The sequence below is a fragment of the Apostichopus japonicus genome, chromosome 9, assembly GCF_037975245.1.
Source record: "Apostichopus japonicus isolate 1M-3 chromosome 9, ASM3797524v1, whole genome shotgun sequence".
NCBI lineage: Eukaryota > Metazoa > Echinodermata > Holothuroidea > Aspidochirotida > Stichopodidae > Apostichopus > Apostichopus japonicus.
Genome location: NC_092569.1, coordinates 18,746,021 through 18,806,037, shown reverse-complemented (window position 1 = coordinate 18,806,037; position 60,017 = coordinate 18,746,021). Strand labels below are relative to the sequence as shown.

Sequence of the window (60,017 nt, the reverse complement as noted above, 5' to 3'; positions counted from 1 at the left end):
TCACGCGCTCCGCGGGCGTTCAACATGTTAATGTGCATATCTTATAGGCATGCATCGGTTATTACATCGCATGTCAATAACATACAATCATTTGCCGTGTTATTACCCTTCCATATTGGTTATAATTATTGAAGAAGCTGTGACAAAATAATGATAATAATAATATCAGTTTAACCATTGAAAAACACATTGCAAATTATTTTTCTTTCAGTAGGTGCCCGAAAAATTCTCAGCATATTGCCCGAATTTTCACAAAAAATTTTGGTTGGAGGGGGGCTGCAGCCCCCCCCCCCGCCTCCTACGCCTATGTACATATACAGTAATTTACAGTATATATATATATATATATATTTATTTATGAAACCGGTGGGTTTTTTTTGGGGGGGGAGGGGGTTTCCTGAAGAAAGTTTGCATTTGCTATGATGGAGGAAATTTCCTAGGCCTTTTTATCTCGAATCTTGAACCCTTTCTTTTTTTCTTGGGGGGAAGGGGAGGGGGGAGTGGTTCATACCGAAATTTTGCCTCTTAATGTAAATATTTCGACTACGTTCATATCCGGCATGAAATTTCCTCCATTTCAAAGTTGTAGGTTTCTTCGGGTCATCTCAATTATTTTTCTTTCGTTAAGTTGGCAATACAATCTGGCACTTAAATTTAAACGTGATGTGGGCCTCATTGATCCCCTCCCACCGTTCCACATCGCTAGCTGTAGCCCATAAGCCGGTCAGCGAAATTATTTTTCCCACTTCGACGCGGCTACATTAGCATAATGGGCGTGGACTATCGGTCGTTGTTACGGCTTATTGGTCCACGTCACAGACTATGCAGTGATATCACTCTGGTGTTTGTTTGGGTGCTGAAAGTTCTCAATTAAGTTACGTGTCAGGGATTCTAGTACACGTACCAGTATAATAAATAGTATAGTACAGAGGGACATTGCTATTTAGGCATAGTTATAGCAGGGAGCTGCTTCTCTAACAGTAGCAGCTCCCTGGTTATAGTTAATACAGACGCAAGTGACAACTGTTTAATAAAATGGGTAGAATATTTCAAGTCCGTAACAATACCCAGTAGCGTACGTAAACTAATGATGAAAGCACGTAGGCTCCTTACTGTCGTTTAAAAGGGGGTTCATTTATAGATGAACAAATAATTGAGATTGATGGATAAAACAATATGGGGCACAATACAATACATGTATCTTTGTAGGTTTTTAGCATTGAAAGGTCAGTGGGCCTACCTGGTGTAATATGAAGTGACACATCTAACTTTTTCGCCAGAACTTGTCAAGGACGATAATCAATACCACGGGAGTTCATTTATAACTTTTCCAGACCCTGCTGTCACGACCGTAGCACAAATCCTCAAAAAGCATTGGGGGTAGGAGCGAGGAGGGGGGGGGGTTTGCATGCACTCTGATCTGATGCTCTTACGTGCATGTTGTCGAGACTCATACATCGAAAACTTTTTTGGGCGAATGGTCCTCGGAGGGGCACCAATGCCCCCAACGTCTCGGAGAGCATGTAACTCTCTAAACATTCTGCTGACGCCACTTAGTCATGTTTCTGTCTCCTCCCAATTTAACTAGAAAACGCAAGCGGCAGCGATATGAGCTTAATTATCCATGTAGATGGCAAGAATACTTGTTTTTTGGGTATCAGTTTAAGGTCATTCAAGGTCAGGAGAGGTCCAAATTGTGAAAGCTTGTGAGAGACACGATATCAGAAGACTCCAAATATTGATTGAAGTCCCAATTAAAGTTATTGTGTTAGCAAGCCAACATAGGCCAAAACTGGCCACTGGTCTACATCAGAAACAAGAGGGTTCATGATCTCCCACAAGAAAGCTACATACCAAATCTCTGCCTGATCGGACCAAGCATTCGGGACTTATCGTGTTAACAAGATTTCCATAATTTGACCTCTGTTGACCTCAGAAAATCTCTGACCTGGCCCCAAAACGATACGGATCATGTACTCATTATGGGGAACACACATCCCAAGTATGAGCCTCATATATCTAAGTGGGGGCAAGTTATCGTGTTAACAAGCCAGGCATCACACACACACACACACACTGACATGACTGCATAGATTCCTCAACTGGAGTCAAGGAATGAAAACAATTAGTGCAGGATATATTCATAGATTCAACAATTTTGGACCATTATCAAGCATTAAATAAAAATATGAGCATAATCACTACCTTTCTTTTATAACAAATTACATTATATGGAACTGACAGTGGTATATTCTGACTGGCCTATTGTAACACCTGTAATAGGGTTTGCCTTTCATAAAATTTAAGAGCCATACCACAGATATGGACAACATGCTAAAAGGTGGGGTATTTTCCAACAAGATTTATTATTTATAATATGCAGGAATATAAGTAGAAAAATCAAGGTTAAGTAAACCCATTCACATGACTACCCACCTCAGTTCCCAACTCTCAAAGTTTTTTCAATCTACCTTTTTTTATTCTACAAAATGTAAATTGTGTCCTCATAATTTATGTGGGTGAACTTTGCCCCCCCCGTGCACCCCCTGGCCGCCTCACTGAATGATTATGTTCGGAATCGGAGAACAATAAGAGCAGACCATGAAATAAATAAACTGTGTGAGTTCTGTTTACTGAAAATAATCTGTGAACCAATCATTGCACAAGCCGCCCCTCCCCCCTATCGTCCATACACACACCACCAGCAATCCACTCATATGACATATTCTTCAATCCAGAATGTGGGAAAGTCCGTGACACTCTCCATGTACTGTGGGATGATTCTTCAAAGTCATTGAGCCAGCCACAAGCTTCATCTTTCGTAGTAAATGGCAGACGCAGAACAGCTTCAAAGCAGTGTAGTGACGTTTCTTTGAAGCGACATACTCTGTGTTGATTTCCACTAGGCAATGGAGCTGGAAGTAATGCCTGTCAAATGAAATTGTCAAGTAGTAAGAATATGTAATCACAAATATTTCTGGGGGTGGGGGAGGGAGTTGGGGGGTGGAGGAGGGTGTTGCGGGGTTGGGGACGGGGAGGGTGTTGTGGGAGGTTGTGGAAATGTGAAAGGGGATGGGAGAAAAGACCAAGAGGGTGGCCCCATGGAATGGTAAGTCATTAGTCAAGGTAGGCCTAGCTGGGTGCAATTTACAAATCAAGCCAAACAAACCAAAGGGTCAGCAACTTGAACAAGGGCCAATTTGCTCCAATGTCCTCAGACATTGCTTAGCCTAGGCCTAATTCTTACCTTGATTGAACCATCCTGTGCTGTGTCTAGCACATTAGGTTGGGCCTAACTTTAACTGTTTCAGCGTTAGCCTAGGCCTAGCTTATCAATATCAGAACAACACAGTTTGATTTTGTGATGGAATTTACCTCAAGAGCTCCTTAAGACCCGATTGACTGGGAGGAGCAGTCGCACATCATCATGGATCTCATGAAGTCATGTCTTAGGCCTGAGTATATTAGGCCTGAGTATATTAGCTGACTATATTATTAAAGAGCTAGACGTAAGAGCTCAAAGTCGAAGTTACAAACTTGCTGGCCTGTGACGTATTTCATAAGCCACGCCCATGTGGCCGCGTCGAAGTGGGAAAAATAATTTCGCAGCCGGTCAATCGAGCACGGCAATCAGCCATCTGCATTAGCCTACAGTATGTGAAGTTGGCCGAAAGGTTCGTTCTAGGGCCTAGTCGAATTTGCTAACGGTAATGTGGTCAAGCCAATACAGGCGGCGAATTTGATATTTTCAAACCTCGAAAGGTAAATAGTCATATAAACAGCTGGTCGGAAAGTTCACGACATTATAGTAACGAATGTAAACCGTTACATGAGTAACAGTCAAAGATATTGATCTGGAGTGGAAGGCGAAGAATGTCGAAGGTAGGTCGCGGTACTTAAGTCGTACTATGTAGGCTAAACGGGTTAGGCCACCTATAGTAAACCGTAAGCGTAACTGTAGGCTCCTGCGCTAGGCAAGGCCGAACGCTTCGAAGCACACGGCACCGTCTAGGCGTCTACTGTTGTGTAATGAATAGACTATGTAACTAGAGTGGGGCTCTATTTTTGCACCAAAGCCTTAAGCTTTCGTAGGAATGTAAGCTAGGCACACAGTAGGCCTGTAGCCTGTGTAGGTCTCAACTATGCCAAGCCAAGGCTACATTAATAACAATATTATAACATGTACTATTTGCTTGCCTACCCTACATTTAATTTCAGCTGTAGGCCTAATCACCTTATCATTCAATACTCATGAGGCTAGGCTACTGTGGTTTCATGATGAAAATGTGGGCAATTTGCGCAGAGGTACGGTAGCTTTGCTAATAATGGGTCCAATTTGAATACCAAACCTAGGTCGCAGTGAGTTGCATCACAAATTTACTTGTATGACCTCAAAGGAGTTACAGATACCGTCCTTTGTTTTATGAAGAATGTAACAATATAAGAATGATGTACAATAAGAATGATGTTAACAAATAGTCTGGGTGTATTTCTATCACTCTTTCCATGGTACTTGAACACCTTTGACATAACACTGTTGTGAGCTGATCAATATGGGGTTAGACCTACTGTAAGTAATCCAACATGAAAAATGTTACTGGACCGTGATGACTTGGACCAGGACCTACGTAGTTGTGCAAAGTCGTTTGACTTCGTTTTTGTCTGGGGCAAAAATACAGTGATTAACAAGTTTACTTTCATTGCTATATACATGAAATTTCCAAATATTTGTCATGATCGGTAACATTGCATAATAGGCCTCTCAAGAGTTCCTAAATATTACTGTAATAGTCAAAAGTAGCTCAATAATGGCAACATTGAATCAGTGCATCAATCATCATTTGGGTTGGACTAAATCTAGTGTAGGCTAGCCTCTAGGCCTACAGTACATGCTAAGTTGGTATTAGTTACAATGCTGCACCAACAGTTAAGGACAGCATTTCTATGTGCTCTAAGCAGGCCTATTCTCATGCTAATTACTTACTTAATTTTTTTACTAGCCTGGCCTAGTAATAGGCCTAATATTTAGCAGCTCATGGATGGAGGGGTCAATTTTATGATGGACTTTAATACAACTTTGAACTAGCAAGATTAATCGTACTTATTGCTTAAGAAATGTCCATTATTGTTGCATATGGTACATCAAATGTTTGGAATCGAATGTGCTACCAATATGTCATTAAAAATTTAAGCATTTTGATAAGAATTTTTATGAAACTGCAAGTTTCATAAAAGAATCTTTGAACACTAACAGTATTGGCACAGTTTGGTATACATGTATTATAATAGTATGGTATACTAAAGAGAGTCAAAGACATCAGATATTCACATGGTTTGTAGACTCTTAAACGACAATAACTTTCTCTACAAAAAAAAAATATAAATATTTGTTTATTTAATTCGGAATTTGCATTAATTCTATTTGTTTTTTTGTATTGTTTTGAGAACAACTGTTATTTTGTTATGAAGTAAACGATATCGTTTATACCATTTGAAGCAAATTCGAATTACAGTTTGAAATTTATTGTTCTTTTGAAACAAAAGACATCAATAAATGGATAAAAAAATAAAAAATGTAGACCCTTTAATTCTTTTGATTTTTAAATTGTAAGTTTCTGTGTGTGGTTTGAACTGATACTCAGCAAATGTAACTTTCAAACCTCTTATTCCTGCAGTCTGACACAGTTTACATTTTATTAGACTTTCTATTAAATTTTCAACAAACTATAGTTTTATACAGTATAGTCAAAGTATATTCTACTGCTAATTTACATGTTCCTGGAAATGTCTCACATTGATCATGGTTTTAATATACTGCATGCTCTTTTTCACTTTTACAGACACTGTGACTGGTTTTTATTGGGTCGAGGTATCACACAGGAGGTACAGTACAGTAGTCCTGTGTCAATGACCGCTGACTCAGAGTGTACTGAAGATCATGGAGCTAAGCAGCTTTCTTTGTATTATACAGGATGGTTGTGAAGAAATACAGAATGCACCTCTGTACAGTGTCGTTAGCACTGCTGCTAAAGGTGACAAAACTATAGTATTGATTAGTACTTAATTATGACTAGTGTGAGGTATAAAATGCACCCTGACTCAAACACTTGAATGAAATTCATGAAAACAAGTAGCTATGCTTGTACATAGGTAGTATAGATGGTGTTTGAGGAGAACAACACAATAGAACAGAACGGGCATTTGCACACTGCAGAGGAACTGCAACCAAATATGATAATAGACTAAGGGACTGAATACAATGACTTTACAAAATCAATGTGGCAAATTATTATGATGAATTATTTTTCTTCCTACAGACCCCATTTAATCCATCCATCAACAGCGTCCTCAATTTTCTTTTGTCCAAAATCTGCATTCTATTATATGTATTTTTATGTATTACTTATGTAATATCCTGTCTGTATTTTTTATGTTTGAAATTTATGTGATGAATTATTTATCTGCCTGAAGTCCTCATAATCCATCCACCTACAGCTTGCTCAACTTATTCTTCTGTCCAAAATCCACATTCTTTGTTTTGTACTTTTATGTATTATCCTGTTCTGTTTTTCTTTGTTTGTAACAGAAAAACAAAAGTGAAAGTGTAAACAGTTCTTGTTAATAATTTGATGATTTTATGGATGTCTTGCTTTTGTGAAAGAGGCTTAAAATATAAAAAATAAAAGTAGTTACACTTTGGGATTATTTTTTTTGGGGGTCTGATAGGTCATCAGCAATGCCTCTTACTTTTCGCATGGACAGTTTACAAAATTGAACATTTCCGCTAAAGTGCTCTGCCTGGAGGAACTAACCCTCCAATATATTCATAGGCATTGATAATGGTTTATTTTGTACATAAATAGTTGATTATATATTGCTTTGATTGTGGATTCAGATAATTTTTTTTGTGTGGACAGAAGTGTCAACATGGAAATGTTACATTCCAGCACATTTGTAATTAATTACTGTACATATCATATGTCATCATTGTGATATATATTATTTATATGTTGGTTGTATATCATCCAGGTTTATTTGCACTTTATGTCCCCCCCCCCCATCACTCCTCTTCTCATAGCTCTCTTCCACCCTATTTTCTCCACAACTTTCTGTCTTTGTCCTTCTTCAGTTGATTCCCTACCCCCTTCCCTTAACCTCTCTTTGTCCCTCCACTGTTTATCTCCTACATCTGCTCTTCCCCTGTTGGTTTCTTTCTTTCTTCTCTCCATCCCTTGTCTACTAATCCCCTTACATCTATCTCTCTGTGTTCACCATGCACATTAACCTGTCTGTATTCTGTGCGTGTTTTGTCCCTTCTGTTACTGTTACTTGTCATTAAGCCTTTGAAGAAGATCCTGCTAGGATCGAAACGTCAGGCCAACTTACTTTTACACATTCTCCTACACAGGCTCTATAGTGGATAAGCAGTTTGCTAACAGTTATATTTTTATTTTTTTATTTTTATGTTTATTTGCAGAGAGACACCAAGAGTTGCTGACTTTCAGGAGCAAACCAATCAGGAACAATGAATTATGGAGACAGGTTACCATCCGGCAGTTGTTTCTCCACCTGTATAGAGAGCATAAACTGGGAGGAGACAAAACAGAGATGTTTCTCTCTCATGATGAACATCTCGTTGCTGTGCAACTGTCTATTGCTGCCTGGAACAAGAAAGTAAGTTAAGTAGTAGCTGATCCCCTGAAAGGAAAATCCAGAGGAAAATTTACTTACTTTACCTACTTAATCATTATTTATTACTTACTTAATTATTTACTATGATAAGATTCTTTTGGGTTTTGAAGTCAAGATTCCGAAGCATTTAACTCACCTACACATGTGTTTATATTCTGAGATGAAATGTTCTTATTAAACCTGATAATTGTCTGTGTCAATCCTATCCATGGGTTAAAAGAAAGCTTTTCTAAATTGTTTAAACTATTTGTCATTTTCTCTGTTACTGTCAGATGTTTCTGTTTGTTTATTATTAAAGTTGAACATGTTTAAAATTCCTTCATTTCTCACTTCCTTCTTGCTTTCCTTTCCTTCTTATCTATTAAAGGAAAGAGGCACCTTCGAGGCAGACCCTCAGTTAGTTTCGAAGATATCCAAAGCTGTTTTGAAACGAAAGATGGAGAAATTGTTACCGGGTGCTGTTGAGACAACCGAGCCATCATCACCATTAAAAACTTCCTCTGGAATAAAAGTCAAAACACCCAGGAGGGTTAGATCTACTCCTTTCAGATCTCCTTTTAGGACTCCTGGTTCAGATAAACGGTCCGGTTGCTCCGAACACCTATCTCGCACCCCTGGAAGTTCCTCCAAGATACATGGTAGGGCCTTCCCAGCTACAACACCAAAGTCATATCAACCAGGAATGCTTCAGATGGTTGATTCTCCTCGGACACCATCGACAGATATTGCTGATGACACAGTGGTTGACGTCCTATCTCTCTACGATGAATTTATACAGAAATGTGGTAAAGTGGATGTCCTAGATGTATTTACCAGAGTCAGAGAATTCTTTGAACAGAATAACAATGAACTAGTTATTTTCAAGAAAGAACATGTGCTCATGATTGACAAGTTACCAAGAGATCAAATTGAGGTAAGATAGGGGTCAAGGGGGGGGGGGAGGGGGAGGTTGCCCTTTAAGATAAAGATCTTACAATTGAATAACCTTTGTGGCATAATCCTCACCACACTCCTCCCCTCTCTCCACCGTCCAAAAGAAATTTGCACTTTTTCCCTCCATTTTGATGAAAAATTGTTTTTCTTGTTCGTGTATATAGTTACTGTAAGGAGACTGGGAGTTATATATTACATAGTAAATATTTATCACATAATGGTAGTTTTACATTGGCTCTTATTTGCTTTACTTTTTCCTTCATGTAATTTTAAGTTTTTGCGACACTCTTTAGAGCAATATTTAAAAGAGCAATTGAAGTCCTATAGATGCTCTACCAACTAGAGTCATTCAACTTGTTTTTGATGGCTATGCAAGTTTTTGACATTAGCCAGGGTTTCTCAATGATAAATCACTGTAGCGTGCCTACTCTGTAACTTGGGAATAACAACACTATTCTTTCGCTCTTTGCGACTAAGAGTGTCGCGAAGAGGAGATCAAAGGATAATGAGTGCCTTACTTTTAAAGTGCGACATTTATATCTGTTACAGAGAGAAATGCTGAAATGCTTAGTTGGAGATGACTCCGTTTGTTGCATCTCAACCAAGGAGATTCCGATGGAAGGCCTCTGTTGGATGAAGGATCGGCTGGGAGGTTGTGACATCGTCAAGGCGACTGTACCGCTATCATTCCTCTGGAGGTCGACTGACCTAGCTGGATACCTCTGCCGGGAACCAGAGACAGCTTTGTCGGTGTCATCTGTTTCAGAGGTTACTTCTTAAATTCATTCACCCTGGGATGTGTCACAGTGTCAATGCTCCGCCTCCTTATTCCTTGTAATAGAAATTAAAAGGCTTTGTTCACATTCACACACAGAACTGGGCTTACTTTATACGCAGAGCTGTGGATTGGGGAAGGGGAAGAAAATCAGGGTAAACCTTTTATGTAAAATGATCATTTTTGTAAAGGAACTAGGTTTTATAAGTGTGTGTGGTATGAATGAATGATTTTAAGGCTAAAGTGTGCCCTATGTGTGTGAGGTGGATAAGGAAGTGGAATGGGTAGAGTGACCAATTACATATTCCAAACAAAAGTTACCAGGCTACTTCAAGAGTCAGTCTGATTGCAAAGTGCAAGGCAAAGGTAGGTAACTTGTCATTGCAATATCCTTCTACTGTTGTCTGTATACTTGATGCATATATATAGAGTTATGCACATTTCATGCATAAAATTTGGATGCATGTTTGTGGGATTATAATTAAATATCAAGCGTAACATTACTTACAGTTCCCTCCAATAATGTGCCTTTGTTTAATGGGACAAAAGGAGGTGGTTGGGGGTGGGGGGGGGGTGCAGTACAAATGGCATTGCATCCATAATCAAAAACAGAAGGGGAATATTTTTATCCCAGTCCCCCATCTTCCCCAACCACTTATATGTATAAAGCCAAAGATAACTTGCTCAGCCTTTCCTTTTCCCAATTCACTTGCATGCAGCTATCTGTGTTTCTCCTTATACTCACAGCTTATCAGAGACCAAAAGTGAAATTCTCACAATGCAGTAGTTCATCAGATTTGGACAGGGGGCATATCCTACAGTAATATCCTACTGCACTCCTAACGTCATTTCCTACTGCAAAATGTAAAAGACCACTTTTTCTTTCTCTGACTGCCAAGTTGTTCACAGTATATCATGTTTGACTTCCATTCACCTCTGAGGTGGGGGGTGGGGTGGGATGAGGGGAAGAGAGGCCAGTAGCTGGGGGAGTGAAGGATGCATCGTTGTATAATAATTCTTCATCCAGTAATAAAGGGAGGTCAAGTAAGCACTCGCTCTGTGTGTTTTGTTTCCACAGAAATTCATCCGCAAGTTATTTCTGTCCTACGTCAGCCTGTTGGTGAATTCTGCAGATGAATTAGCCCTGGCCAGATGTCTGTGTCTTCCAGATAGCGGGTTGGGTCATCAAGGATTTACGGCCTTGAAACACCTTGCAACCAAAAAGAAAATGTCTATGTTCCTGGTAAGCTGAGAGTTTCACTCAAACCGTGATCAAAAAATTTAATTTGACAAATTACACAATCACAAAATATCAACTTGGATGATTGATAAAAAAAAAAAATGGATTTCTCTCTGTTGCAGGTTGGGTTATTTTGTTTCCCATCATGCCTCCTTCAATTACAGGAAATAAAACTAAAACAATATGTATAGCCCCAAATTGCATGTCTGGCCTACTTTTAAGTTTCAGATTGAGTCTACATTGGATTTCCTGAAGTACCTACTGTATATATGGTACCAAATGTGACAATTATAATCAATATGCATATTAATTTCTCTTTCCATGCAGACTGCATTTTCCTTTGTTTTTGAGATGCGGCGAGTGAAGACCACATCCGATTCCTACTCTCCACTGTTTGAACACGCCAAAGCTTTGTCAGAGTTTGTGGATATCGCAGACAAACTTCTTACAATCACTCAAGACATTGCCGATGTTGAGTAAGGACTTTCATTCATTTAAAACAAAGTCTCTAACGTCCTGCAGTGAGACTAAATGTTCATTTTCTTCTTGTCCCTGAGAGTGTCGTCAATTTGATTGAGTCAAAGATCAAAGGAAAAAAACAATGACATAAATACTGGCGCCCAGCGTGGTTACATAGTATCATTCTCTGTTCCAGTTTTTTGGACTCAATTTGAAACTTTTGCTGCATCTTAAAAATTTGTAATATCCTTCTTTTTTCTGCTACCTTCATTCAGTCTAGCTGCCAGAAAAGTTTTGAAAACTCTAAAGTGTACCCTCAGCAAATCAAGGACATGTTCTTTGCGCCAAGCGAGTATGAAGATAGTCTGTGAGGAACTCTTGGAAGAGACCAAACATCTTTTTGAGGCACAGATAGTTGACTTGAAAATCACACCAAAGGTATTTTCTGTCCTTTCTTTGGTGGGGGTAAAGTTGAACCAAATCATTATCATCAGTCTTTTTGTATGGTATAAACCAAGAATATTTTGACATTGTGGTGTGGGGGGTGGGGGGAAGGGGTGAGGAATTTTTACAATCTGTCATTACTGTACGTCACACTAAAAAAGTTCTTATTGGGTACATGGCACCTTGAGAAGGGTGGGATGGAGGGAGGGACAAAGTTATGGTTACTAGTGGTTGGGTAACATGGAAAGAAACTTATCAATTGCTGCATTGGTATTTAACTCTGAAAGTTTCAGTCTTTTTGTAATGGTTGTTTCTTTTTAATATTTTACCTTTCCAGCCGGTTGGTTCTGGAGGAAGCATGAGGGGTCAAAAGGTCCTCAGATTATTTCGTACGCTCCTGGACGTTGAGGCCACCAACATCAGTCAGAACCAGGGGCAAGACGAGTTAGTCGATCAACAAGCTAGCCAGGGTACACCAGTGAGATTCCCATCTTTACTATCACAATTCAGGTATGACTGAGCTTTGATTAGTGGTTGACATCATGGCTATAATTCCTAAGTATGATGTTGTGTGGCATGAGATGAGATTTAGTATGGTGTGTTAAGGTATGTAGTGTATTACAGTATGTGGTCTAGGTAACACACACTGCAGTACCATACATGTGTTAAGGTATGCAGTATATTACAGTATGTGGCCTAAGTAACACACACTGCAGTACCATGTGTTAAGGTATGTAGTATATTACAAGATGTGGTCTAGGTAACACACACTGCAGTACCATGTGTTAAGGTATGTAGTATATTACAGTATGCAGCCTAGGTAACACACACTGCAGTACCATGTGTTAAGGTATGTAATATACAACAAAATGTGGTCTAGGTAACATACACTGCAGTACCATGTGTTAAGGTATGCAGTATATTACAAGATGTGGTCTAGGTAACACACACTGCAGTACCATGTGTTAAGGTATGCAGTATATTACAGTATGTGGCCTAAGTAACACACACTGCAGTACCATGTGTTAAGGTATGTAGTATATTACAGCATGTGGCCTGGGTAACATACAATGCAGTACCATATGTGTTAAGGTATGTAGTATATTACAGTATGCGGCCTGGGTAACACACACTGCAGTATTCGTTTTTTTCTTAACATGGAGAAAATGCTCTCTTCCTAATACAAAATTAACAATTGTAATTTTTTACTTGTAATTCGAGTCAGCATTCCTTACACAGTAAGCAACACTGAATTGTCGTTTTCTTCCCGTTTTACAGATCCCCCTCAGTCCAGGAACTGCCACCTACAGAAAATGTTACTGAAGCTGAAGAGAAATGTAAAGTATGTACATTCACATTTTTGTCTTAATAAATATATGCTATTTATTCACTTCTGATGTTGGTTTTTAAATTTGTCAAGTGTAAATCCTAGGGCTACAGTTCTGGTCACTCAATTAAAGTCCACAAAAGGACATATATATAAAAAAAAGAAGCTTTTATAGGTGATCTTTCCAAAACAAACTTCCAATTATTGATACCAAAACCAGTTATTTAGCAGTTTTTAAAACATGCCATTCTCTAGATCTCTCAGTATACAGTATGTTCCCTCCAAGAACAACAAGTTAAATTGCTAAAGTGCTTGGAGAGAGTCATGTTATTGATGAGGGTTAACCAATGTAATTACAATATACAGCCATGAGCCTTTTTTTGCGAATTCGCGGAATATCCGTGATTTCTATTCTACCTCGGGGACAAAACTAGTATCCTAACACACTGTAGCATATGCAAACCTGAGCCTATACCGCAATTTTTTCCAAATTCCGTAATTTTTTTTTTACCCCAGACTCATCCATGAATATATATCTAGCGCTGCTTTTTGTTCATTTCGTTTCACTCAGACGCCAGTGTCATATACAAAGTCCCATTATGGCTGGGTAGCACCTTCCCTGATACTCGCAGATGAATTGCAACCTCTCGGTGCATCCAAACATATCTCGGTCTCATCAGAAGAATGCGGAAGTTCATCACCGACCGAGGTCCTCAGAGAGATCAGTCACAACGAGCAGACTGATAAAAAGCCGGATGAAGTTACTATAAAGGAAACCGAGGGAAACGTTCGAGAAAATGACGGTAATATCACAGAGGAAACCAGAGGTAGAAATGATAAGGAAGAAGGCAAGGTTACCGGAAGGAATGTATTAACTCCATCCGCTGGCAAGGTGGTAAAGAACAAGAAACCTTCACTAAAGAGGAAAAAGTTAGAATTGGAGGCAGATGCTGTTACCAAGAAACCAAGGACAGACAAAAAGAAGAAGAATCATCCATTAATAAAGGGTCAAGGGTTATTGACAAAGTTTTTTAGGAAATGATCTGTATCTGAATAATGATGTTTGTAAAGTCTGAGCCAAGAAGAATGTTATATAGTTTTAAAGATGGTAATAAACAGATACAGGTCAATGTGGGATATCAGTGATGAGTCAACAAATCATGAAACTTTGGGGACTAAAAAAAAAGACTCGCAGAGGAAAGAAGTCTTTGCGGATATTATTTCTCTTTCATGGCAGTTTTCTTTCTAGTCTGTCCAACTTTAATTGCTTCCCAATTTAGTCAATAAATGTTCACTTCAACAAGCGTTTCACTGCCGTTCTCAGGCTAGTTAGAATCACCGATATAGTTTGTACTCCATCATTAATAAATTCTTCATGGCTGGGAATATTCTGGCGGATCAAAAGCCTTTAAGAATTTAATTTTGAAAACTTCTAAAAGTTTTGTAGTGCTCAGATGTGAGGCCAATAATACGGTTGATGTTAAACCCAATGGAAAACCTGTTGTTGCCCTAACACAGCCAGTTGCACGCAGTCTGGCCTACACAATTAAATAAACATATAGTATGTACAGAAACCCAGAAAGAAAGTGCAAAAAAAGTTAGATAGATTGTTATCTGGAAACTTTAACTTTGAGAGATATACGTGTCTTCGTAACGACCTAGATGGTGATCCTTTGTGATCCACAGTAGGATCACCATCCAATCCATACTCTCAAATACTTTCTGAGGTTTGTGACAAAAAAAAAAATGCACTTGTTTTGCAAGAATAGCCTACTTTTGAAAGTGGAATATCTCTACCGAATTTGTTTAGTGATAATACAACCTGTATTAAAGAACAGTTTGTTAACATCAAGGTTTACCTATGAGAATTTTTTTAAGTCACATGTTATTAGTACTGACATCTGTAGTTTAGATGATGGTGGGCCTGGAAGGGGGGGGTGGGGAGGGGGTGTGTAGGTAGAGATGTCCACATTCAGCGATTGGAATATTTTGACATTCCTGTATTTATTTTAATGTAGTTTTCTATAGCATTTACTGTATTGTATTTGATTACTATATATTTATGACAAAGAAAAGGCTGAATAAACAGTGAGGCACACATGTAAAAACATAAAGTATATTCTTGTTGGTTATTGAGGGCATAATTTATAATCCTCCCTCAGCTCAGAACTGGTAGTATTCCAATGTGTTATCATTCACATACTTGTGTGTTCAGTTACACTATAAATAATAGTCCCAATTGAGGCTTTGTAGTTTTTAATCAAACCTCCATGGTTGATACGTCACGATATATTACAAGTCCTGCCCTATTTAAATATTTCAGTACAACATCTGTAGTCAGTCTTTGAAATCCATTGGTAGTTTGTACTCAAAACTCCATGGTTTATACGTCACTGATATATTACAAGTCCTGCCCTATTTAAATATTTCAGTACAACATCTGTAGTCAGTCTTTGAAATCCATTGGTAGTTTGTACTCAAACCTCCATGGTTTATACGTCACTGATATATTACAAGTCCTGCCCTATTTAAATATTTCAGTACAACATCTGTAGTCAGTCTTTGAAATCCATTGGTAGTTTTTAATCAAACCTCCATGGTTGATACGTCACGATATATTACAAGTCCTGCCCTATTTAAATATTTCAGTACAACATCTGTAGTCAGTCTTTGAAATCCATTGGTAGTTTGTACTCAAAACTCCATGGTTTATACGTCACTGATATATTACAAGTCCTGCCCTATTTAAATATTTCAGTACAACATCTGTAGTCAGTCTTTGAAATCCATTGGTAGTTTGTACTCAAACCTCCATGGTTTATACGTCACTGATATATTACAAGTCCTGCCCTATTTAAATATTTCAGTACAACATCTGTAGTCAGTCTTTGAAATCCATTGGTAGTTTGTACTCAAACCTCCATGGTTTACACGTCACTGATATATTACAAGTCCTGCTCTATTTAAATATTTCAGTACAACATCTGTAGTCAGTCTTTGAAATCCATTGGTAGTTTGTACTCAAATCTCCATGGTTTATACGTCACTGATATATTACAAGTTCTGCCCTATTTAAATATTCCAGTACATCATCTGTAGGCAGTCTTTGAAATCCATTGGTAGTTTGTACTCAAACCTCCATGGTTTATACGTCACTGATAAATTACAAGTCCTGCCCTATTTAAATATTCCAGTACATCATCTGTAGTCAGTCTTTGAAATCCATTGGTAGTTTGTACTCAAACCTCCATGGTTTATACGTCACTGATATATTACAAGTCCTGCCCTATTTAAATATTTCAGTACAACATCTGTAGTCAGTCTTTGAAATCCATTGGTAGTTTGTACTCAAACCTCCATGGTTTATACGTCACTGATATATTACAAGTCCTGCCCTATTTAAATATTCCAGTACATTTGTAGTCAGTCTTTGAAATCCATTGGTTCCCTTACAATGTCTCTGTGTCAATTACAAACCTTGCTAGTAAATCAACAACTGTAGTGGAGGTCTAGGGCAAGAATCCTGAAGCCACAGCATTTTATTAGATATTGCAAGTATCTTCCTTGTTCATGTTTGGAAACTAATAGGTATATAACACCCCCACCCCCACCCCACTCTGTTCCTTTCACCTCACAATGATGTATATGGTTTTAAGAGATAGGACACACGCTGTTATACTGTCGAGGCTCTAGGAATTCCATTAGACAAAAAAAGAAACCGGGACTTCGAAAATTGATCTAGTAGTGTAAACACTTGTTTATTTTATCATTTGTTCAAACATCTGACATTGAACAACTGCTAAATAGATCTTGAAACTTAATAGCAGGAGGCTGTTCCCAATGCCACTCATCTAACCTTGAAAATAACAAAGTAAAACTATTTGAACATTTGAGATTGAAAACACTTTAATACATCTCAATTAAAACAGGAAACACATGCTACATGTTAGAATGATGATTCAAACAAGGGAGAAAACTTTCTGGAATTCTTCTACTCAGTTTTTGAGTGTTCAGTCATTTGGTTGGTTTAATGCTCAAAATGTTTCGACAAATCGTTGTCGTTCAAAAGTTAACAGGTTGCTATGGAAACTAAACAAGGCAGAATTCACCAAATTTTTGGAAACATAAGGTGATGTGATGTTTTACATCATTTGGTATTAGTCCCTCTATTATCCTGAATGGATTCCTATTTCAATAAAAGAAAAATTAACTTTATCTGGGCATTCGGTAAACTCTTCCGTTCAAACATTTTGACAGAGGCTGAACAAAAAATTCCAAAAAAAAATCATCACTATTGCCAGTCAAAAATTGGTCAACCATGCTCATAAATGGAGAAATTTTTAACAATATTCTTAAAACGTTTTACCTCGTTAAAACTTCAATTTGTCTAAATTGAACACTTCTATTGTCAGGCATATACTTTGGAGGCTAGATAATGAGGAAAATACATTTTAAAATCCTTCAACATGTTAAAATTTCGGTCCATTTGCCAATAATCTTAAAACTCCAATTAACAGTAGCCAACTCAGGTCCTTAAATAATTGCAATTTTCTCTTACATATCTTTGACCTAACTAAGCAGTGAGATGATACATAATTCTGTTGAACATGTCTCTTCAATTCCAAAATATGAAGTAAACCAAATGTTAACCATTGTGATGCTCACTATGCAGTGTCACCTCAATGACTTAAAGAAAAAGGAAGAAGAAAAACGAGTGGCGCACGCTATAGCTATGAACTGAAACTCACTGAAATAACATGTTCATGCTCAACACACCACCTTTAAACACGCAGGACGACATGTCCACTCGTATTTCCAATGTTTCATTCAAGCATCTTTAATACTTAAAACAACAAAATTGTTACATAAACCTATCATGGCTCTGTTAATGACTTTTCTGTTAGTTGTGGACAGACTACAGTAAGTGTTGTGTTTAACTCCTCTAGGGCTAGACCACAAAATTGTAAAAAAACAAACCAAAAAAACACCCCTTATGAATAATTTTCGCCTTCATTTGGTAGTTGCCAACTTTTGTCATTTCTTAATGGAATGTCCTGTTTCTTTGCATTTAAGTTTCCTTCTCTACAGTTTTTCAAATTTCATTGAAAGATATCGACTCCCAAACTGATAAGAATTGAATCTTAAAGCTATTTAATAGAGTTTCAGATGGGTATGTAATAGGTCCAACCTAAATGGTTGGATTTGTTCTCGACTGAACGAGAGTTTGAAATCATGCTACTGAGCAAATGCTGCTAATCATTTGGAGCCTGTAAAATATCTATAACATAAATGCCAGCTTTATCCCATAGAGCATACCATTGTGAGCTGGTTTAATGCTTCTGCATCTCAAAGATTTAACATCACTTCACCTCCTCCAGCCAAATATGACCTTTAACCATTCGCCGAGCAGCGATGTATTCCGAATTGTCAGTCACTCATGGCTATCATCGACATGAAATTTGGACATTTTCAGGTCATACAAATTTCGTCGATGGTGGTCGTCACCGAGTCCACAAAGTGCCATCTGGACTTCTCCAAGCTCGAGTAGAGCTCTTCGTTATTTCTGATGAAGTCTTCGTTCATCAAGTCCACATTCAGATGTAACTCTTGATCTAATTAGAGAGAAATAAACAGAAGTAAATGATTTGAGGAGCCAATGGGGCTCTCCAGAAAACAACCAAAATGAAGAGAGGGCACTATCACATTGGTCCTATCCAGTTACGAGAAACTACAGATCATATAAAACAGCCTTCAAGGGACAGTGGTATAGTATAAACAGATACAATTTCGTTTGTAACTACTGAAGAAGGGATCTTTTGAAACTATTTTATGAAGTTTTCAAGTGTGATGTTTTAAGCACCTCAACTTGTGTTTTCTGAGCACTTGGTTTGCTCACCATGTCTGTATACGACTTTGTCCTGCGTGTTCACTTGGGTTGTGAGCGCTTTCACGTGATTGTGTTAATTCAAACAAGAGATCTGTAAGCAGATAATACAGATTACTCAAATTAGGACGGATATAACATCCCCCCTCTGTAGAAATGTCAGAGAGCCCATTGAAAATAAGAATATATAAAGAAATAAGCACAGGCTATTCCAAATAACTTCATGTAAGCTGCCCCATTCTCCTATTGCCAGAGCTTTTGTGTACCTGACTTGAAATTCAGGAAATTGGTAGAGAACGATTTGAACTTGACAAAGGAATTTTTCGTTCCCTTGTTCTTGGCAAATAAGACAAAATTTTGGCCAAACAGTAGATTGTCGTGATAATGTGATTATTAACAATGTAAGAGGTGGCAGTTCAGATTTACTCCTTCAAACAACTTAAAATTTACCTGCGAGCTCTTCAGATTCATCTTTCTCTGCATCCTTCTCTTCCTTTCCTGAAGGGTTCTGTCCAAAAGAGAGAAAAATTAAACAGAAAAAACAACAAGTAAGGCAGTTTTTCGAGTCATTTTTGGTACACTTAAGGCCTTAGTAAGGCATGTGCAACCTCCTGTTATACCATGCAAATTGTCATGATGTTATGATGTCATAATGACATCACTGCCTCTGTCATTGTCAGATGCATTCAAAGAACTCCACCAAATATTCCAAATATAAAGCCGTATCTCCTACAAAGCTGTATTGGGATGTATACAATTTTCCAGCACAATATTTTGGTTCATAAATAAATAACTTCAGCCTGTGGGGGTATCCCTTTAAGAGTAACCTTCAACTAGAGGTTTATAAACTTGTTTTGACCAGCTTCATCATAAGCAATCGATTGTGTATTTTATCCAAGTCAGCACTGACAAATAATGTACAATAGTCGATTGTGTGTTGACAGTGGTATAATTGACTAGCTGATGCATGAATTCACTACTTGGGGGATCAGCAGGGGGGTAGGAAGCTTCCAAAAAGTGGGGTGGCACAACATCAGAGGGGCACTTTCTCACTCCACAACCACCATTCGTTATGCTATAAGCCGATACACAGCGGGCAATATCACTTAAATATATATGATGTGTTAGTATGCTATCAATACTATTATGGTGCACATGACTCTATCAACCTACATCTGTACTTCTGTCCATCCATAATTTAGAACTTTCCAAAACATTCCTCCTGTGTTCATTCCTTGAACAAAAGTCTTTAGCAACCTCGGTTACATCTTTAGCATGTAATGACTCAAAATAACATAAATAATTAATTAAAATATAATATGAAATTAACAAAGGCTTAAGATATCCAAAAGACAGTTCCTCATCAAAGGGGCACATTTTATTCTTCAGTAGGACACATTTGCTAGTTTGAAAAAAAGTGGGCAGGGGGGGCACATTCCCCCCGGCTCCTACCCCCCTGAGTGACCAGTAAAGTGTTCAGGTTACCTCTATCTGCTGCTGGGTGTTGGTCAGTGATGGTGATTCGTTCAGCTGGCTTGGGTACTGGTACGGTTGTGGATATTGTGACTGGTATTGCTGGTACTGTCCTGACCAGGCATCGCTGCCATAGTATGGATTGTTGTTGTTACTGCTATGTGTTTGGGTTGGATACTGATTGGTTTGTTGCTGCTGACCGTAATAACCGTACGTATCTTGGTGCTCCTCCTGTCTGTCAGAAGTCTCTGTATATCGTCCTCTTGAATTGCGTGAAAACAGAGCGAAATATAAATTCTAATAATCATAATAATAATCATAAATTACACTTATATAGCGCTTAATAGAGCGTTTCAAAGAGCTTTACAAAGTAGGAAAGAGACAAAGGAAACCAATGGGAAAATAGTAAAGAAACTAGGAATCAAACAGAAATGTTTCAAGTTGTCTCTTGAGAATACACAGGGAGGGAGAGTCACGAACGTGAAATGGGAGTTTGTTCCAAAGAGAAGGCGCAGCGACAGAAAAGGCACGATCGCCATAACGAGTGAGGGTACAGTTAACCACTACCGAAAATACGCTCTTTGAGGGGTGACCGTATTTGTTTTACTTTGTCTCCAGTGCTTCAGGGATGAAAATATTCTCTCTTTATTATTCAAGTGGCTATTCATAAATATTTGGTCAAGTCAACCGAATTACCAAACCAACCGAATTCCAAAACCAGGCTCCAATTATTACTTTCTCATCAATCTTAAATTCACTTGATGAAATAAAAAGAAAGAAATCTGCCAGGAGGTATTATTTTGATGCATCATAATTACCAAGTTTTATAAACACTTGGTATAATTGATAAACTTGTCCACCAGAAAAAGAGAGGGGTCTGTACAAGGAGCATTCAACCTTCCATAGTACCACCCTCTACTGAAATGGCAGTTAACTGCATTTCTGATACAAGAGACAGAATAATTTATCTAGAATCATAATGCAAAATGGGAAAATTGCTATACAAATGCAAAAATTGTATAGCAATTTTTCTATGTGATACCATAGTATTTTATAAAAGAAAAAACTCCAGAATCTTAAAAATGCTACACAAAATTTGAATTCTTAATTACTCCCTGAGATATTTGTAACATATTGCACAAAAATCTAGTTTAGACATCTCTCATCTCAAAGACCTTAGCTTATCCACCCTTTAGGATACTGCCTGATTATTAAACTTACAGTGTTTGAATAATTTGTGGTTTTTTGTTGGGGGGGGGGTGGATATTTCATGGTGTGGTTATCTCTTTTGTAAGACTTGAACAGTGAAGTTGAAATTTATAAACTATTAAACAATACAGATTTAATTATAAATAATCTATAAATAAATTGCCTAAGCCAAACCCGCAATTTGTTAATTCTGAAATAATTTCTAATTCTTCAATTGCTTTCGGAAAAGCAAATTCATAGGTTTCCATTGACACCTAAATATGGCTCTATAAGTTTTCCTCTTTTCTTCTTGTAGGTTGGTAGAAAATTTTCAATAAATATTGAAATATTTGACTCTTGTTTACTGGCAATAAAGCATTCAGCTGTATGTTAATTTTATAATCACTAACACTACAGCAGATTGCCAATACTATTATTGCATATTCATAATCTCCCGTTGGAATTTTAAATAAACTGTTCAAACGGTTGCTAGTTAGAGAGATCGGCATATTAATTAGTAAGAAAAGTAAGAATACTAAGAACATGTTCACCTGACTTATAAACAGATAAACCAAATGTAGTGCAATGTTACCGGTAGATCAATTCATTAAGACAAGGAAATAAAGAATCCATGAATAGCAGAAACGATTTTATTACCTGGGTCTTGGTGTAGCAAGCTTGACATATATGGTTCTGCTGCCTAGTCCTCTAACGCCATCCATTCTTCTCAAGGCCTCCAGATGATCACGTTCATTGTAAAATCGAACAAAGCCAAACCCTTTTGAAAGTCCGTCTGGACTTTTACATACTACATAGGAGAGAGCATGAGAGGAAATGGAACAAAATGCAAAGAGGGAGAGAGAGAAGATTGTATTTAGTAAACATAACTGGATCATGAAATGGTATATAGAATGGTATAAAGAAAAACTACACATTCTTAGGCTTAAACTGGCATCAAACCTGGAGAAATTTATCATTAGTACCCAAACTTGAAATTTAAAAAAAATCTTTTTAAGGTCTAGAGTGCATTCCATCCTGACTGTCTAAGGAATCTTATTTTGATGCTATTCTGTAGTAAACTATCACATAATCATGACAAGGTACTTTTTTCCTACAAATGTTGGTCCATTTGCAGGAATCCAAATTAAAGCAAACAAAAATACCCCTCTATGTTTACCAAAACATGAAACCTGCTGCATGTGCAATCATTTGTCTAGACATCAATATGGAGCCTACACATATTGTACACAGTAAACAACTGTTGAGACACTCAGAGCAAGGGTAGCAACTAATGTCTCAGTGGTATTTATTGAAATGTTTCCTCCAACCGCTCTCTCTCGCTCTCTGCTGCAATAATGTTGTGAGTGAGGGAGACATTGCATAATGGTACTAGGCATGGTGATTGCTTAAAATATGTACCCCAGCATATATCCTGTACAAGGTATAGCACAGGTGTTTTCATATCAACCAAACCCATAACTACAACCGGACACCATGTTTTGGTTTGCTGTTTTTTATTTGCTCCATCTCTGTAATGGGCCAAAGCTTTGCATATGATTATATACTACTGTACACAATAGGATTAGGGACGTTTAAGGAGTTAGGGAGCGATTAGTGTGTGATTATAATGTAATGCACGATGAGGCTTTAAGTTTGATTCCCTAGTAATGTGATTCATAACATTGTGTTTATCTTACAGTATTCTAGTGTATACTGTGACTACATTGTTAATTTGGACCTCAAAATTGTGATTCTTTATGGAAAAATTGTCAAACCAACACATGATGTAAGTTGATGAAAAGCACTTACATGTTGCTTCCTTAACTGTTGAGTATCTGGAGCTGAAGAAATGAAGCAACTCGGACTCTGTCACATCTTCTGTCAGATTCCCCACAAACAAAGAGAACTCTGATTTCCTGAGAACAGTTAAAGGATGGAACTATTTTTACTGTTTCTATTTGGGCAGTGTGACCAATGGGCATCCTTAAGTTTAACACTACAGAGAGGGTGAGGGGGGAGGGGGTGAGGAGGAGAGAACAGACTTTGAAGGGTAGTGTGACTTTTATTTCAAGAGCACGTCACAAAGTCACCTAAAATCCTCCTTACAAAATGGACACTAAGTGCATTGTGTACCACAAATTCTCAGTAAAACATTTTGGGGGGTTGTGAATTGTTCCCCAAATGGCCACATTGTAATTAAATTCTGCTATTTTTAAAACTTCTTCATGATAGGCTACTGTTCAAATAACAAAAGAAAACTTTATCATAAATTTACAAACTGGAAAGATTATACAAAAAGGGACACTTTCTAACTTTAAAAGGGGGCATTTATTTTCACAAACTGGGGAGGGGAGGCAGAGGGGAAGGGAAAGGGGAGGGGGGAGGACTCTCCTGTGTCTCCAGAATCATGACTCCTCATGACATACCTCTGATGGGGCGACTCTCGTTCTGATCCACTCCTTGTAGGTGCCAGATTGAACTTGAGCTGATAAAAGAAGAAAAGAGAAAAGTAAATAATATAGAAACAAACTGCAAAAAACATGATAAAACTGTGTGTCAGTATACCAATATGTATGCATGCTATCCAGTGTACTGAACTTGAAATGGTATACCAACGACACAGTACAGTCTGTGGTCAGACCTGCTGAATGCCCCTTACCCCCCTCCCTCCCAAAATGGTGCAAACCTAGAAATTTCCAAAACACAAAACCTGGACTTTTTAGAAGGAAAAAAATAAATCTTCTAAAGTCAAATCAAACTCATCATTTCAATGTTGCTGTATTTATTACTATACGAAAAATAAAGAAATCTTCTTCATTTTGTTTTATGATTTTATCTGGTTTAATTTTTCTTTCCAGATTGTACTTACAATAACCAAGAATATCTACGTACAGCAATTTCAGCTCAGTGGAGTACTGTCACTCTAGCCTACTGTACATTCTGTCATTTAAGTTGATTTTTATGAGTATTAATTTTTATCAGTATTAAACTAAGTCCCAACACAGTACTTATAAAGCTCTGAACTGGACTGACAATAACCAAGAATATAGACTACGTACAATTTCAGCTCAGTGGAGGTTAGGTCTACTGTCACTCTAGCCTACTGTACATTCTGTCATTAAAGTTGATTGTTATGAGTATTAAACTAAGTCCCAACACAGTACTTATTAAGCTCGCTGCACTAAAGAACTTTGAAAATTTAAATCCTTTGCAATAAAGACCTTCTTGAAATGCTATATACACCCTTTGAAACTTCAGCAGCTTTGTTTTTGTGCCAAAGCCGGGACTGTTCCGTGCACAGTGGTGACAGGTTAGATTGTACACACTCACATGTGGTGCATTTGGTATAGGCTTTCCATTGATTCTCTTCATGGTACTTTCAGCAGCTTCCTGATCTTTAAATTGCACAAAACAGAAACTGGTGTTGGGAAGTCTAAGGATTTGAAGAAATAGAAAAAAGAAAGGAAGAAACATTCTGTGAACCTAACAAAAAAAAAATGAAAAAAAAAACACACAAAAAACATGAAATTTGTGAAGTTTTAATTTGTATTGAAAGAAAGAGATGTAGGAAGCTTGGTGATTTTGTGCCATTTTAAATACAAGAACAATTTTACATAAACCCGACAAATTTCACCTCCAATAAGGCAAAATGAATGAACCAATCAATTATATGAAACCTTAATTCACATATATAAGATGGACATACAGTATGGTCACATGTTGACCACACATATATAAACTGACCCACAGTGATGTGATGTATGGTACAGTACCTAATAAGTTATTCTCTTATACTGTTTGTTTGCGCTGTGATGACTTAATACAGAATCATAAAATTCAGCAATATCCAAAGGAAAATGATGGCATGGTTACACTGGGCACACTCTATTAAACAAATGTGAAAAAGGCCTACAGACCGGACAAAAAGCAAACATCTTACTCTACTGTTCAACCTTAAAATTGCCGATTCCGAATAAAGGTACAGTAGTGTAAACCAACCACTGAGACAATGGATACTTCAATTGTTAGGTGCTACTGTAAAAAGTTGCAGATACCCTCCTAGATTTGTGTTAATTGTTATTGAACAAAATGAAGATAAATCAACCAGCTTAGAATGACTTTGATTACTGTATAGAAGGTCCACAACCTTTTGTCACCTCCAGGGGCATGCCATAGTCCACCACCCATTACTGTATATACCAAAAAAATAGTAAAAGTTACACTTAGTGTAAAACTAACATATTAGATCTTAGTTTTTATTCATTTTTAAAGCTCTTTGATCAACAATTCTTAGCCTCTTTCCATGCTTTGGTACAGGTAGGCCTGGACACTGTACCCAACTACTTACATGACAACTAAGATACCAAAACACCCTGTAAGGAATTGTCTATACCCAAAGGAACCCAATGACATCAAAATGTAACATACTGTATGTTACGAAGGAATTGCCCGGCTACATCGTCATGTGTTTTATATATCAAACAATTAATTAAGATCCAGATACTGAAAATGGCTGATATACAGTAAGAAACATAGATCTGTCTTTTGGAAATACACATTGAAGGTACAGTATATACTGTATTCATGAACACAACTATGTGGTCACTTACCCAGTGACTTTGTCTCTGATGAATTTAACTCGCTGCGGCCTCTCTCCCATCTTTTCAAATGCAGCAGTGATCACCACTTCATCAATACTGGAATCTAACTGTTGATTGTTAAGTACAAAAAAGGGAATGTATGTACAGTACCATCAATTTGTTTTGTGTTGGAAATGTATTTCCAGTATCCTTGCAGTACTACATTAATTTAAAACTAACTACATATATATTTGTCGTGCTAATACACTTGTCTCATTAGTCAATCACGAACAGTAGTCACGAAGGTTACTTTATGTCAAATTATTTATTTCTCTATATACAGTAAGTTGAAATGCTTTATTTTATTAATATGCCTACAGTACAGTATAGTACCGTATGTATTGATCAATACTACAGTTTGAGATACAATGTTCTTCTAACCTACTTCTGCTTTCAGTAGCAGCAACTCCCTGGAGATATCAGAAGGGTGACACTGAAACAGTTACAGAATTAGATACACCAGGGCCAGTAGCAGCTGCTCGAAAATACTGGCCAATGATCAATACTGTACTGTATTTAGAGACTGACACACAAAACACACTTATTACTGTTGTATTTAATGAACACCAATTCTGCATTCATTGGTAAATAGCAAAACATGATGAAGTCACAGGGGTAAGTTTAGCTGCTACCCAAAAAAATCTTATACTGTACAGTAGGTAACTTTGCGATGCTAGATTTATGTAAGGACTAGCTCTTAAACTTCAGTGGTATCCTTACCAATCCCTTTGATTTTTCTCTTTTATTATCTTTCAACTGCATGATTTAACCAATGCTTTCGTCAAATGCCGCTAGAATAAGAATGATTGTACAGGTTTAAAGTTCAAAAGAAAGAAAAACTCAAAGAAAGGCACTATTTCGCCAACTTGTGGGATGATTTTTTTGTGTGATTACGGTACAGTATATATGGATGCCAGACTGTAATTTTGTAAACTAAGCATGTAAATTCGTTTGTCGCGGAAATGGTCCCAATGCATTTTCATGCGTACTCAGTGTTGTACATATCTTGTCTAAGCGAAAGACATTCAAAACAACCATATGCCAGGTTCAACCAGCCGTACATATCAGAGTACGAGGCGTACAAACTTATAAAAGAAGTGCAAAAAAAAAAAGTTCTTACACTTCCCATCCATAAGGATCTTTTACCGATAGCTTGCATTGAGTATGAATTTACTGAACTTGAGCTTGACTCTTCCATTGTAAACTTCGAATTGGTTTGAAGCTAGCAGCCACGAAGAGCAGACACTAACTAATACACAGCAGCCAATAATAGCAGAACAAGTAGCAGGACAACCATTTCCAACCTTGTTAAGCTTTGCAGAGAAATTTACTACAAATTTCAATAGTTTCTTGCCATAGGCATTGTAAAGTAGTTTTTTATTTCTTTCTTTTATTTTTTTATTTTTCATCCACTTATGCATGTGAAGCATTTATTCTTTTCCATTTCGCATTTCCGTCCACATTTCTTCTTATACGTCTGGGGCCTGGCGCCACCATTTTCCATGTAAACATTTTTTTAAATTCTTTTTGTCAACGTTGTTGTCATATGAACTTTGTAGGCATATTTGTACTCTACATTCCTCACACGAGTGAGGTGCACAGAGATTGAATAAACTTGTAGACAATAGCAGCAACATACTTTATGTGTAGGCTGTTAGGCAGCAATAATTGAGTTGAAACTATACTCAACAAATAAAGTTCATCCTAGCTCGAGATTCAGAGTTTTGCGTTAACACTTTTTTTTAATATAGTTTGACCTAGTGTTGGCGACTCGAACCGCCAACCTTACTCGAGTCGCATGATTTTGAGACTGAGGACTTGACTTTCACATGCATGACCCGCTTGACTTTAAAGACTCAGTGAGCTCAGATTTGACCTCAAATACTTAAGTCTTGCTCTCAAAGTCTTGATGACAATGCAATAAAAGATCATTTTTAAAGCTAAAGTACCCCGTGTTATTTTCAAGATCTACATGTACTTCGAACGTGTGTATTGTCTATGCAGCGATAGTTTCTAATATGGCAGTGTAGTTTCCAACACAGCGGATCCATGTGAACAGGCCAGAATACAATGAAAAGCCTATAGAGACCATAGCCTATGTTCTAATATTAGATTGTCGTGTATTATTCACAGCGTTCAAGTTAATATACAATGAATCGATACGCTGCAGCCGAACATTCGCGGCGATGTGTATTAATTATGCACTAGGCAAGATTTCAAAAAGAGACATATTTTACACTCGCAGGAAACAACTTCTGCGATTGTGTGTTAAGACTTTGCCATGGCTAATTAATACACCATTTCTCTTCTTAATTATTTCACCGTGTTCTATCACAATACGTTCCTATATTTTATGGTCATGTATCATGCATTCATAGCGTTAAGATTAATACACACGGAATCGATACGTAGGAGCCGAACATTCATGGCGAATTGTAACAATGATCAAACACTTGGCTATATTTCAGGAAACAGCTGTGTATCGTGTGCCGTATACTGTGTCGAAACAAATGGAACGACACACTATTGGGAAACATGTTTCTTCGAAATACTTTAGCTAATATATATTTTAGGCAAATGTTACAATTCTAATGTAACGTTCATCAACAAATCAGACAACTCAGTGGCGTAGGAAGGTACTTTTGAGTGGGGGGGGGGGCTGAAGACTGATGGCCGGCCTGGAGGAGGGGTCTAAGGGGAGGGGGTGTCCCCCTCCCCTTTGGTAATTTTTTGCATTTCCAGGTGGCCTCAGATGCAATTTGGTGCAATATAGCTCACTTCAACCCACCCACTCCATTTTGTATATAATTTTGCATTTTCACCTGGCCTTAGATGCAATTTGGTGCTCCAAATGAGATTTTTTTCTCATTTGGAAATGAAAAAGGGGTTTTCTGACTTGCGAAGCGGGGGCGGAATGATACTTCCGCCCCTCCATATTTTTCACTGGGGGGGGGGGCTGGCGCCCCCAGTCCCCGGTTCCTACGCCCTTGAGACAACTATAGTCTGTTGGCGTTGAGCTACTTGGTCTTCTAGAACCGCATCAACTAGTGACCTGATTGTTTGATTCATATATTCATTGATATAACACGGGGGGGGGGGGGTGGGGGGTTGGGCGTTGTGGGCAAGTGGTTAAGGCAGTGGACTTGTGATCTAAGGATTACAAGTTCGAGCCCTGTCCAGATCACTGCGTTGTGTCATTGGGCAAGGCACTTTATCTCCATTGCCTCGTTGCGCTTATGCCCTATGGGTTTCTGCAACGTAAGAAGAAGAACACTAAAGCAATGCGATGCACGCGTGTACATTGTAATTCTGAGGTAGCCTATATGAAGCAACACAATCGTCTATGGCTATAAAAAAATATCCCAAATGTTACATTTCTGGTTGAATCATCCGTAAGGTAAAGATCTTTGCTAACTATGTTTGTCTAACTGTGGCTCAAAGATTGGGTAAATTGACAATCCTGGAGATTTTTTAGGGTTCATATTAATATACATTACCCCTCGACCATCATTTGATCGAGTTGAATAAGCATATAATTAATTATTATTTTTTTATCCAGTTCTCATCATTTCGACGCAAAACAAACATTTTTTTATTTCAAATTTGTCTCATTCACAGGTAAGAAAAAATAGAAAAATGTTGTAGACATTTGTCTCAATTAGAATTGAAATGAACTACATATGTGATTAGTACTAGAACGGAATCACGTCATGAATGTTATTAAAATCACCATAAAATCTGTTTGGCTTGAAACATGTTTATCAGCTTATTGCCCTAATCCTCTGCAATTAAACAACTGAAGACATATTTACATATCCATTTGGACAACACCTTTAGTATTTGAAGCTGGAAAGAATTTGGACGAATAGTCCTATATATAAGTAAGGAAGTAAGTAAGTAAAACTTTATTTCATCCCAAAAGGGAAATTACAAGCTCGCATATGTATACATATAAGACAAATACAAGATGATAAAGGGTAAAAAGACATAAGAATGGCAAACATAAGAGTTCACAGAATTAAAGTATAAAAGTTTAAAGGCGTATTGATTTTGGGGGAAAGTTGTTCAAGCTGTATCAATATTTCTTGATCTGAAGGGAAATCTTTGCAAATTTGATGCAGATACTTCACCAATTAAGCACTTCTGAATGTCTAAATTTTAAAATGATCTTATAATGAACGCCTCACTGTTGACCTGTTGTAATATCAAGTTAATCTATCTGTCTTTGTCCTTCTCCAGTTTATTCCATACCCCTTCCCTTAATCCTCTCTTTGTCCCTCCACTGTTTGTCTCCCACCTCTCCTCTTCCCCTGTTGGTTCTTTCTTTCTTCTCTCCATCCATTGTCTACTAATCCCCTTACATATATCTCTTTGTGTTCAACATGCTCATTAACCTGTCTGTATTCTGTGCGTGTTTTTGTCCCTTCTGTTACTGTTACTTGTCATTTAGCCTTTGAAGAAGATCCTGCTAGGATCGAAACGTCAGGCCAACTTACTTTTACACATTCAAGATAATCTATTGAGATTTGGAGTTGGACTATGTCTCTTTATAAAAGAAAGTGTACGTTTGTGAGGACAGCGCGTAGCTTCGAAAGAGAAGATCTGGGTGGGGTGGAGGTAGATATGAAGATGAAAGAAGGGAAACAGGGAGGAGCGATAGCGATAAGGGAGAAGGATTACACAGAGGAAAGAAGCCAGGAAAATGTACAGCATATAATCCATTGTAAATTTTGCCCATTTTCATGATATAAGTACTGTTACAATGTATACTGTTCACCCGATCAGCTTTGTGCCATGAGAAAAGTTCGAAAGTGATCCGATTTAACCCGGACAAGCATACTCATTCAATGTCATAAATCTAGAAGTAATTCGTATTTGAAATCTAGATTAAATTATCAGATTGAATTTTCTATATTTAACCTTCATGTCAGATTCTGTTCAAAGAGTCAAAACGAGTCCTCAATGTAATTTAATTAGTTTGGCAGATTCCTGTAAGTGATAAAATGATTCCTGTAAAAGAAAATGTTTAACATGAAACAAATAAAATCATTCTGATCTGCTTGATTACATTAATTTTCTTTCAATATATTGTTCCCCGAGTCAAGATTGACTTGTTTTAAAAGTAACGTCTTGTGTTATGTTCTACGTACATTTTTTAAATTATATATCTGCCAATTATTGTTTTGAAACAGCAGTAGTATATTAATTACTTTCACTTATCGGTCTTCATAATCTGATCTCATTATCTGATCACTTAACTGAATATTACACATTTGCTATGATCTAAACATAAATATTGTATATCCTTGTATGGAGTTCAATATGAGACGCTAATATATTTTGCAACTGTAATTTCGATCAGTCAAAACATCAAGCTAAGTTATTTCAATGGTTTTGAACTGATGTGCAAATACTTCCTTAAAATTGAAACAGATGCGTCACAGCATCCTTTCATTTTAATAGAACGACTACGTCATCAATCTCCTTTGTTTCAAGTAAGACCATTTAGTGATATTGAGAATGTCAGATTGACTGTGAATTCATTCTTGCTTTCGTTCTTCTGCTGTGAAGTGCTATCAGTCTTAATCTCGACGATTTGTTCACCTGTATTGCTCAACATGAAGATCAAGATTATTTTGTTCGTTTTTGGATTTCTGTCTGAATTCGGCAGCTCTCTGTCTACTTTGAAATCTTTGAGTTGTACCTTTCTTTTAATTTCAGTCAGTTATTACAGTAGACACTATTTTCTTTTATTTTATCAGTGTTCAACCATTTTAACACAAATGATATAAAAATTGAAACCCAAACTTACTTCAAACTTTTTAAATGTTAAACCGATCAAATGCATTGCGTTAACACACCCCCCCCCCACCAAGAAAAAGTTTTCTATCGTTAGCTTTTGTTTCATAATAATCACACAATCTTTAAGTGAAGCTATTCATAACTTACTGCAGCTTTATTTCAACAGGACAAGTTACTTTAATACTTCAGAATTTTTAATTCAAGAATACTTGTCTCGCTCTCTGTCTAAAACAATTCATGTTTATTAATGTTGGAAAGAAACCCAGTAACTGTGCATTACTCAATCGTATAAAACCTATAGTGTGTGTGTAAACCATTCAACTTTTCAAACAATATTCAAAGATAGTTTTGGAGAAAAAAAACTTATCAGAACCAACCATCTCTCCAATAACAGTCTGTGAAATATTTGTAATTCGACCAATAAACGCTCTGTTATAAAACATGTTCACAAGTACCCCAAATATCCAAACCATCGTTAGGAAATTTCAATAGTGAATATTCTGCTTTGTGAAGGGTATATATATGTGTGTAGCAAATGTGATCGTTTGTCTATTGATATGAAAATTCCATATGATTTATCCTTACAATTAAGCCAACCTGTTATAATTTGATGACACAAGGCAGCTATTATGTTATGTATTTTAAGCAACAACTCCTAATAATGTATTAATGTGCCACCATTTTATTGCGGGAAAGGCTATCATCATAAACTTAATAATGTATTAATATGCCACCATTTTATTGCGGGAAAGGCTATCATCATAAACCGTAAACACAATTGCATATTTTATCAGAAGAGAATGTAACTTTCTGTTACCTTTATGAACATATTACTTCAAGTTCAGACACTGCAACTACAAAATAAGTTTTATATGTGATTACCTTAGTTTATAATTGTGCTGAAATAACATTTTCATAATTACATGATACATAATATATACGGTAAACCACTGATCTATGTCCATATTGACATAAGCAAAACGCCCTTCCATACAGTTAAAAGTCATGCCTTTATCTAATGTTGGTGGTGTTTTACAGGCTAAATAATTGTTTAAGGAAAAGATACAAAATAAATAATAAGATAAAAGAAGTATTTCGACAGTTGCGCCTTCATATTAGGGCATTCTTGAAATCAAATATTTTGCAACAAATTAAAGTTGAATAATTTTGGAAATATATTTCTTGAAACGATTCAACAAATCCATGAAATAAACAATTTTAACAGTATATATCGACACACTTTGATAACCACATTGCAGTAATTCTAAAGTAACTTACAAACAATCTTTTGTTAATCACAAACTTGTGAATACTTCTCAAAACTCTGTTATTTGATCAATGTTAATGCAATTGCAAAGCACTATAAGCCTACCGTAAAATAGCTCATACAGAATTATCAATATGGTATACTTAAACCTTAAAAAGGTCAACATTTTGCATAAAGTATTGAACATACGTGTTGTTTCAAGTAAAATTTGAGTGGTCTAGTTAAATTTCGAGAATATTTTAGACATCGGATGTTACAATCAGGTTACCGAGGTGATAACTTGTCAAATGTATAACGTTCGATTCATAGAGATATTACCAAATTTACACTTTACATTGAACGCAGATTTGCTTTGTCTCTTGTTTTCTGCTGAATTTGATTTTGGTTACAACACAGAGAGCGGGGTAATAAAGTATATTTGTTTGTCAGTTTCTGACGTGTTTATTAAATTTATACATCGAAGATTCCCCTAAAACATAGAATAATCAAATTAAGATACTATGAAATATATATCTACTCTGATCGAGACTTAATGGCAGCTTAAAGTATTATTTAAAGAAAAAACCTTAAACGTTTTGTAATGTTTCCTTTGTCCAAAGTAAATTCCAAAGTAATGTGACTGCATGGAAATAATTTGAAATTGTTAGTAGTAGAATATACAATCTAACGATTTCTAAAATACCAAGTTTTACACCAAAAATATTGTACGGCACATTAGCTCAATCAAAAACTGTAAAATGTTCTTACGTTTTGTTCTATATTTACTTGGTTACCATAACATTTATATATATGTAGATCAAAGCAAAGTAATATTCCACAAGTGAATTCCCCCACATGAATAATATCATGTCATTTTGATTAATAATTTTAAAAGTTCCAATTATAATAATATAATAATAATCAACAGTTATTTTTTACGACGCCTAAGCGACCACAAATGTTGGAAAAACCCGCAATGGCTTCTGGATTACAACTCGGGTGGATTCCAATTTTACAGTTTAACTTAAATTGGAATCTTTGAAATATTAATGCCAAATACAAGCGTAAAATTGTTCTTTCAGGGCGGTTCGGAGAAAACAGAATATAATTCCCGATTGAGACAAAGGAGAGACACAAGCAGTGAGTATATATCATCCTTTTCATGTGACGACGGAAACATTTTTAAGTTTTAAATTAACTGTGATTATTTTGACCTTGTTTAATGTCTAAACTAGACAATCCCTTTTAATCTTAAAGCATAAAAGTCTTTTTTTAGAGATTGAAATCTTTCATTTGCTTGCTATTTCTTCACAACTAGAAATTTAAAGGTTTGATATGTGTTAAATGTTTGAATATAAGTTCCGTAAGGTCAATTTTGAAGAATGACATACTCAACTTGAAGCTAAGATGCTTTCTTTATCTTCAGGTTCATCCTACTTCTACTACCAGGAACCACAGTATCCCAGAGATTGTCAAGAAGTTTACGAACAATGTGACGAACAAGATACAGAATCCGGTGTTTTTATGATTCAACCAGATAATGCTCCTGAACCCTTCAGGGTCTTTTGTAACAACTCAATTGATGGAGGCGGTTGGACTGTAAGTATTTTGTATTTTTCAAATCGAAATAGAGTTTGTTAATTCTGAAAGGAAAAGGATGATTGTCGGCGAGATAAGGCAGAGGAGGGGCATTTTTGAGTTTGGACTAGAGGATTTTAATAATAAACGAAAGTAAAACGACTGCAGAGATGCAGTCGGAAATCTGGGGTGTTGTCATTTGTCAACTATTAAACGATCGTTGTAACTGCATTATCATCTTCATCAAATGTTCATTATATATTCCTGTAAACATTCCCAATTTCGATCCTTTTAATCCTTTTAAACCAAACTGATTTTATTTGCTAATTGCTTTCATGATTACTTCTTTATACTTGGTGTGCGTCTTCCAGGTATATAATTAATAATTAATTAATTAATTAATTAAATAATTAATGGTCATTACTTATTTAATTAATAAGTAACATCAAACTTAAGAAAATCTTATCTTTAAAATATACTGTATGAATGTGGGTCTCACCAACTTGTGTGACAAAATTTTGTGTCCTAATTGACCACCGAAAATAAATGTCACTTTAGCAACCGTCACCATGAGTAATGTATTAAAATATCCAGACACTGTTGTATACTTCAGTATTTAACAAATCCTCTCGTTTGTGACGTCACTTTAATACTTATATTATGTTACTGAAATTAGCCACTTCACATAATTATTGCAGACTACCTATAACGTTCTCCTCTATCATTCATGTCAGGTGATCCAACGACGAGTAGATGGATCTGTTGACTTCTACCGGACATGGAATGAGTACAAACAAGGCTTTGGCTTTCTAAAGAGAGAGTTCTGGCTTGGAAACGATCAAATATCTGACTTGACAAACCAGAAAGATTACGAACTTCGTATTGACATGAATAATATTAACGGCGTTCCTTACTTTGCCAAGTACGATCTATTTCGTATCAGTGATGAGTGGAGTAAATACAGAATGGTAGATCTAGGAGGGTATCTGCCAGAAAGTACAGCAAGTAAGTACATACTTGTTTATCTCCTAGAACATCTACATTACATCTACATATCCTCTACATTACATCTACATTTCCTCTACATTACCTCTACATTACCTCTACATTACCTCTACATCGTATAAGTGATGAGTGGCGTAAATACTGAATGGTAGATCTAGGAGGGTATCTGCCAGAAAGTACAGCAAGTACGTACATACATTTCTATCTTCCTGAACCTCTACATTAAATCTGCATTACCTCTACATTACCTCTACATCGTATAAGTGATGAGTGGCGTAAATACGGAATAGTAGATCTAGGAGGGTATCTGTCAGATAGTACAGCAAGTAAGTTCATTCATCTTCTAGAACCTCTAGATTCTCTGTCCTATATCATTTGATTTTTTTTTAAACAGACTTTACATCGAAACAGTTTTTCAAAATGTATACTTCAAATTTGCATTGTATACTCATTCCTGCTTTCGTTCTTTCAAACTTGTTAATCTTCTATTAAGATACGATAATTCTCTATGGTTTAAATATGATAGCAACTAACGTGAAACATAAACAGTAGCCAAAAACCGAATAAAATTGCCATCAAATTGTACAGAAGTTTATATTTAGAGACGTTGGCAAGTGCACATATTCTTGTATAGGACTTCATCTTAACTTCTGGGCCGTCGTCAAGGGCGTACGTTGACCACTTTTTGAGGTCAACTAGCATATTTGAGACTGACTTCTGTGACTTGCCGAGCATTGTATCGAAAAGCGAACAAAACAACTGCACACCGTATTTGTAAGGAGAACGGGGAGGAATTTGGCAAAGTGTACCGGAAGCTACAGCATTTAAAAAAAGTGCGTGACATAAGGAGGATCTAGTTTAAGGATTGTATCTCATGTGAGCTGCATCGTTTAGATAATTCGTGTTCTCTCGTAGCAAGATTGAAGTACAAGCAAACAAACATAAGGGTAATTAAGTTTGTCTAAATGTTATGTATTCTATTTCGTCTGCAGACTGAAGCAAACAATAGTTCGAATTCGTACTATATATTACCTACCGCCGTTTATGATCCGAACGCTTAAAAATAATAGTTGACTTGTTAAATTTTCATATTACCACATTCTTTCAACACGTCTCACTCGGTACACACTTTTTGTTACACGTTTGGATTTGTTGTAGAAGAGTGCATTCACAGCTTTATTAAGAATATATCATACAATAATCTAAAATACATATTTTATTTGTTAAGGGAACTGACTCTGGAACTTAATATCCCGTTATTCGTTCAAATTATTAATACCATGGCAACAAATTTACGAGTTCCGATTTCCTGATATCGTGTGTTCTTATCGTTTCGTTTCGTTTATTTAATTTCCAAAACTTGATTATATATATATATATATATATATATATATATATATATATATATATATATATATATATTCCGGTTAAATTTTCCTAGCCAAATTTATTTCGTATGCTGTTAATTATTGCTGAAAATTTCTTACGTTCCTTCACAACGGTTTTTTTTAGCAGAAAGTATCGTGATGATCTGCATTTAAAATCCATTTGATTCATAACCGCTTGACAGAATAAAGTACAGATATTGAGATAATTAACAGTGTGATGTTAAATAAATACGAATACAGAAATTAGAATGAATGAATAACACATACTTTAAATTTGAGTAAGAAATATAATACCTTCAGTGTTACTAAGAGAAGAAAAAGACATACCCTAATGGCTTTATCATACAATAAATGACTTCACACCATGATGATTGCTAGTGATAATATTACTTATAAACAGATATACACCGGTTGAAAGTTGTTCTTGTGAAATACTATGAAAAAAAGGAAAACCAAGTTTTATTAGTACCTTGCCTCATCCATTTGAACTCAAACAGTCCATCACAAATACATATGTATAAAGGCGTATGTATAAAAAATTTGATTGTTTGGAAAACAATATATACATAACGGTTATATTAATTACAACTATTTTCATCCACAACAACATACAAATTTTGAATTTCCACTCTCTAACAGAAATTCAGAACATAAATAAAACATCTCAATTAAATTCAATTAATAAATTATGTTAAGATGTACTCTCAAATAGATATTAAATATCCAGTTCCATGTGAAAAAATACTTGTTTATATGTTGGATATTCTTTCTACAGATGCTGATTCTCAGATGTGAAATAGAACTCGTATGATCTTTGAATTTTGTTACAAATTTGTGTATATGTTGTTCCTTCTACAGACCGTGATTCCCTGGCTAATCACAGGAATATGTCCTTCTCTACATACGACAGGGACAATGACATTTATAGTAATAACTGTGCCGCTAGTCACCATGGCGCTTGGTGGTACTATAATTGCGATCAGTCTGACCTTAACTCAAACTACTTTGGCACCAGTGGACATCAAGCTAATATTGAGTGGACCCAGTTACCTGGAGGTGATTACAACTTGAAGTTCACAGAAATGAAAATTCGACCTATCTGATGTCTACAGTGAATCTTGCCGTAATATCATGTCAAGAACATCAAAATATAATTGCTTCAATGAGGCGGAAATTCTCAGAGTTGAAGCTACAAAGCCTGAAGAAAAAGCACACACTGTCAACAAAATGTAAATCAATATAAAACATCATGATAAATGCAGACGCTGAAAAGAGTCTAGTGATTGTATAATAATGGTTGATTGATATACATTTAGTAGAAATCAATAAAGATTTAATGTTATTGAAACTATTGGCCTTGCTGTTTTCTTGTCTTATTTGTATAGCTGAAACTTAATTTCTCCCAGATAGTGAAGTATCGCATTGGCATGTGCTACTTAACAAGTAAAAAGCCTGATTACATATCATTCCACATCGTTTGTTTCTGGAGATTGAACCTTTAGTTGGTTTCGAGTGACACGAAAGTTTAACTGCAGAAGTCCCTCATGACAACTATTTCAACGTTTCCTACAGTCTCTCATGTAAACATTAAGTTTTCTGAAACTAATAAAGAAGAAGTTTGAAGTGTTTAAATGTTTGATGTTCGCATCTGTTGAAGCATTGGGAAGGTAGTTTAGGATGGCTACGGAACCCTCCGTCAACAGCCTCCTTCCAGTGGCGTCCATAAATTTCCTTTCAGTAAGGACTTGGATTATTTCTGGTAATATATCTGGCAGTTCAATGATTTGCGCAAGGGAGGGGGAAGGAGGGAAGGGAGTGGGGTATGTTGGTAGGGTCTGTGGGCGTTCAGCTGTTGATTTTCCTTACATTTAGTCGGAGAAGAGTAACATCACCCCTCCGGACCCGCGAAACTCTCAGGCGTGGATCCCCCGGTTGTGGAGGTGCACACTCTCTTTCAACCATGAGGGTTACTTTATGCAAAATTATTAATATCTCATGATTTAAACATTGAAATGCTCAACGCCTACAGTAGAGCATGTATCAATACTAGAGTTTGAGGTACAATGTTCTACGTCTACTACCAGCTGATAGCGCTAGCAAATCCCTAGAGGTACAAGGGTTATACTCAAACAGTTACACAATGGACACACCAGGGGCAGTAGTAACTATCTGGACATACTGGACAACGACAAATGCTACTGTTTGTAGAGACTGACACATATATAGAATACAGTATTATTGTCGTTTTAAATTAATATCAATTTTGCATTCATCGGTAAATACCAAAAACATGATGAAGTTCTGAGGAGATTTATGTTAGCTCTTACACTTCAGTGGTTATTGGTATCCTTATCAATCCCTTTGATTTTCTCTTTTATCATCTTTCAATGGCATGATTTAACCGTTGCTATGGTCAAATTCCGCTAGACTTACAATGATTACAATGATTGAAGTTCAAAAGCAAGGAAACGTATAAAAAAAAACCCAAAATGTCGTCAACTTGTTGCATGTTTTTAATTCCGGTAAAATGGATGCCAGACTGCAATGTTGTAAACTAGGCGTTTTGTCGCGGAAATGGTCCCAATTCATTTCTTGCATACACAATGTTGTATATAACTTAGTCCAAAACATTCAAACCATCCATATGCCAAGATTCAACCAGCCGCACAGATCAGAGTACGAAGCGTACATAACTATAACAGCAGCGCAAAAGAAAAGAAGTTCTTGTATCTTTTACCGATAGCTTGCATTGAGGATGAAGTTACTGAACCTGAGGTTGACTCTTTTATTGTAAACTTCGAATTGGTTTGAAGATAACAGCCATGAAGAGCAGACACTTGCAACAGCCTCTTACAACAGACAATAACAGCATTTATTTGTACGCTGTTGTGCAGCAATAAATAAGGTGGAACTATATTCAAGAAATGAAGTTCATCCAAGCTCAACTTTCAGAGTTATTTCGTTTACAATTTTTTTTTTTAGTTGGACCGCCAACCTTACTCGAGTCGCATGATGTGTAATATATTATGCACTTGGAAAGATTTCAATAAGAAACATATTTTAGACTTGCAGGAAAGAATTTCTGCGATTGTGTATAAAAGACTTTGCAATGGCTTAGTACACCATTTCTCTCCTAAATGATCTCACCGTGTACTGTCACTATATGTTCCGATATTGTATGGTCATGTATCATTCAAAGCGTTAATTTGAATACACACGGAATCGATACGTAGGAGCCGAACATTTGTGGCGAATTGTACCAATGATTAAGCCTATAGCTAGATTTCAGAAAACAGCTGTGTACCGTGTGCCGTGTACTGTGTCGACAAGGATGGAACGAAATCAGTTAAACAGACCGACCGACCAATTGAAACATCTAACTGAGAAGAAATAATGACCTAAATATGTACCATACGTCGGAACATCCTATGTTGTTACGTGACAACTTTCACTATTTTGACAAAAAAAAAAAAAAAAACACTTATGAAGGAAGACCTTCAGCACTTATTTATCTTTCACTACTTTCAATGGTCACTTACAACAGTTAGAAGAAATATTGCAATTCAACGTTCATTCACAAATCAGACAGTCTACAGGAGTTGAGCTACTTTTAAAACGGCATGTAGTAACCTGATTGGTTGATTCATATATTCACTGACGTAACACTGAAGCAATGCGATGAACGCGTGTACCTTGTTAATCTGAGATACATGAAGCAAAACAACCGTCTATTGCGGTAAAACGATCATAATTGTTACACATCTGGTTGAGTCATTCAGTTATTAGATATAACCTGAACATTTACACACCATTGGGAAACATGTTTCTTTGAAATACTTCGATACGTTTATCTCACTAAGAAAGGATTACTTTGCATTCCTTTCAAGTGTACGCCTACGTCATATAACAATACAAACAACTTTCGGCGCATTCTTGCAGCAGGGCTATAAATTGTATTGTCACGTGGCATCTATCAGATATTACGAAGCATCAAAAAAACTTGCTTATTTAAACCATGAGCAACTAAGGTAATCCCAACTAATGAGTTGAAACAAGTAATACATATTTTTGGCAAATGTTACAATTCTAATGTAACGTTCATCCACAAATCAGACAACTACTCTGCTGGCGTTTAGCTACTTGGCATTCTGAAACCGCATCAAGTGACCTGATTGTTTGATTTATATATTCATTGGTATAACACTAAAGCAATACGATGGATGGAGTTCAATATGAGACGTAAATACTTTGCAACTGTAATTTCGATTAGTCAAAACATCAAGATAAGTTCTTTTAATGGTATTGAACTATTTTTGCAATAATTCCTTAAAATTGAAACAGATGCGTCACAGCATCCTTACAATTGAATAGAACGACTACGTCATCAATCTCCTTTGTTTCAAGTAAGACAATTTAGTGATATCGAGAATGTCAGATTGGCTTTGAATTCATTCTTGCGTTAGTTCTCCTGCTGTGAAGTGCTATCAGTCTTAATCTCGACGATTTGTTCACCTGTATTGCTCAACATGAAGATCAAGATTATTTTGTTCGCTTTTGGATTTCTGTCTGAATTCGGCAGCTCTCTGTCTTCTTTGAAATCGGTGAGTTTTACCATTCTTTTCATTTCTGGTCAGTTATAACAGTAGACACTACTTTCTTTTATTTTATCAGAGTTCAACCATTTAACACAAATCAGAATTGAAACCCCAAATTTACTTCAAACTTTTTAAATGTTGAAATGATCAAATGCATTGAATTAACAAAACAATGTTTTTTTCTTTCGTTTGCTTTCGTTTGATAATAATCACACAATCTTTACGTGAAGCTATTAAAAACTCACTGCGGCTTTATTTCACCTGGACAAGTTACTTTAATACTACATAATTTGTAATTCAAGCATACTTGTCTCGCTCTCTGTCTAAAACAATTCATGTTTATTAATGTTGGAAAGAAACCCAGTAACTGTGCATTACTCAATCATATAAAACCTATAGTGTTTGTGTAAACCATTCAACTTTTCAAACAATATTCAAAGATAGTTTGAAAAAACCTATCTTCTCGAATAGCAGTTTTTGAAATATTTGTACGGTTCGACAAATCAACTCTCTCTAATAAAACATATACACAATTACCCAAACATCCAAACCATCGCTGGAAAATTTCCATAGTGAATGTTCTGCTTTGTGAATGGTATATGTGTAGCAAATGTGATCGTTTGTTCATTAAAATGTACATTCTATAATATGTATCCTTACAATTAAGCCAAATTGTGATAATTTGATGACATAAGAGAGCTTTTATGCTATATATTTTAAGCAAAAACTCTTAATAATGTATTATTATGCCACCATTTTATTGCGGGAAAGGCTATCATCATAAACCGTAAATTCCATCGCATATTTTGTTTTAGAAGAGAATGTAACTTTCTGTTACCTTTATGAACATATTAATTCAAGTTCAGACACTGCAAATACAGAATAAGTTTAATAAATGAAAAGATAAAAGAAACTTTTTAAATGTTGAAATGATTGAATGCATTGAAATAACCAAACAATGTTTTATTTCTTTCGTTTGCTTTCGTTTAATAATAATCACACAATCTTTAAGTGAAGCTATTCATAACTTACTGCGGCTTTATTTCACCAGGACAAGTTACTTTAATACTTCAGAATTTTTAATTCAAGCATACTTGTCTCGCTCTCTGTCTAAAACAATTCATGTTTATTAATGTTAGAAAGACACCAAGTAACTGTGTATTACTCAATCATATAAAACCTATAGTGTTTATGTAAACCATTCAACTTTTCAAACAATATTCAAAGATAGTTTGGATTTTTTTTAATCAGAACCAACCATCTCTCGAATAGCAGGCTATCATCATAAACCGTAAACACAATTGCATATTTTGTTTCAGAAGAGAATGTAACTTTCTGTTACCTTTATGAACATATTAATTCAAGTTCAGACACTGCAAACACATAATAAGTTTAATATGTGATTACCATAGTTTACAATTGTGTTGAAATAACATTTTCATAATAACATTATACACAATATATATGGTAAACCACTTATCTATGTCCATGTCGACCTAAATAAATCGTCCTTCCGTACAGTTAAAAGTCATGCGTTTATCTATTGTTGGTGGTGTTTTACAGGCCAAATAATTGTGTAAGGAAAATATACAAAATAAATCAAAAGATAAAAGAAGTATTTAGACATTTGCCCCTCTAAATTAGGGCATTCTTGAAAGAAAATATTTTGCAACAAATTAAATTTTGAATAATTTTGGAAATATATTTCTTGAAACGATTCAACAAATCCATGAAATATGATGTTAAATAAACAATTTTAACAGTATTGACACACTTTGATAACCACATCGCAGTAATTCTAAAGTAACTTAAAAACACTCTTTTGTTAATACAAACTTGTAAATACTTCTCAAAACTCTGTTATTTGATCAATCTTAATGTAACCCTGGTAGAAATTCCAGTAGAACCCAGTTAAAAAAATCAACTAGGTTCTACTAGGGCCTACTATGTTTAACTGGTTTTTAACTGTGTTTAACTGGGTTCCAACTGGGCTATGCTGTACATGAGCTAGGTTCAGCTGGGTTTACACAATGTTCAACTGGGTTTGTTCAGGCCAAACTGAATTTGAACTATGTTTGAACTGATCCAGTTGGGCTTCAACTAGGTTTCACTGGTTTTTGCACTAGCCCAACTGGGTTTGAACTATGTTGACTGGTGAACTTGCCCTGTTGGGGTTGAACTAGGTTTCATTGGTTTTGCACTGGCCCAACTAGGTTTGGACTGTTGGCTGGTGAACTGACCCAGCTGGGATTTAACTAGGTTTCACTGGTTTGCACAAGCCCAACTGGGTTTGAACTATGTTTACTGGTGAACTTTCCCTGTTGGGGTTGAACTAGGTTTCACACTGGCTCAACTGGGTCTGGACTATGTTGACTGCTTTTATTTTTGGCGTAATAATCAAATGTAAGTTCGTAAGCAGTAACCGTATCGTAATATATTGAAAATGCTAAACTAGCCAACTTATGAGGGGTGTAAAATAAATCTTTGTCATATTTATCACAGTTATGATTAAACGATTAAACTTTTGTACCGCAATGATTAAAGATATGAAATATTTACTATATAATAAATTTGAAAAAATTATGTTTATACTTTGTTCGGCGATTTGAACAATTGGTAGGCAAAATGCCTTCCTAGTGCTAAATAGTATGATCCGACTAAATTTGAACTTTGACATTTGTCTTGCGTTGGGCTAAATTTATAAATTCCGAATCCGCAAACCACAAACGCCAACAGAAGCTTCGCAGAATTGCATTTGTAACCGATTTTGCCAACAATTTCAAATAATTACCGCGGCTAAGTTCCCTCCTTTGTGATCTTGCAGTATCTTTATATTATTGTTACATACTTGTAACGTTATAATTGATTATAAACGTGCTCTTTATCATAAATATTTGAATTGAACAGAAACTTTGTATATAGTGGCCTAGGACTATAGTATAGGCTAGGCCTAACAAACCGGTTCCCTACTAGGTATACTACATGGTACATTTACTAACGTTAGACATATTCTAACGTTTTAGTTGACTAGCTTATACTTTATAAGGGCCTAACCTACAGTAGTTATACTCAAGTTAACACTATATTTAGCCGCATGATTTTAGGAAAGCTATTGTCAACTAGCGAACATAATGGCAACTTCTTAAGGTGTCACAAACAAAAGAAGCTCACAGATATTTCAAAATTAACGCAATTGCCTTGATTGTTGTTTCAAACATGAAGTGTCCTATTGGCATAATAACATACTTTGCAAAAGTCATTAGTGAAGTATACAGCATACACGTATATGCTACAAATGTGAGGATGCCCTACACTGAACATTATGAACATATGATTAAAATATCAATCTAATTTTAAGTGAGGCTTCATTAGTGCAGTGTAAGATGGTCAGCTCTTACATAAAGTTTTGTTTGGTACCATAGTTTTACTTGTTTATTAGTGCAGTGTTCACTGTACAGAGGGTTAAACATTTGTACAGTATATTTGTATGTTGTCGTGTGTCAGCAAAGGGGTTGATTAACAATTTTCTCTCTTCTGGGTTGCTAGGCAACTATCTTGTTCTTCCTCGAAATAATTCCCTCACAGGAAATGGGGTCTGTGTGTATATATTTTAGGAACAAAGGAGTTTTGTGAGGGTATAGGTAGTTAGGCAGTTGGCTATGAGTATCTGAGCAAGGCAGTTGTAAAAGAAGAGAAAGATAGTTTAATATCTAGATAGTTTGTTTTAAACCTTAATTTACATAGTTCAAGTTACTGTAGACCTTATTATTTTATGGAATTTGTGATACTCAATGATAGTCTGGGACACTATTTATTTTAAAGGATACTTTTTACTATAAAGGATATTATTTTACATAAAGGATATTCTGGGACACCATCACTTATAAAGGACATTATTTTACTATGTACAAAGGATATTGACATTATTTTACTGAAAGGATACCCTGGACAATATTTCATATAAATTAAAGGATACTACTGTATTTTGTTGGGATCGGACATACCATTTATTGGGGATCAACTATACTGAGGTTGTAGATCTGATGTCGTGGAAGATCTGAGGTCGTAGAATACTTGATATCACCAGCAGGCCAAATCACCAGAACATACTTTTAAATTAAGTGTATTTCTTTATATTTTGGGTGCGCACCTCACCACTGTAAGTTATTTCATTTAATTCTTTGACTGATCCAAGATCAACTGTACTTTGTTTGTTTTTCATAATTATAATTTCTTTTGATCCAATCCAGTTGAGTTCTCCATTTTTTTATGTGTCTTGCTCTGTATTTGGTCATCACACCAAATCCAGAGTTCTCTGATCAAGAACAAACATTTATTTTCAGTGGCTAACACCCTAACACATACAGTATAGATCTACTGTAAAAATAATGAAAACTTCTTATAGTGTGGTGTTATATTGTGTAGATAACACCAGTTGAGAATCCCAGTTTAAACTATTTAAAAATAAAAGCAGTAAAACATAGTTCACCCAGTTTAACCCAGCAAAACATAGTTGACCCAGTTGAACCCAGTAAAACATAGTTGACCCAGTAAAATAAAGTTGAACCAGTTGGACCCAGTAAAACATAGTTGACCCAGTAAAACATAGTTGAACCAGTTGGACCCAGTAAAACATAGTTGAACCAGTTGGACCCAGTAAAACATAGTTGAACCAGTTGGACCCAGTAAAACATAGTTGAACTTGAACCAGTTGGACCCAGTAAAACATAGTTGAACCAGTTGGACCCAGTTTACCCATTTCAACCTAGTTCAAATTTGGGCCAATTTCCGTATAGAAAATTCCAGTTGAACCCAGTTCAAAATTTCAACTGGAATTTCCACCAGGGAATTGCAAAGCACTATAAGTCTACCGTAAAATAGCTCATACAGAATAATCAGAATGGTATACTTAATTCTAAAAAAATGTCAACATTTTGCATAAAGTATTGAACAAACGTGTTGTTAAAAGTAAAATTTGAGTGGTCTAATTAAATTTCGAGAATATGTCAGACATCGGACGTGTCTTACAATCAGGTTACGGAGTTGATAACTTGTCAAATGTAACGTTCTATGCATAAAGATATTACCAATTGTACAATTTACACTGAATGCAGACTTTTATTGTCTCTTGTTTCCCGCTGAATTTAAAGTTGGTTACGATACACAGAGCGGTGCAATAAAGTATTTTTGTTTGTCAGTTTCTGACGTGTTTAGTAAATCTATACATCGAAGATTGACCAAAACATAGAATAATCAAACTAAGAAATCATCAAATATATCTATTCCGTTCGAGACTTAATGGCAGCTTAAAAGTATTATTTATGAACAAAACCTTTAACGTTTTGTAATGTTTCCTTTGTGAAAAGTAGAGTCCAAAGTAATGCGACTCCATGGGAGTAATTATAAATTGTTAGTAGTTGTATAATAAACAATCTAACGATTTCTAAAATACCAACTTTTACACCAAAATTATTGTCCGGGACATTAATTCATTTGAAAACTGTGAAATAATCTTACATTTTGTTATTATTTTAACTTGGTTACCATAACATTTTTATCTATAGCAAAGCAAAGTACTATTCCACAAGTGAATTGCCCTACATGAATAATGTCATGTCATTTTGATTAATAATTTTAAAAGTTTCATTTATAATAATATAATAATAATAATCAGCAGTTATTTTTACGACGCCTTAGCGATCACAAATGTGGGAGAAACTCGCAAGGGCTTATGGATTACAACTTACAGGTCGGGTAGCTTCCAATTTAACAGTTTAACTCAAATTTGGAATCTTTTGAAATATTAATGCGTAAAACAAGCGTAATACTGTTCTTTCAGGGCGGTTCGGAGAAAACAGAATATAATTCCCGATTGAGACAAAGGAGAGACACAAGCAGTGAGTATATATCATCCCTTTTCGTGTGGTGACGGAAAACCTTTTAAAGTTTGAAATTAACTGATTATTTTGACCTTGTACGTGTTATAATGTCTCATCTAGACCATCCCTTCCAATTTTAAAGCGAAAAGTATATTTAAGAGATTGAAATCTTACATTTGCTTGCTACTTTTTCACAACTAGTGATTTATAGTTGTATTATGCGGTTTAATGTTTTGAATATTAGTTCCGCAAGGTCACGTTTGAAGAATGACAAACTTTACTTGATACTAAGACGCTTACTTTTTATCTTCAGGTTCATCTTACTTCTACTACCAAGAACCACAGTATCCCAGAGATTGTCAAGAAGTTTACGAACAATGCGGCGACCAAGATACAGAATCCAGTGTGTTTATGATTCAACCAGATAATTCTCCTGAACCTTTTATGGTCTTTTGTAACAACTCGATTGATGGAGGCGGTTGGACTGTAAGTATTTTGTATTTATCAAAGCGAAATAGAGTTTGAAGGGAAAGGGATAAGATAGGGGAGAGGAGGGGCATTTTACATGAAGTTTTGACTAGAGGATTTAAATAATAACGAATGTAGCTAGTAGAACGAGTGCAGAGATGCAGTCGGAAATCTGGGGTGTTGTCATTCGTCAACTATTAAACGATCGTTGTAACTGCATTATCATCGTCATCAAATTTTCATTATATATTCCTGTAATCTTTCCCAATTTCGATCCTTTTAAATTTCATAACATGTAGGCTACTTTATGTAAAAAAATGAAACGGTTTTTACATGATGGCAATGTCATCTCTATTAAACAAAATCAATAATATCTATATGTTGGTATTGGTAGCGCGGTGGGTACAGGACACCAAGACATATGTTCTTGAAATCATCAACAAATCATATTCCTGTAACACGATGTGTGATACCATCTTAATGTTGATTGTATTCGCTCCAAAACAAAATCAATAAAATCTGTATGTTGGTATTGGTAGCGCGGTGGGTACAGGACACCAAGACATATGTTCTTGAAATAAACAACAAATCACATTCCTGTAACACGATGTGTGATACAATCTTAATGTTGATTGTAATCGCTCTAAAATATTATTTATTACTATTAAAAGTAAAGAAACTGATTTGTTTGGCTAATTGCTTTCATGATTACTTCGTTATACTTGCTGTACGTCTTTCAGGTTTGTAATTAATAATTAATTACTAATTAATTAATTAAATAATTAATAATAATGACTAATATATAATTCATAAGTATCATCAAACTTAAGAAAATCTTATCTTTAAAATATACTGTATGAATGAGGGTCTCACCAACTTGTGTGACAACATTTTGTGTCCTCTTTGACCACCAAATATAAATTTCACTTTGGCAACCGTTATCATGTATTTAAATATCTAGACACTGTTGTATACCTCAGTATTTAACAAATCCTCTCGCTTGTGACATCACTTTAATAGTTATATTATGTTACTGATATTAGCCACTTCACATAATTATTGCAGACTACCTATAACGTTCTCCTCTATAATTCATGTCAGGTAATCCAACGACGAGTAGATGGATCTGTTGACTTCTACCGGACATGGAATGAGTACAAACAAGGCTTTGGCTTTCTAAAGAGAGAGTTCTGGCTTGGAAATGATCAAATATCTGACTTGACAAACCAGAAAGATTACGAACTTCGTATTGACATGAATAATGTTAACGGCGTTCCTTACTTTGCCAAGTACGATCTATTTCGTATCAGTGATGAGTGGAGTAAATACAGAATGGTAGATCTAGGAAGGTATCTGCCAGAAAGTACAGCACGTAAGTACATACTTTTTATCTTCTAGAACCTCTACATTACATCTACATTGCCTCTACATTACCTCTACATTACCTCTACCGTAAATACGGAATCATAGATCTAGGAGGGTAACTGCCAGAAATACAGCAAGTATAAGTACATACATTTCTATCTTCCTGAACCTCTACATTACCTCTACAATACCTCTACAATACCTCTACATTACCTCTACGTTACCTCTACATTACTTCTACATCGTATAAGTGATGAGTGGAGTAAATACGGTATGGTTGATCTAGGAGGGTATCTGCCAGAAAGTACAGAAAGTAAGTACATACATTTCTATCTTCTAGAACCTCTACATTACATCTACTTTAACTGTACATTACCTCCACATTACTTCTACACCGTATTAGTGATGAGTGGCGTAAATACGGAATGGTAGATCTACGAGGGTATCTGCCAGAAAGTACAGGAAGTAAGTACAAACATATCTACCTTCTAGAACCTCTACTTTCTCTGTCCTATTACATTTGCAATTCTTTAAAACAGACTTTATCATCGAAACATTTTTTCCTCCAAATTTTTACTTCAAAGTTAAATAGCATGCTCTTTTCTGCTTTTGCTCTCACAAAGGTTGTTGCTTTTATTAAGATACTATAATTCTCCATGGTTTAAATATGATAACAACTTACATGGAACGTATACATTAGTCAAGAAACCTAATAAAATTGCTATCCTATTGAACAGAAGTGTTTATTCAGAGACGTAAGCTAGTGCATTCATTCTCGTATAAAATGTAATCTTAACGTGTGGGCCGTCGTCAAAGACGTTCATTCACCATATTTAAAAGACCGACTAGCTTTCTCGAGACAGTTAGTTATTTGCCGAGTAACTTTTTGAAGGAATACAAGAAGGGGATTGGCAAAGTGTACAGTAAAAAATATGCATGACAGTAAGTTTATTTACTCTATATCTCAAAGCCCATGTGAGCAGCATCTTTTAGATAATTCTTGTTCTTAAGTAGCGAGTTTAAGGTACAAGAAGACATACGATAGAGCGGGATTCAGTTTCTCTGAATGTATTTAAAAGCCCTATAACAACAGGAGACGTCCCTCCCATTCGTCAGCAGAATACAACGGACTGTAGTTTGACTTTCTAACATTAAATCTAAAAAAACAAAATAGACAAACTTTATTTGTAAAGGGAACTGACTCGAAGTTTAAGTCACGTTGTTTGCTTCAAATGATGAAAACCATGGCAACCAAAGTGCGATTCCTGATCTCTCGGGTTGATTGCGTGTACCTCTAAAAACACACATCAAATACCCCCAGAATCGGCTAATATACGTTACTATTAAGTATAAACTGGATACTATGATTAATAAAACTAATAATGAATTATAGGTGCTTCGAAATAAGGTTATAGATATGGTGAATTGACTGAAAGTTTGGTTAGTGTTCTTAACAATTATGAATTAAAATATAGAGCCTAATTGATTTATGCTGCTGTCACTTTTGGCTGTGTTGAAAATTTGATACACTCCTCCACAAGTTTTTTTTAGAAGAAATAAATGTGTTTACGTATATTTGAAAGCCATTTGCTTCGTTACCACTTTAAAGAATAAAGAACACACGTTGAGAGAATTAACAATGACATAAAACGAGTTCAGTGTAATGTTTAATAAATACGAATATAGTAATTATATATAAAGTAATTAATATAATTAATTATATATTAATAACAAATAAAGATTTCAAAATGAGGACCGATAACATTAAAGTAACCAAATATGAAATGCGATACCTTCAATATTATTTGAGATAAAAATAGGCAAACGTCAAAAGGCTTGATAAATGCCGTTTATAACTACATACCATCATAATTGCCTATGGGAATTAGATTGATAAACAGATGCAAGCACATTACACCAATAAGCACTAGTTATAATTTCTTGTGAAATACTAAAAAAAAAAGAAAATCAATTAACTTTGGACGTATCTTGTCTCGCCTTGTGAACTCAAACAGTTATTCACAATAAAACAAAATTGACTGTTTTGAAGTAAAAATATACATAGCATGTATAATAATCCTCGTTCAAAGAAAATTCAGAACCTGATATGGCTGTTAAAAAAACAAAAAAACACATATCAGTTAGTTTAAAAAAATGTTTAGATATACTCTCCTATAGATATTCAGTGTACAGTCCCATGTGAAAAAGAAACTCGTTTCAACTGTGCATGTTGTTACACATTTATGTATGTATGCTATCCTTTCCACAGACCATGATTCCCTGGCTTATCACAGGAATATGTCCTTTACTACATACAACAGTGACAATGACCGTTATAGTAGCAACTGTGCCGTTACTAATCATAGTGCTTGGTGGTACAACGGTTGCGATCATTCTGACCTTAACTCGAACTACTATGCCGCAAGTGGAAATGATGCTAGTATTGAGTGGGATAATTTACCTGGAGGTTCTTTCACCTTGAAGTTCACAGAAATGAAAATTCGACCTATCTGATATCTATAGTGAGTCTTGCCGTAATATCATATCAAGAACGTCAAAGTACATTAAACATACTGTTTTTATGAGGCAGAAAACATAGAGGTGAAGCAGCAACGCCTGAAAACAAAAACACTTACCTCAAAAAAATATGAATTAACATGAAATATCATGATAAATGCAACGCTGAAAAGAAACTAGTGATTGTATTATAATGGTGATTGATATACATTCAGTTGAAATAAAGATTCATGTGATTAACATTATTCGACTTGTTGTTTCTTTCTTGTTGTTTACTTGTATTGCTTAAAGCTTAAATTTAATTTCTCTCAGAGAGTGACGCATCGCAGTGGAATGTGCTACTTAACACCCTCCAAAAAAACAAAAAACAAAGAGGAAAGTAGACAAAACGTAATATATATCATAACATATCATTTTTTTCTTTTGTTGGGAGATGAAAGCTCCGGTTGGTATCGAGTGACACGAAAATATAGCTGCAGAGGCCCCACGTGACAACTAGTTCATAGCTGTCCCCGTATAGCTGCCCCTATAGCTGCCCCTGTATAGCTTCTTACAGTCCCTCAAGTTAACATTTAATGTGTGAAGCTGGTTGTTTTGTAACAAATATCAGTAAAGGAAGGCAAATCAGCAGACTAAAACAATATGTTCCACTTCAAAGAACAATGAACTTGTACAGAAAGCATAAAACGTTTTATTAATTTAATAAGAGCGAAAGGAACTGCTAAAAACATCTTAGCGACAAGAAAGTAAATACGGTTGTGTCTTTCCCATGTATCTATATACCACTATCATTTTGAAATAAACAAAAATAAGATGAAAAGGAAATAGCAAAATTTGGAATGGTAAAAAACAAAACAGTGAATTAAAAGCTATAGCTTCTGCTTCACTTCATTTGTAGATGGAAAAGTCTTTGGACTAGAATGTATAAACACACAGAGAGCACATAAATTATTAGCTCAAACAGGATTCAAACTTGGGCCTCCAAGTCTTGCATGTACTCTATCAATTGTGCTATACAACCCTTAGACGGAGTCGATCCCTACATTTAGCTCTAAGAATTCTACGGTGGAAGTACCACAATACCTTACATACCGTGTACGTAGCAAATAAAGCTAAGCAGGCAGGCACGCAAAAAGTGAAGATCGGCAATATCAGAAATTATTACGTTAATTATGATGATAAAATATAAGTGATTGGTGATTAGTATTTATTGTTAAACCAAATTTCTTTTAGTCTAACAATGGTTTGAACGAGAAAGCGAACGTCCTCGCACCTCTCAATCAACAAACTTAAACTGTCCTAGTTCCTAACATCGTAACGGTTCCCTTAACAACAACAAATTACCCAAGATGAAATCTTGGCACGGAATCAACGCATCTTCACTACATTGACACTTTCAGCTCCTGCAGTACTAGCCCCCTCCCCAGAACTTAATTGTACATTGTGAGGCACAATTATACCCTTGCTATTATTCGGTTCCTGTTTTGGTAAAAACCATGGTGAAGTTGCTACTTTTATTAGAAATTACGGTGTAGTTGAAAAAGTAGTGTACACCCTCGCATCTTCTGGATCTTGACCTGTATTTGGAAGACACTTTTTCATTAAGGTGAATCTTGTCTCATTAGTCATTCATTAACAGTAGTCATGAGGGTTACTTTATGCAAATTTATTGATCTCGTATGATTAAAACAATGCTCTAGGCCAACAGTACAGTATGTATCAATACTAGAGTTTGAGATACAATGTTCTACGTATACATCAGCTGCTATCACTAGCATATCCCTAGATATACAAGGGCGACACTCAAACAGTTACATATTGGATACACTAGGGGCAGTAGCAACTATCTAGACATACTGGCCAACGACAAATACCACTGTCTGTAGAGACTGACACCAAAATACAGTATAACTGTCGTGTTTATAATTACCATTCTGCATTCATCAGTAAATACCAAAAACATGATGAAGTCATTAGGAGATTTATGTTAGCTCTTAAACTTCAGTGATAATTGGTATCCTTACCAATCCCTTTGATTTTTCTCTTTTATTATCTTTCAATGGCATGATTTAACCGTTGCTATGGTCAAATTCCGCTAGACTAACAATGATTGCATAGTTGTATGTTCAAAACCAAGAAAACGTCAAAATGCACCATTTTGCCAACTTGTTGCATGGTTTTAATTCCGGTAAATGGATGCCAGACTACAATTTTGTAAACTAGGCATGTACATTTCTTTGTCGCGGAAATGGTCCCAATGTAATTTCATGCATACTCGATGTTGTATATAACTTAGTCTAATACATTTAAACCAACCATATGCCAGGTTCAACCGGCCGTACAGATCAGAGTACGAAGCGTACGTAACTATAACAGCAGCGCAAAAAGAAAAAAAAAGTTCTTACACTTCCCATCCATAAGGATCTTTTACCGATAGCTTGCATTGAGTATGAATTTACTAAACTTAAGCTTGACTCTTCCATTGTAAACTTCAAATTGGTTTGAAGCTAGCAGCCATGAAGAGCAGACACTTGTCACAACCACTAACAGCAGACAATAGCAGCAAGTGACATGATTTATGTGTACGATGTTGCGCAGCAATACTTAAGGTAGAACTATATTCAAGAAATGAAGTTCGTCCAAGCTCCACAGTTATTGCGTTTACAATTTGTTAATAATTTGACCTAGTGTCGCATGATGTGTAATATATTATGCACTTGGAAAGATTTTAAGAAGAGACTTATTTTACACTTGCAGGAAAGAATTTCTGCGATTGTGTATAAAAGACTTTGCAATGGCTTAGTACACCACTTCTCTCCTAAATGATTTTACCGTGTACTGTAACTATATGTTCCGATATTTTATGGTCATGTATCATTCATAGCGTTCTGATTAATACACACGGAATCGATACGTAGGAGCCGAACATTCGTGGCGAATTGTACCAATGACTAAGCCCTTGCCTAGATTGCAAGAAACAGCTGTGTATCGTGTGCCGTATACTGTGTCGATAAAGATGGAACAACAGTTAAACAGATCGACCGACCAATTGAAACATCTCACCCTATGTTGTCACGTGACAACTTTCACTATTTTGACACACAAAAATAACTTATGTAGGAAGACACTCAGCAATTATATAACTTTCACTACTTGCAAAGGTCACTTACAACATTTAGAACAAATGTTACAATTCAACGTTCATTCTCAAATCAGACAGTCTACAGCAGTTGAGCTACTTCTTAAACCGCATGTAGTAACCTAGTAACCTAGTAAACTGGCTGATTCATATATTCACTGACGTAACACTGAAGCAATGCGATGCACGCGTGTACCTTGAAATCTGAGATACATGAAGCAACACAATTGTCCATGGCGGTAAAACGATCATAAATGTTACAGTTCTGGTTGAGTTATTCAGTTATTAGATATGACCTGTACATTTACACACCATTGGGAAACATGTTTCTTCGAAATACTTCGATACCTTTATCTCACTAAGAAAGGATTGCTGTGCCATTCTTTTCAAGTGTAGGCCTACGTCATATAACAATACAAACAACTTTCGGCGCATTCTTGCAGCAGGGCTATAAAATGTATTGTCACGTGACATCTATTAGATATATACGAAGCAAAAAAAACTTGCTTAATTTATCCATGGACATTAAGCTAATTCAACTAATGAGGTGGTGTAAGTAATATATATATTTTGGGCAAATGTCACAATTCTAATGTAACGTTCATCCACAAATCAGACAACTATAGTCTGCAGGCGTTGAGCTACTTTGCCCTTCTAAAACCGCATCAAGTGACCTGATTGTTCCATTCATATATTCATTGGTATAACACTAAAGCAATGCGATGCACGCGTGTACATTGCAATTCTGAGGTAGCCTATATGAAGCAACACAATCGTCTATGGCTATACAAAAATATCCCAAATGTTACATTTCTGGTTGAATCATCCGTAAGGTAAAGATCTTTGCTAACTATGTTTGTCTAACTGTGGCTCAAAGATTGGGTAAATTGACAATCCTAGAGATTTTTTAAGGTTCATATTAATAACATTAACGCTCGACCATCATTTGATCGAGTTGAATAAGCATATAATTAATTATTTTATCTGGTTTGACATTTTCTATATTTAACCTTCATGTCAGATTCTTGTCAAAGAGTCAAAACGAGTCAAACGAGTCATCAATGTGGTTTTATTAGTTTGGCAGATTCCTGTAAGTGATAAAATGATTCCTGTAAAAGAAATTTTTTAACATGAAACAAATAAAATCATTCTGATCTGCTTGATTACATTAATCTTCTTTAAAATATATTGTTGCCCGAGTCTAGATTTACTTGTTTTAAAAGTAACTTCTTGTGTTATGTTCAACGTTAATTTTTTAAATTATATATCTGCCAGTTATTGTTTGAAACAGCAGTAGCATATTAATTACTTTCGCTTATCGGTCTTCATAATCTGATCTCATTATCTGATCACTTAACTGAATATTACACATTTACTATGATCTAAACATAAATATTGTATATCCTTGTATGGCGTTCAATATGAGACGCTAATAAATTTTGCAACTGTAATTTCGATTAGTCAAAACATCAAGATAAGTTCTTTCAATGGTATTGAACTATTTTTGCAATACTTCCTTAAAATTGAAACAGATGCGTCACAGCATCCTTACAATTGAATAGAACGACTACGTCATCAATCTCCTTTGTTTCAAGTAAGACAATTTAGTGATATCGAGAATGTCAGATTGGCTTTGAATTCATTCTTGCGTTCGTTCTCCTGCTGTGAAGTGCTATCAGTCTTAATCTCGACGATTTGTTCACCTGTATTGCTCAACATGAAGATCAAGATTATTTTGTTGGTTTTTGGATTTCTGTCTGAATTCGGCAGCTCTCTGTCTTCTTTGAAATCGGTGAGTTGTAGCCTTATTTTCATTTCTGGTCAGTTATTACAGTAGACACTACTTTCTTTTATTTTATCAGAGTTCAACCATTTTAACACAAATGATATCAGAACTGAAACCCAAAACTTATTCCAAACTTTTAAAATGTTGAAATGATCGAATGCATTGAATTAAAAAAAGAATGTTTTTTTCTTTCGTTAGCTTTTGTTTCATAATAATCACACAATCTTTAAGTTAGGCTATTCATAACTTGCTGCGGCTTTATTCCATCAGGACAAGCGTCGATATAATTTAATACTTCATAATTCTTAACTCAAGAATACTTGTCTCGCTCTCTGTCAAAGACAATTCATGTTCATTAATGTTGGAAAGAAACCCAGTAACTGTGCATTACTCAATCATATATAACCTATAGTGTTGGTGTAAACCATTCAACTTTTCAAACAATATTTAAAGATAGTTTTGGAAAATGACTTATCATGACCAACCATCTCTCGAATAGCAGTTTGTAAAATATTTGTTATTAGACAAATAAACGCTCTCTAATAAAACATTTACAGGATTACCCACATATCCAAACCATCTCTTTTCATAGTGAATGTTCTGCTTTGTGGAGAGTATATGTGTTGAAAATATGGTCGTTCGTTAGTTAAAATGTACATTTCATAATATTCATCCTTACAATTAAGCCAAACTGTGATAATTGGATGACACAAGCAATAACTCTTAATAATGTTTTATTATGCCACCGTTTTATTGCGGGAAAGGCTATCATCATAAACCGTAAACCCCATTGCATATTTTGTTTCAGAAGAGAATGTAACTTTCTGTTACATTTATGAACATATTACTTCAAGTTCAGACACTGCAAATACAGAATAAATTTAATATGTGATTGCATCAGTTAACAATTGTGTTGAAATAACATTTTGTTATATTATATATATAGTAAACCACTTATCTATGTCCATATTGACATAAACAAAACTTCAATATTTGTAACATCCTTCACTCAATAAACCACAGAGTGGTTCTGTGCAGTTATAAGTCCCGCCTTTATCTAATGTTGGTGGTTTTTTACAGCCTATAAATAAATAAAAAGGTATAAAAGTAGTATTAAGGCAGTAACGCCTTCAAATTAGAGCATTCTCGAAAATAAATATTTTGCAACAAATTAAAAATTGAATACTTTTGGAAATATATAACTTGAAACGATTCAGCAAATCCATGAAATATGATGTGAACAAAAATATTTAAACAGTGTTGACACACTTTGATAACCACATCGCAGTAATTCTGATGTAATTTACAATTACTCTTTTGCTAATCACAAACTTGTGATTACTTCTCAAAACTATGTAATTTGATCAATGTTAATGTAATTGTAAAGCACTACATGCCTACCGTAAAATAGCTCATACAGAAATGGTAACTTAAATCTAAAAAATGTCAACATTTTGCATAAATAATTGAACGCACGTATTGTTTTAAGTAAAATTTGAGTGGTGTAATTAAAGTTTGAGGATATTTTAGACATCGGATGTGTCTTACAATCAGGTTACCGAGTTGATAAAACTTCAGTGGCAAATGTATCGTTCGATTCATAGAGATATTACCAATTGCACAATTTACATTGAATGCAGTTTTTTTTTGTCTCTTGTTTTCTGCTGAATTTGAAGTTGGTTACGACACATAGAGAGGGGCAATAAAGTATTTTGTTTGTCAGTTTCTGGCGTGTTTATTAAATCTAAACATCAAAGATTAACCAAAACGTAGAATAATTAAACTAAAAAGAAATCATCAAATATCTACTCTGATCGAGACTTAATGGCCGCTTAAAGTATTAATAAAAAAATAAAAAAATAAAAAAAACCTTAAACGTTTTGTAATGTTTCCTTTGACAAAGGTAAAGTCCAAAGTAATGCGACTCCATTAAAACTTGTTACTAGTAGTATAATAATATACAATCTAAGGATTTCTAAAATACCAAGTTTTAGACGAAAAATATTGTACGGCACATTAATTCAATTAAAAACTGTGAAATATTCTTACGTTTTGTTCTATTTTTACTTGGTAAAATCCAAAGTAATGCGACTCCATTAAAACTTGTTACTAGTAGTATAATAATATACAATCTAAGGATTTCTAAAATACCAAGTTTTAGACGAAAAATATTGTACGGCACATTAATTCAATTAAAGACTGTGAAATATTCTTACGTTTTGTTCTATTTTTACTTGGTTACCATAAAATTTTTATCTATAGATCAAAGCAAAGTAATATTCCACAAGTGAATTCCTCTACATGAATAATGTCATGTCATTTTCATTGATAACTTTAAGAGTGTCAATTATAATAATATAATAAAAATAATCAGCAGTTGTTTTACGACACCTAAACAAGGGCTTATGGATTACAATTAACAGGTCGGGTGGCTTCCAATTTAAAACTTTAACTCATATTTGGAATCTTTGAAATATTAATGCGTAATACAAGCGTAAAAATGTTCTTTCAGGGCGGTTCGGAGAAAACAGAATATAATTCCCGATTGAGACAAAGGAGAGACACAAGCAGTGAGTATATATCATCCATTTTCATGTGATGACGGAAAACATTTCAAGTTTGAAATTAACTGTGATTATTTTGACCTTGTTTAATGTCTAAACTAGACCATCCCTTTCAATCTTAAAGTATAAATTCTATTTTAAAGATTTAAATCTTACATTTGACTGCTACTTCTTCACAACTAGAAATTTAAAGTTGTAATATGTTGTTAAATGCTTTGAATATTAGTTCCGCAAGGTCACGTTTGAACACTTACATACTTAACTTGAAGCTAAGATGTTTCTTTATCTTCAGGTTCATCCTACTTCTACTACCAGGAACCACAGTATCCCAGAGATTGTCAAGAAGTTTACGAGCAATGTGACGATCAAAATACAGAATCCGGTGTTTTTATGATTCAACCAGATAATACTCCTGAACCTTTTATGGTCTTTTGTAACAACTCGATTGATGGTGGCGGTTGGACTGTAAGTATTGTGTATTTTTCAAAACAAAATAGAGTTTGAAGGGAAAGGGATGGGGTAGGGGGGAGGAGGGGCATTCTTCATGAAGTTTTGACTGGAGGATTTAAATAATAAACGAATGTAGCTAGTAGAACGAGTGCAGATATTCAGTCGGAGATATGGGGTGTT

General features: G+C 35.5%; 5 protein-coding genes and 1 long non-coding RNA gene across 9 annotated transcripts in view; 4 read left to right on the top strand and 2 right to left on the bottom strand.

Annotated features, from left to right (window-relative positions):
- Nucleotides 1–2,342: 2,342 nt before the first annotated feature.
- Nucleotides 2,343–3,584, bottom strand: LOC139974500 (uncharacterized). Its single transcript, XR_011795493.1, has 2 exons — nt 3,376–3,584; nt 2,343–2,928 (listed from the first exon to the last, which is right to left on the bottom strand). It is a non-coding gene; the product is annotated as an uncharacterized lncRNA (long non-coding RNA).
- Nucleotides 3,585–3,725: 141 nt separating this feature from the next.
- LOC139974487 (uncharacterized) lies at nt 3,726–14,982 on the top strand. 2 transcript variants are annotated; one of them, XM_071981673.1, is made up of 11 exons: nt 3,726–3,882; nt 5,841–6,032; nt 7,478–7,674; nt 8,060–8,605; nt 9,175–9,393; nt 10,479–10,643; nt 10,968–11,116; nt 11,375–11,537; nt 11,881–12,053; nt 12,822–12,885; nt 13,442–14,982. In XM_071981673.1, the coding sequence occupies exons 2-11, from the start codon at nt 5,939–5,941 to the stop codon at nt 13,910–13,912; spliced, it is 2,241 nt and encodes a 746-aa protein (XP_071837774.1). In that variant the 5' UTR covers nt 3,726–3,882; nt 5,841–5,938; the 3' UTR covers nt 13,913–14,982. The 2 variants fall into 2 exon arrangements, with proteins under 2 accessions (XP_071837774.1, XP_071837775.1); XM_071981674.1 differs by lacking the exon at nt 3,726–3,882 and adding an exon at nt 4,024–4,042.
- A 1,621-nt stretch (nt 14,983–16,603) lies between these two features.
- On the bottom strand, nt 16,604–54,396 carry LOC139974495 (tRNA selenocysteine 1-associated protein 1-like). Of its 3 annotated transcripts, none has more exons than XM_071981683.1 (9): nt 54,304–54,396; nt 26,026–26,123; nt 24,746–24,848; nt 23,842–23,900; nt 23,225–23,331; nt 22,073–22,223; nt 20,240–20,489; nt 19,205–19,262; nt 16,604–18,482 (listed from the first exon to the last, which is right to left on the bottom strand). In XM_071981683.1, exons 1-9 carry the CDS (start codon nt 54,379–54,381, stop codon nt 18,340–18,342), a joined length of 1,047 nt encoding a protein of 348 aa, XP_071837784.1. In that variant the 5' UTR covers nt 54,382–54,396; the 3' UTR covers nt 16,604–18,339. The 3 variants fall into 3 exon arrangements, with proteins under 3 accessions (XP_071837784.1, XP_071837782.1, XP_071837785.1); XM_071981681.1 differs by lacking the exon at nt 54,304–54,396 and adding an exon at nt 27,176–27,332; XM_071981684.1 differs by lacking the exon at nt 54,304–54,396 and adding an exon at nt 26,776–27,065.
- LOC139974496 (fibrinogen-like protein A) lies at nt 31,587–38,319 on the top strand. The gene is made up of 5 exons (XM_071981685.1): nt 31,587–31,747; nt 34,185–34,243; nt 34,530–34,702; nt 35,416–35,686; nt 37,933–38,319. The coding sequence occupies exons 1-5, from the start codon at nt 31,674–31,676 to the stop codon at nt 38,175–38,177; spliced, it is 822 nt and encodes a 273-aa protein (XP_071837786.1). The 5' UTR covers nt 31,587–31,673; the 3' UTR covers nt 38,178–38,319.
- LOC139974499 (fibrinogen-like protein A) lies at nt 41,516–52,143 on the top strand. Its single transcript, XM_071981689.1, has 5 exons — nt 41,516–41,675; nt 47,509–47,566; nt 47,862–48,034; nt 49,118–49,388; nt 51,651–52,143. The coding sequence occupies exons 1-5, from the start codon at nt 41,601–41,603 to the stop codon at nt 51,893–51,895; spliced, it is 822 nt and encodes a 273-aa protein (XP_071837790.1). The 5' UTR covers nt 41,516–41,600; the 3' UTR covers nt 51,896–52,143.
- Nucleotides 54,397–56,664: 2,268 nt separating the features above from the next.
- LOC139974498 (fibrinogen-like protein A) overlaps nt 56,665–60,017 on the top strand; it is a 6,797-nt gene continuing 3,444 nt past the window's right edge. Inside the window, exons 1-3 of the mRNA XM_071981688.1 lie at nt 56,665–56,829; nt 59,336–59,393; nt 59,680–59,852. Coding sequence (XP_071837789.1) covers nt 56,755–56,829; nt 59,336–59,393; nt 59,680–59,852 — 306 coding nt within the window. The 5' untranslated portion in view covers nt 56,665–56,754. The remainder of the gene's footprint in view (nt 56,830–59,335; nt 59,394–59,679; nt 59,853–60,017) is intronic.

Bases quoted from the DNA above. Each gene is read 5' to 3' on its own strand.
- LOC139974496 (XM_071981685.1), top strand. From the start codon at position 31,674: ATGAAGATCAAGATTATTTTGTTCGTTTTTGGATTTCTGTCTGAATTC. The intron at 34,703-35,415 runs GTAAGTATTTTG...CATTCATGTCAG, and splicing joins TTGATGGAGGCGGTTGGACT to GTGATCCAACGACGAGTAGA. The intron at 35,687-37,932 runs GTAAGTACATAC...TTCCTTCTACAG, and splicing joins TCTGCCAGAAAGTACAGCAA to ACCGTGATTCCCTGGCTAAT.
- LOC139974487 (XM_071981673.1), top strand. From the start codon at position 5,939: ATGGAGCTAAGCAGCTTTCTTTGTATTATACAGGATGGTTGTGAAGAA. The intron at 12,054-12,821 runs GTATGACTGAGC...CCCGTTTTACAG, and splicing joins TCTTTACTATCACAATTCAG to ATCCCCCTCAGTCCAGGAAC. The intron at 12,886-13,441 runs GTATGTACATTC...CGTTTCACTCAG, and splicing joins AAGCTGAAGAGAAATGTAAA to ACGCCAGTGTCATATACAAA.
- LOC139974495 (XM_071981683.1), bottom strand. From the start codon at position 54,381: ATGGAAGAGTCAAGCTTAAGTTTAGTAAATTCATACTCAATGCAAGCT. The intron at 24,849-26,025 runs GTAAGTGACCAC...TCAAATCCTTAG, and splicing joins ATCAGAGACAAAGTCACTGG to ACTTCCCAACACCAGTTTCT. The intron at 19,263-20,239 runs GTAACCTGAACA...TCTTTTGGACAG, and splicing joins ACACCCAGCAGCAGATAGAG to AACCCTTCAGGAAAGGAAGA.
- LOC139974499 (XM_071981689.1), top strand. From the start codon at position 41,601: ATGAAGATCAAGATTATTTTGTTCGCTTTTGGATTTCTGTCTGAATTC. The intron at 41,676-47,508 runs GTGAGTTTTACC...CTGTTCTTTCAG, and splicing joins CTCTGTCTTCTTTGAAATCG to GGCGGTTCGGAGAAAACAGA. The intron at 48,035-49,117 runs GTAAGTATTTTG...AATTCATGTCAG, and splicing joins TTGATGGAGGCGGTTGGACT to GTAATCCAACGACGAGTAGA.